Below are 72,089 nucleotides of genomic sequence, written 5' to 3'. Positions count from 1 at the left end.
GCTTGATTTGGGTTCTAAAATCTACCAGAAAAAATCACTACATCAATCAGTGGGAGATAAATATTGGCCTCAGGGCTTGTGTGCCACTCCTGACTCCTGTGTGTGCCATCTCTCACTCAGTGGGCCATAGAAAGCCTATTTATTTTTTTGCTTGATTTGGGTTCTAAAATCTACCTGAAAAAATCACTACATCAATCAGTGGGAGATAAATATTGGCCTCAGGGCTTGTGTGCCACTCCTGACTCCTGTGTGTGCCATCTCTCACTCAGTGGGCCATAGAAAGCCTATTTATTTTTTTGCTTGATTTGGGTTCTAAAATCTACCTGAAAAAATCACTACATCAATCAGTGGGAGAAAAATATTGGCCTCAGGGCTTGTGTGCCACTCCTGACTCCTGTGTGTGCCATCTCTCACTCAGTGGGCCATAGAAAGCCTATTTATTTTTTTGCTTGATTTGGGTTCTAAAATCTACCTGAAAAAAAATCACTACATCATTCAGTGGGAGATAAATATTGGCCTCAGGGCTTGTGTGCCACTCCTGACTCCTGTGTGTGCCATCTCTCACTCAGTGGGCCATAGAAAGCCTATTTATTTTTTTGCTTGATTTGGGTTCTAAAATCTGCCTGAAAAAATCACTACATCAATCAGTGGGAGAAAAATATAGGCCTCAGGGCTTGTGTGCCACTCCTGACTACTGTGTGTGCCATCTCTCACTCAGTGGGGCATAGAAAGCCTTTTTTTTTTTTTTTTTTTATTTGGTTTCTAAATTGTCCTTGAAAAAATCATTTTATTTTATTTGGTTTCTAAATTCTTCCAGAAAAAATCATTTTATTTTATTTTGTTTCTAAAGTCTACCTGAAAAAAAAAAAAAAAATAGGTGGGAGATTAATATTGCCCTTTCTGCTTGTGTGCCAGTCTTGACTCCTGGGTGTGCCATGTCTCTCTCTCTGTCTCTCAAATTGTGGGCCATAGATAGCCTATTTATTTTTTTGCTTGATTTGGGTTCCAAAATCTACCTGAAAAAATCACTACATCAATCAGTGGGAGAAAAATATTGGCCTCTGGGCTTGTGTGCCACTCCTGACTCCTGTGTGTGCCATCTCTCACTCAGTGGGCCATAGAAAGCCTATTTATTTTTTTGCTTGATTTGGGTTCTAAAATCTACCAGAAAAAATCACTACATCAATCAGTGGGAGATAAATATTGGCCTCAGGGCTTGTGTGCCACTCCTGACTCCTGTGTGTGCCATCTCTCACTCAGTGGGCCATAGAAAGCCTATTTATTTTTTTGCTTGATTTGGGTTCTAAAATCTACCTGAAAAAATCACTACATCAATCAGTGGGAGATAAATATTGGCCTCAGGGCTTGTGTGCCACTCCTGACTCCTGTGTGTGCCATCTCTCACTCAGTCTCAGTGGGCCATAGAAAGCCTATTTATTTTTTTGCTTGATTTGGGTTCTAAAATCTACCTGAAAAAATCACTACATCAATCAGTGGGAGAAAAATATTGGCCTCAGGGCTTGTGTGCCACTCCTGACTCCTGTGTGTGCCATCTCTCACTCAGTGGGCCATAGAAAGCCTATTTATTTTTTTGCTTGATTTGGGTTCTAAAATCTACCTGAAAAAAATCACTACATCAATCAGTGGGAGATAAATATTGGCCTCAGGGCTTGTGTGCCCTCCTGACTCCTGTGTGTGCCATCTCTCACTCAGTGGGCCATAGAAAGCCTATTTATTTTTTTGCTTGATTTGGGTTCTAAAATCTACCTGAAAAAATCACTAGATCAATCAGTGGGAGAAAAATATTGGCCTCAGGGCTTGTGTGCCACTCCTGACTCCTGTGTGTGCCATCTCTCACTCAGTGGGGCATAGAAAGCCTTTTTTTTTTTTTTTTTTTTTGGTTTCTAAATTGTCCTTGAAAAAATCATTTTATTTTATTTGGTTTCTAAATTCTTCCAGAAAAAATCATTTTATTTTATTTTGTTTCTAAAGTCTCCCTGAAAAAAAAAAAAAAAATAGGTGGGCGATTAATATTGCCCTTTCTGCTTGTGTGCCAGTCTTGACTCCTGGGTGTGGCATCTCTCTCTCTCTCTCTCTCTCTCTCTCAAATTGTAGGCCATAGAAAGCCTATTTTTTGTTGTTGCTTGATTTGGGTTCCAAAATCTACCTGAAAAAATCACTACATCAATCAGTGGGAGATAAATATTGGTCTCAGGGCTTGTGTGCCACTCCTGACTCCTGTGTGTGCCATCTCTCACTCAGTGGGCCATAGAAAGCCTATTTATTTTTTTGCTTGATTTGGGTTCTAAAATCTACCTGAAAAAATCACTACATCAATCAGTGGGAGAAAAATATTGGCCTCAGGGCTTGACTCCTGACTCCTGTGTGTGCCATCTCTCACTCAGTGGGCCATAGAAAGCCTATTTATTTTTTTGCTTGATTTGGGTTCTAAAATCTACCTGAAAAAATCACTACATCAATCAGTGGGAGATAAATATTGGCCTCACGGCTTGTGTGCCACTCCTGACTCCTGTGTGTGCCATCTCTCACTCAGTGGGCCATAGAAAGCCTATTTATTTTTTTGCTTGATTTGGGTTCTAAAATCTACCTGAAAAAATCACTACATCAATCAGTGGGAGAAAAATATTGGCCTCAGGGCTTGTGTGCCACTCCTGACTCCTGTGTGTGCCATCTCTCACTCAGTGGGCCATAGAAAGCCTATTTATTTTTTTGCTTGATTTGGGTTCTAAAATCTACCAGAAAAAATCACTACATCAATCAGTGGGAGATAAATATTGGCCTCAGGGCTTGTGTGCCACTCCTGACTCCTGTGTGTGCCATCTCTCACTCAGTGGGCCATAGAAAGCCTATTTATTTTTTTGCTTGCTTTGGGTTCTAAAATCTACCTGAAAAAATCACTACATCAATCAGTGGGAGAAAAATATTGGCCTCAGGGCTTGTGTGCCACTCCTGACTACTCTGTGTGCCATCTCTCACTCAGTGGGGCATAGAAAGCCTTTTTTTTTTTTTTTTTTTTTGGTTTCTAAATTGTCCTTGAAAAAATCATTTTATTTTATTTGGTTTCTAAATTCTTCCAGAAAAAATCATTTTATTTTATTTTGTTTCTAAAGTCTACCTGAAAAAAAAAAAAAAAATAGGTGGGAGATTAATATTGCCCTTTCTGCTTGTGTGCCAGTCTTGACTCCTGGGTGTGCCATCTCTCGCTCTCTCTCTCTCAAATTGTGGGCCATAAAAAGCCTATTTATTTTTTTGCTTGATTTGGGTTCCAAAATCTACCTGAAAAAATCACTACATCAATCAGTGGGAGAAAAATATTGGCCTCTGGGCTTGTGTGCCACTCCTGACTCCTGTGTGTGCCATCTCTCACTCAGTGGGCCATAGAAAGCCTATTTATTTTTTTGCTTGATTTGGGTTCTAAAATCTACCAGAAAAAATCACTACATCAATCAGTGGGAGATAAATATTGGCCTCAGGGCTTGTGTGCCACTCCTGACTCCTGTGTGTGCCATCTCTCACTCAGTGGGCCATAGAAAGCCTATTTATTTTTTTGCTTGATTTGGGTTCTAAAATCTACCTGAAAAAATCACTACATCAACCAGTGGGAGAAAAATATTGGCCTCAGGGCTTGTGTGCCACTCCTGACTCCTGTGTGTGCCATCTCTCACTCAGTGGGCCATAGAAAGCCTATTTATTTTTTTGCTTGATTTGGGTTCTAAAATCTACCTGAAAAAATCACTAGATCAATCAGTGGGAGAAAAATATTGGCCTCAGGGCTTGTGTGCCACTCCTGACTCCTGTGTGTGCCATCTCTCACTCAGTGGGGCATAGAAAGCCGAAACACGAGAATCCAAAATCTTCTCCACCACATACTCCAACTCCCCCTCGACCAACACTGGGGCAGGAGGATCAACGGAGGGTACCATAGGCGCCACGTAACTCCGCAACAACGACCTACGGAACACATTATGGATGGCAAAAGAAGCTGGAAGGTCCAAACGAAATGACACAGGATTAAGAACTTCAGAAATCTTATATGGCCCAATGAACCGAGGCTTAAACTTAGGAGAGGAAACCTTCATAGGAACGTGACGAGATGACAACCAAACCAAATTCCCAACACGAAGTCGGGGACCAACACAACGCCGGCGGTTAGTGAAACGTTGAGCCTTCTCCTGGGACAATGTCAAATTGTCCACCACATGAGTCCAAATCTGCTGCAACCTGTCCACCACCGCATCCACACCAGGACAGTCCGAAGGCTCAACCTGCCCTGAAGAGAAACGAGGATGGAAACCAGAATTACAGAAAAACGGAGAAACTAAAGTAGCCGAGCTGGCCCGATTATTAAGGGCGAACTCAGCCAAAGGCAAGAAGGACACCCAATCATCCTGATCAGCAGAGACAAAGCATCTCAGATATGTCTCCAAAGTCTGATTAGTTCGTTCGGTTTGGCCATTAGTCTGAGGATGGAAAGCCGAAGAAAAAGACAAATCAATGCCCATCTTAGCGCAAAAGGACCGCCAAAACCTCGAAACAAACTGGGAACCCCTGTCCGAGATGATGTTCTCTGGAATGCCATGCAAACGAACCACATGCTGGAAAAACAATGGCACCAAATCAGAGGAGGAAGGCAATTTAGGTAAGGGCACCAAATGGACCCTCTTAGAGAAGCGATCACAAACCACCCAAATGACCGACATCCTTTGAGAAATAGGGAGATCAGAAATAAAATCCATGGAAATATGCGTCCAGGGCCTCTTCGGGATCGGCAAGGGAAAAAGCAACCCACTGGCACGAGAACAGCAGGGCTTAGCCCGATCACAAGTCCCATAGGACTGCACAAAAGAACGCACATACCGTGACAAAGAAGGCCACCAAAAAGATCTAGCCACCAAATCTCTGGTACCAAAGATTCCAGGATGACCAGCCAACACTGAACAATAAATCTCAGAGATAACTCTACTAGTCCATCTATCAGGGACAAACAGTTTCTCCGTAGGACAACGGCCTGGTCTATCAGCCTGAAACTTTTGCAGTACATGCTGCAAATCAGGGGAAATGGCAGACAAAATTACCCCTTCTTTAAGAATACCCGTCGGCTCCGGAACACTCGGAGAGTCAGGCACAAAACTCCTTGACAAGGCGTCAGCCTTCACATTCTTAGATCCCGGAAGGTATGAAACCACAAAATCAAAACGGGAGAAAAAGAGCGACCATCGAGCCTGTCTAGGATTCAACCGTTTGGCAGACTCGAGATAAGTTAAATTCTTTTGATCAGTCAAGACCACCACGCGATGTTTAGCTCCTTCAAGCCAATGTCGCCACTCCTCGAATGCCCACTTCATGGCCAACAACTCCCGATTGCCCACATCATAATTGCGCTCAGCAGGCGAGAATTTTCTAGAAAAGAAGGCACAGGGTTTCATCACCGAGCCATCAGAACTTCTTTGCGACAACACAGCCCCTGCTCCAATTTCAGAAGCATCAACCTCAACCTGAAAAGGGAGCGAAACATCTGGCTGGCACAACACAGGGGCAGAAGCAAAACGTCGCTTCAACTCCTGAAAAGCCTCTACAGCCGCAGAGGACCAATTGACCACATCAGCACCTTTCTTGGTCAAATCAGTCAACGGTTTAGCAATACTGGAAAAATTAGCGATGAAGCAACGATAAAAATTAGCAAAGCCCAGAAACTTCTGCAAGCTCTTCACAGATGTCGGCTGAGTCCAATCGTAAATGGCCTGAACTTTAACAGGGTCCATCTCGATAGTAGAAGGGGAAAAAATGAAACCCAAAAATGAAACCTTCTGAACTCCAAAGAGACACTTTGACCCCTTCACAAACAAGGAATTCGCACGAAGGACCTGGAACACCATTCTGACCTGCTTCACATGAGACTCCCAATCATCCGAAAAGACCAAAATGTCATCCAAATATACAATCATGAATCTATCCAGGTACTCTCGGAAGATGTCATGCATAAAGGACTGAAACACAGATGGAGCATTAGAAAGCCCGAATGGCATAACCAGGTACTCAAAATGGCCCTCGGGCGTATTAAATGCCGTTTTCCATTCATCACCCTGTTTAATTCGCACAAGATTATACGCACCACGCAGATCTATCTTGGTGAACCAACTAGCCCCCTTAATCCGAGCAAATAAATCAGACAGCAGCGGCAAAGGGGACTGAAATTTGACCGTGATCTTATTAAGAAGGCGGTAATCAATACAAGGTCTCAAAGAACCATCCTTCTTGGCCACAAAAAAGAACCCTGCTCCCAACGGTGATGACGACGGACGAATATGACCCTTCTCCAAGGATTCCTTTATATAACTCCACATAGCGGTGTGCTCTGGCACAGATAAATTAAACAGACGGCCCTTAGGAAACTTACTACCAGGAATCAAATTAATAGCACAGTCACAATCCCTATGAGGAGGTAGGGCACCGGATTTGGGCTCTTCAAATACATCCCGGTAATCTGATAAAAACTCAGGGACTTCAGAAGGAGTGGAAGGCGAAATTGACAGCAATGGAAAATCACCATGTACCCCCTGACAACCCCAGCTGGACACCGACATAGATTTCCAATCCAACACTGGATTATGGACCTGTAGCCATGGCAACCCCAAAACGACCACATCATGCAGATTATGCAAGACCAAAAAGCGAATATCCTCCTGATGTGCAGGAGCCATGCACATGGTAAATTGAGTCCAGTACTGAGGCTTATTCTTGGCCAAAGGCGTAGCATCAATTCCTCTCAATGGAATAGGATACTGCAAGGGCTCCAAGAAAAAACCACAGCGCCTGGCAAACTCCTAGTCCATCAAATTCAGGGCAGCGCCTGAATCCACAAATGCCATTACAGAAAAGGACGACAGAGAGCAAATCAGAGTAACGGACAAAAGAAATTTAGACTGTACCGTACCAATGGTGGCAGACCTAGCGAACCGCTTAGTGCGCTTAGGACAATCGGAGATAGCATGAGTGGAGTCACCACAGTAAAAACACAGCCCATTCCGACGTCTGTGTTCCTGCCGTTCAGCTCTGGTCAAAGTCCTATCACACTGCATAGGCTCTGGCCTATGCTCAGAGAACACCACCAGATGGTGCACAGCTTTGCGCTCACGCATGCGCCGATCGATCTGAATGGCCAAAGACATAGACTCATTGAGACCAGCAGGTGTGGGAAATCCCACCATGACATCCTTAAGGGCTTCAGAAAGACCCTTTCTGAAAATTGCCGCCAGGGCACATTCATTCCACTGAGTAAGCACTGACCACTTTCTAAACCTCTGACAGTACACCTCCGCTTCATCCTGACCCTGACACAAAGCCAGCAAGTTTTTCTCTACCTGATCCACTGAATTTGGTTCATCATAAAGCAATCCAAGCGCCAGAAAAAACGCATCAACATCACGCAATGCCGGATCTCCTGGCGCAAGGGAAAATGCCCAGTCTTGAGGGTCACCAAGTAACAAAGAAATAATGATTTTTACTTGTTGAGCGGGGTCACCAGAGGAGCGGGGTTTCAAAGCTAGAAAGAGTTTACAATTACTTTTGAAATTCAAGAACCTAGATCTATCCCCAGAAAATAAGTCAGGAATAGGAATTCTAGGCTCTAACATAGGATTCTGAACCACAAAATCTTGAATGTTTTGTACTCTTGCAGTGAGATGATCCACACAAGAGGACAAACCTTGAATGTCCATAACTACACCTGTGTCCTGAACCACCCAAAGGTCTAGGGGATAAGAAAGACAAAACACAGTGCAAAGAAAAAAAAATGGTCTCAGAAGTTCTCTTATCCCTCTATTGAGATGCATTAATACTTTGCGCCACCTGTACTGTTATGACCTGGTGGTTAGGAGCACCCGGAATGACCTGATGGTTAAACTCACAGGACAAGCTCTGGGAAGTGGGAACTTTGCTGACCGCAATCCCTAATCCTATCACACACACTAGAAATAGCCGTGGGGCGTACCTGACTCTCCCTAGACGCCTCGGACACAGCCTAATAACTAGCTAGCCCTAGAGATAGAAAATTAAGCCTACCTTGCCTCAGAGAAATTTCCCCAAAGGTAAAGGAAACCCCCCACATATATTGACTGTGAGTAAAGATGAAAGTCACAAACGCAGAAATGAAACAGGTACAGCAAAGGGAGGCCAGACTAACTAAATAGACAGAGGATAGGAAAGGTAACTTTGCGATCAGCACAAAAACCTACAAAGACCACGCAGAGTGTGCAAAAAAAGACCTCCGCACCGATGGTGCGGAGGGGCCACTCTGCATCCCAGAGCTTCCAGCTAGCAAGACAAAATCATGAAAACCAGCTAGACAAGAAAACAGAGAACAAAATAAGACTATAAGGAACTTAGCTTCTGCAGGAGAAGGCAGGTCACCAGAGAGATCCAGGAGCGAACTGAACGAATGCAAAAACATTGACAGCTGGCCTAGAGTAACGATCTGAGAGGAGTTAAATAGAACAGCCAACCAAAGGATAAACCACGTCACCTGTGTAAGGAACCTCAGAAGCCGCAGCTTCACTCATAGCCACCAGAGGGAGCCCATAGACGGAACTCGCCGAAGTACCATTCACGACCACAGGAGGGAGCTTGACAACAGAATTCACAACAGGATGCCCTCTCTAGGAGTTTTTTGCTGGATTCTCCTGGAGTCCTTCAGCCGGTTGGCATTCTTAGGGAAGGGGTGATTCTGTCTGCCATCTCCCCTGATTTGCGGCGGGCGCTTCGGGAGTTTCAGGCTGATAAACCTGACCGCTGTCCTGTGGGGAAGTTGTTTGTTCCTGATAGATGGACGAGTAATGTAATTTCTGAGGTCCATTGTTCTGTGTTGGCCGGTCATCCTGGGATTTTTGGTACCAGAGATTTGGTTGCTAGATCCTTTTGGTGGCCTTCCTTGTCGCGGGATGTACGTTCTTTTGTGCAGTCCTGTGGGACTTGTGCCCGGGCTAAGCCTTGCTGTTCCCGCGCTAGTGGGTTGCTTTTGCCTTTGCCCGTCCCGGAGAGGCCTTGGATGCATATTTCCATGGATTTTATTTCGGAGCTTCCGGTGTCCCAGAGGATGTCTGTTATCTGGGTGGTTTGTGACCGGTTCTCTAAAATGGTCCATTTGGTACCTTTGCCTAAATTGCCTTCCTCCTCTGATTTGGTTCCATTGTTTTTTCAACATGTGGTTCGCTTGCATGGCATTCCGGAGAATATTGTGTCTGACTGAGGTTCCCAGTTTGTTTCCAGGTTTTGGCGGGCCTTTTGTGCTAGGATGGGTATTGATTTGTCTTTTTCTTCTGCGTTCCATCCTCAGACAAATGGTCAAACTGAGCGAACTAATCAAACCTTGGAGACCTATTTGAGATGCTTTGTGTCTGCTGATCAGGATGATTGGGTGACCTTCTTGCCGTTGGCCGAGTTTGCCCTTAACCTCTTTCTGCCATTAGACGTACTATTGCGTCCATGTGGGGTGGGCTTTACTTCCCAAGGACGCAATAGTACGTCATATGCGATCGGCAGCGCTCACGGGTGGAGCGCCGCCGATCGCGGCCGGGTGTCAGCTGTTTATCGCAGCTGACATCCGGCACTATGTGCCAGGAGCGGTCACGGACTGCCCCCGGCACATTAACCCCCGGCACACCGTGATCAAAGATGATCGCGATGTGCCGGCGGTGCAGGGAAGCACCGCGCAGGGAGGGGGCTCCCTGCGGGCTTCCCTGAGACCCCCGGAGCAACGCGATGTGATCGCGTTGCTGCGAGGGTCTCACCTCCCTCCCTGCTCAGTCCAGCTCCGGATCCAAGATGGCCGCGGATCCGGGTCCTGCAGGGAGGGAGGTGGCTTCACAGAGCCTGCTCAGAGCAGGCACTGTGAAGGCTGCAGCGCTGCATGTCAGATTAGTGATCTGACAGAGTGCTGTGCAAACTGTCAGATCACTGATCTGTGATGTCCCCCCCTGGGACAAAGTAAAAAAGTAAAAAAAAAAAATTTCAAATGTGTAAAAAAAAATAAAAAAAAAATATTCCAAAATAATGAAAAATAAAATAAAAATATTATTCCCATAAATACATTTCTTTATCTAAATAAAAAAAAAAAAACAATAAAAGTACACATATTTAGTATCGCCGCGTCCGTAACGGCCCGACCTATAAAACTGGCCCACTAGTTAACCCCTTCAGTAAACACCGTAAGAAAAAAAGAAAAAAAACGAGGCAAAAAACAACGCTTTATTATCATACCGCCGAACAAAAAGTGGAATAACGCGATCAAAAAGACAGATATAACTAACCATGGTACCGCTGAAAACGTCATCTTGTCCCGCAAAAAACGAGCCGCCATACAGCATCATGAGCAAAAAATAAAAAAGTTATAGTCCTGAGAATAAAGCGATGCAAAAATAATTATTTTTTCTATAAAATAGTTTTTATCGTATAAAAGCGCCAAAACATAAAAAAATGATATAAATGAGGTGTCGCTGTAATCGTACTGACCCGAAGAATAAAACTGCTTCATCAATTTTACCAAACGCGGAACGGTATAAACGCCTCCCCCAAAAGAAATTCATGAATAGCTGGTTTTTGGTCATTCTGCCTCACAAAAATCGGAATAAAAAGCGATCAAAAAATGGCACGTGCCCGAAAATGTTACCAATAAAAACATCAACTCGTCCCGCAAAAAACAAGACCTCACATGACTCTGTGGACCAAAATATAGAAAAATTATAGCTCTCAAAATGTGGTAACGCAAAAAATATTTTTTGCAATAAAAAGCGTCTTTCAGTGTGTGACGGCTGCCAATCATAAAAATCAGCTAAAAAACCCGCTATAAAAGTAAATCAAACCCCCCTTCATCACCCCCTTAGTTAGGGAAAAATTAAAAAAATGTATTTATTTCCATTTTCCCATTAGGGCTAGGGTTAGAGTTAGGGTTAGGGTTAGGGCTAGGGTTAGGGCTAGGGTTAGGGCTAGGGTTAGGGTTAGGGTTAGGGTTAGGGTTAGGGCTAGGGTTAGGGCTAGGGTTAGGGTTAGGGCTAGGGTTAGGGCTAGGGTTAGGGCTAGGGTTAGGGCTAGGGCTAGGGCTAGGGTTAGGGTTAGGGCTAGGGTTAGGGCTAGGGTTAGGGCTAGGGTTAGGATTAGGGTTAGGGCTAGGGTTAGGGCTAGGGCTACAGTTTGGGTTGGGGCTAAAGTTACAGTTATGGTTTAGATTACATTTACGGTTGGGAATAGGGTTGGGATTAGGGTTAGGGGTGTGTCAGGGTTAGAGGTGTGGTTAGGGTTACTGTTGGGATTAGGGTTAGGGATGTGTTTGGATTAGGGTTTCAGTTATAATTGGGGGGTTTCCACTGTTTAGGCACATCAGGGGCTCTCCAAACGCGACATGGCGTCCGATCTCAATTCCAGCCAATTCTGCGTTGAAAAAGTAAAACAGTGCTTCTTCCCTTCCGAGCTCTCCCGTGTGCCCAAACAGGGGTTTACCCCAACATATGGGGTATCAGCGTACTCAGGACAAATAGGACAACAACTTTTGGGTCCAATTTCTCCTGCTACCCTTGGGAAAATACAAAACTCGGGGCTAAAACATATTTTTTGCGGGAAAAAAAAAGATTTTTTATTTTCACGGCTCTGCGTTATAAACTGTAGTGAAACACTTGGGGGTTCAAAGTTCTCACAACACATCTAGATTAGTTCCCTGGGGGGTCTAGTTTCCAATATGGGGTCACTTGTGGGGGGTTTCTACTGTTTAGGTACATTAGGGGTTCTGCAAACGCAATGTGACGTCTGCAGACCATTCCATCTAAGTCTGCATTCCAAATGGCGCTCCTTCCCTTCCGAGCTCTGCCATGCGCTCAAACGTTGGTTTCCCCCAACATACGGGGTATCAGCGTACTCAGGACAAATTGGACAACAACTTTTGGGGTCGAATTTCTCCTCTTACCCTCGGGAAAATACAAAACTGGGGGCTAAAAAATAATTTTGGGGGGAAAGATTTTTTTTTTTAATTTTCACGGCTCTGCGTTACAAACTGTAGTGAAACACTTGGGGGTTCAAAGCTATCACAACACATCTAGATGAGTTCCTTAGGGGGTCTAGTTTCCAAAATGGTGTCACTTGTGGGAGGTTTCTACTGTTTAGGTACATTAGGGGCTCTGCAAATGCAATGTGACACCTGCAGACCATTCCATCTAAGTCCTCATTCCAAATGGAGCTCCTTCCCTTCCGAGCCCTCCCATGCGCCCAAACAGTGGTTCCCCCCCACATATGGGGTATCAGCGCACTCAGGACAAATTGGACAACAAATTGTGGGGTCGAATTTCTCCTGTTACCCTCGGGAAAATACAAAACTGGGGGCTAAAAAATAATTTTTGTGGGAAAAAATTTTTGTTTTATTTTTACGGCTCTCCATTATAAACTTCTGTGAAGCCCTTGGTGGGTCAAAGCGCTCAGCACACATCTAGATAAGTTCCTAAGGGGGTCTACTTTCCAAAATGGTGTCACTTGTGGGGGGTTTCTACTGTTTAGGTACATTAGGGGCTCTGCAAACGCAATGTGACACCTGCAGACCATTCCATCTAAGTCTGCATTCAAATGGCACTCCTTCCCTTCTGAGCCCTCCCATGTGCCCAAACAGTGGTTCCCCCCACATATGGTGTATCATCGCACTCAGGACAAATTGGGCAACAAATTTTGGGGTCCAATTTCTCCTGTTACCCTCAGGAAAATACAAAACTGGGGGCTAAAAAAATAATTTTTGTGGGAAAAAAATTTTGTTTTATTTTTACGGCTCTGCATTATAAACTTCTGTGAAGCACTTGGTGGGTCAAAGTGCTCACCACACCTCTAGATAAGTTCCTTAGGGGGTCTACTTTCCAAAATGGTGTCATTTGTGGGGGGTTTCAATGTTTAGGCACATCAGTGGCTCTTCAAACGCAACATGGCGTCCCATCTCAATTCCTGTCAATTTTGCTTTGAAAAGTCAAACGGCGCTCCTTCCCTTCCGAGCTCTCCCATCCACCCAAACAGTGGTTTACCCCCACATATGGGGTATCAGCGTACTCAGGACAAATTGTACAACAACTTTTGGGGTCCAATTTCTTCTCTTACCCTTGGGAAAATAAAAAATTGGGGGCAAAAAGATAATTTTTGTGAAAAAATATGATTTTTTATTTTTACGGTTCTACATTATAAACTTCTGTGAAGCACTTGGTGGGTCAAAGTGCTCACCACACCTCTAGATAAGTTCCTTAGGGGGTCTACTTTCCAAAATGGTGTCACTTGTGGGGGGTTTCAATGTTTAGCCACATCAGGGGCTCTCCAAACGAAACATGGCGTCCCATCTCAATTCCAGTCAATTTTGCATTGAAAAGTCAAATGGCACTCCTTCGCTTCCGAGCTCTGCCATGCGCCCAAACAGTGGTTTACCCCCACATGTGGGGTATTGGCATACTCAGGACAAATTGTACAACAATGTTTGGGGTCCATTTTCTCCTGTTACCCTTGGTAAAATAAAACAAATTGGAGCTGAATTAAATTTTTTGTGAAAAAAAGTTAAATGTTAATTTTTATTTAAACATTCAAAAAATTCCTGTGAAGCACCAGAAGGGTTAATAAACTTCTTGAATATGGTTTTGAGCAACTTGAGGGGTGTAGTTTTTAGAATGGTGTCACACTTGGGTATTTTCTATCATATAGACCCCTCAAAATGACTTCAAATGAGATGTGGTCCCTAAAATAAAATGGTGTTGTAGACATGAGAAATTGCTGGTCAACTTTTAACCCTTATAACTCCCTAACAAAAAAAAATTTTGGTTCCAAAATTGTGCTGATGTAAAGTAGTCATGTGGGAAATGTTACTTATTAAGTATTTTGTGTGACATATCTCTGTGATTTAATTGCATAAAAATTCAAAGTTGGAAAATTGCGAAATTTTCATAATTTTCGCCAAATTTCCGTTTTTTTCACAAATAAACGCAGGTACTATCAAATAATTTTTACCATTGTCATGAATTACAATATGTCACGAGAAAACAATGTCAGAATCACCAGGATCCATTGAAGCGTTCCAGAGTTATAACCTCATAAAGGGACAGTGGTCAGAATTGTAAAAATTGGCCCGGTCATTAACGTGCAAACCACCCTTGGGGGTAAAGGGGTTAATAATCGGGCCAGTTCGGCTACTTTGGTTTCACCTTTCTTTTGTAATTTTGGTTTCCATCCTCGTTTTTCTTCAGGGCAGGTTGAGCCTTCTGATTGTCCTGGTGTAGATTCTGTGATGGACAGGTTACAGCAGATTTGGACTCATGTGGTGGACAATTTGACGTTGTCCCAGGAAAAGGCTCAGCATTTTGCTAACCGCCGTCGGTGTGTTGGTCCTCGGCTTCGTGTGGGGGATTTGGTCTGGTTGTCCTCTCGTCATGTTCCTATGAAGGTTTCTTCCCCTAAGTTCAAGCCTCGATTTCTTGGTCCTTATAAGATTTCTGAGATTATCAATCCTGTGTCTTTTCGTTTGGCCCTTCCAGCCTCTTTTGCCATCCACAATGTTTTCCATAGATCTTTGTTGTGGAGATATGTGGTGCCTAGAGTTGAGCGACCTTGACCTTTTTTGAGTCGAGCCGGGTTTCGCGAAACCCGACTATCTCAAAAGTCGGGTCGAGTGAAATCGGCCGATTATGGCGAAAAGTCGGGATCGACCGAAACACGAAACCCAATGCAAGTCAATGGGGCAGCATAGTCGGCAGTGAGTGGGGGCCAGGAAAACACCTAGAGTGCCCATTTTAATGTCAAAACCATCCATTCTTCTTAATGAAGCTTGTCAAGCGTAATTTACCTTATAATAATTGGAAGGCATTTGAAATTGGGGGTCATTTGGCTAAAGTTGTGTGGGGTAGGGCTGGTTCAAGTAATTAGTGGGCCCAGGAAATCTGGACCACGTCACGGCAGTGGAGCAGGGAGAGGTAAGTATTTCAACTTTGCAAGTGCTGTGATCCTGAGCAAGCAGGGGGGGCCCACTTGTTGGCATTGGCACTGGCACAGGGCCCCTCAAAGTACAGCGGTGTGTTTGCACGGCGGGGGCGCCTCCCACCGGCAGCAACACTTTTGCGTACTATGAGAGGCCCTGTGCCAGTGACGTCGCCAACTAGTATTCCTCCCCCCACCTGATGAAGGAACCTGCACTTTCATCTGCACCTTCCTCTTTGTCCCCGTGTAAGGTGGTATGGTATGCGGGAAGAGCAACCTGACTTTCAGCAGGGTCACAATGTTGTTGTGTAGCATGCACGGGGAATGTTGCGTTATGGGTCAATGTACCAGCAGACTCATCTATCACTGGCTGGGCAATGGGCACGATGAAGTGGAAACACAGATATAGGCCCAAAGAATAAAGTGGGCTAAATGCAGTTCAAAATTGGTAACACAGGAATAACCAGGGGGCATTGCAGTGGAGGACAACTGGAATGAGAGGCTGACACAGAGAGTAGGGCCAAATCAGTAAGTAGTCGAAATGCAGTTCAAAATTGGCAACCGTAGTAAACAGGCGGCACAGCTTTGTTCAGTGGAGGAGAACAGCAAGGAGTGGCAGACACCGATAGTAGGCCCCAACCCAACTAGTAGGCCAAATGCAGTCTAACATTAACAACTACTTAACGAGAGCCTGAAAATGGAATTTCAGGACAGGAAACCAGGAGAACAGCAAGGAGTGGCAGACACCGATAGTAGGCCCCAAACCAACTAGTACGCCAAATGCAGTTGTTCCATTTAACCACAATTTAATGAGAGCCTGAAGATAGAAGCTCAGGAAAGGCAACCTGGGGAACACCTTGGAGTGTAACACACCATCTCTCTCCACCCCATACCCATTTTGTAGGCCTAATGCAGTGTACTTTTCTACAACTACTAAACGAGAGTCGGAAGACCGAAGCAATGGCAAGGAATCCTGGGGAACACCTTGGAGTGTAACACACCATCTCTCTCCACCCCATACCCAATTTGTAGGCCTAATGCAGTGTAATTTCCAAGAACTACTAAACGAGAGCCGGAAGATCGAAGCTCAGGAAAGGCAACCTGGGGAACACCTTGGAGTGTAACACACCCTCTCTCTACACCCCATACCCAATTTGAAGGCCTAATGCAGTGTAGTTTCCAAGAACTACTAAACGAGAGCCGGAAGATCGAAGCTCAGGAAAGGCAACCTGGGGAACACCTTGGAGTGTAACACACCCTCTCTCTACACCCCATACCCAATTTGAAGGCCTAATGCAGCGTAGTTTCCAACAACTACTAAACGAGAGCCGGAAGATCGAAGCTCAGGAAAGGCAACCTGGGGAACACCTTGGAGTGTAACAAACCCTCTCTCTACACCCCATACCCAATTTGTAGGCCTAATGCAGCGTAGTTTCCGACAACTACTAAACGAGAGCATGAAGATCGAAGCTCAGGAAAGGCAACCTGGGGAACACCTTGGAGTGTAACACACCCTCTCTCTACACCCCATACCCAATTTGAAGGCCTAATGCAGTGTAGTTTCCAAGACCTACTAAACGAGAGCCGGAAGATCGAAGCTCAGGAAAGGCAACCTGGGGAACACCTTGGAGTGGAACACACCATCTCTCTACACCCCATACCCAATTTGAAGGCCTAATGCAGCGTAGTTTCCAACAACTACTAAACGAGAGCCGGAAGATCGAAGCTCAGGAAAGGCAACCTGGGGAACACCTTGGAGTGTAACACAACGTCTCTCTACACCACGGAAGGGCTGATTCTTAGGAAGGAAGGCTGTTGGAAATAAGCATTGCGCGTCCGAGGGTGATTATATTCTTATTAGGTATATACTCACCCTCGGACGCGCCCTGCTTCTTTATTTGGAATAAATGTTTATTTGCAATGTGGTGTTGACTTTCTCTATTATTTTGGTAATTAATGATTTTATTATTTTCATTGTTTTGCATCTTCTCGGCAATAATATAAAGAAGACGCGACAGGACAACACTCGGTGGATGCCATATCTGTGTTTTCAATTTAAAAAACCTTTCAGTTAAATACTTGCAGGATAAAGTAATTGTAGCTGGTGGCCATTTTTAGTACTGTACCAGATTTTAGTTGTGTGTTTGTTTTTAATGTTAAAATGTCTGCATTTGATATCTCACCAGTATTTTCTTTTTTATAAGCAAAATACTTTTTTTTTTATTTTATGATGTTGGTTCAAGGGGTACACGGGCAGCAGTAGACAGGTCAGTGGAGGCCTAGTGGAAGGAGGGACCGCAGGCAGGCTTCGAAGCCCTAACATAATAAATTGGGCTGCCTGTAGGCAGTTTAAAATTGGTTCCAGGGGAACACGGGCAGCAGTAGACAGGTCAGTGGAGGCCTAGTGGAAGGAGGGACCGCAGACAGGCTTCGAAGCCCTAACATAATAAATTGGGCTGCCTGTAGGCAGTTTAAAATTGGTTCCAGGGGAACACGGGCAGCAGTAGACAGGTCAGTGGAGGCCTAGTGGAAGGAGGGACCGCAGACAGGCTTCGAAGGCCTAACATAATAAAATGGGCTGGCTGTAGGCAATTTAAAATTGGTTCCAGGGGAACACGGGCAGCAGTAGACAGGTCAGTGGAGGCCTAGAGGAAGGAGGGACCGCAGATGCGCCAATGTTTCCCCCATACCAAATTTGTAGGCCTAATGCAGTGTAGTTTCCAACAACTACTAAACGAGAGCCGGAATATCGAAGCTCAGGAAAGGCAACCTGGGGAACACCTTGGAGTGTAACACACCCTCTCTCTACACCCCATACCCAATTTGAAGGCCTAATGCAGTGTAGTTTCCAAGAACTACTAAACGAGAGCCGGAAGATCGAAGCTCAGGAAAGGCAACCTGGGGAACACCTTGGAGTGTAACACACCCTCTCTCTACACCCCATACCCAATTTGAAGGCCTAATGCAGCGTAGTTTCCAACAACTACTAAACGAGAGCCGGAAGATCAAGGCTCAGGAAAGGCAACCTGGGGAACACCTTGGAGTGTAACAAACCCTCTCTCTACACCCCATACCCAATTTGTAGGCCTAATGCAGCGTAGTTTCCGACAACTACTAAACGAGAGCATGAAGATCGAAGCTCAGGAAAGGCAACCTGGGGAACACCTTGGAGTGTAACACACCCTCTCTCTACACCCCATACCCAATTTGAAGGCCTAATGCAGTGTAGTTTCCAAGAACTACTAAACGAGAGCCGGAAGATCGAAGCTCAGGAAAGGCAACCTGGGGAACACCTTGGAGTGTAACACACCCTCTCTCTACACCCCATACCCAATTTGAAGGCCTAATGCAGCGTAGTTTCCAACAACTACTAAACGAGAGCCGGAAGATCGAAGCTCAGGAAAGGCAACCTGGGGAACACCTTGGAGTGTAACACACCCTCTCTCTACACCCCATACCCAATTTGAAGGCCTAATGCAGTGTAGTTTCCAAGAACTACTAAACGAGAGCCGGAAGATCGAAGCTCAGGAAAGACAACCTGGGGAACACCTTGAAGTGTAACACAACGTCTCTCTACACCACGGAAGGGCTGATTCTTAGGAAGGAAGGCTGTTGGAAATAAGCATTGCGCGTCCGAGGGTGATTATATTCTTATTAGGTATATACTCACCCTCGGACGCGCCCTGCTTCTTTATTTGGAATGAATGTTTATTTGCAATGTGGTGTTGACTTTCTCTATTATTTTGGTAATTAATGATTTTATTATTTTCATTGTTTTGCATCTTCTCGGCAATAATATAAAGAAGACGCGACAGGACAACACTCGGTGGATGCCATATCTGTGTTTTCAATTTAAAAAACCTTTCAGTTAAATACTTGCAGGATAAAGTAATTGTAGCTGGTGGCCATTTTTAGTACTGTACCAGATTTTAGTTGTGTGTTTGTTTTTAATGTTAAAATGTCTGCATTTGATATCTCACCAGTATTTTCTTTTTTATAAGCAAAATACTTTTTTTTTTATTTTATGATGTTGGTTCAAGGGGTACACGGGCAGCAGTAGACAGGTCAGTGGAGGCCTAGTGGAAGGAGGGACCTCAGACAGGCTTCGAAGCCCTAACATAATAAATTGGGCTGCCTGTAGGCAGTTTAAAATTGGTTCCAGGGGAACACGGGCAGCAGTAGACAGGTCAGTGGAGGCCTAGTGGAAGGAGGGACCGCAGACAGGCTTCGAAGGCCTAACATAATAAAATGGGCTGGCTGTAGGCAATTTAAAATTGGTTCCAGGGGAACACGGGCAGCAGTAGACAGGTCAGTGGAGGCCTAGTGGAAGGAGGGACCGCAGACAGGCTTCGAAGGCCTAACATAATAAATTGGGCTGCCTGTAGGCAATTTAAAATTGGTTCCTGGGGAACACGGGCAGCAGTAGACAGGTAAGTGGAGGCCTAGTGGAAGGAGGGACCGCAGACAGGCTTCGAAGGCCTAACGTAATAAAATGGGCTGGCTGTAGGCAATTTACAATTGGTTCCATGGGAACACGGGCAGCAGTAGACAGGTCAGTGGAGGCCTAGTGGAAGGAGTGACGGCAGACAGGCATCAAAGGCCTAACATCATAACATTGGGCTGTTGGCAATTTAAAATTGGTTCCAGGGGTACACGGGCAACAGTGGTCTGGTCAGTGGAAGTCTAGAGGAAGGAGTGACGGCAGACAGGCATCAAAGGCCTAACATAATAACATTTGGCTGTTGGCAATTTAAAATTGGTTCCAGGGGTACACGGGCAACAGTGGTCTGGTCAGTGGAAGTCTAGTGGAAGGAGTGACGGCAGACAGGCTAAGAAGGCCTAACATAACAAAATTGGGCTGGCTGTAGGCAAGTTTAAATTGGTTCCAGGGGAACACGGCCAGCAGTGGCCTGGTCAGTGTAGTAGTTGTAGAAAGAACGGACCGCAGACAGGCTTCGAAGGCCTAACATAACAAAAATGTCAAAACAATGGTATTGTCAGTGCCAGGCATTGAAGGATGTCAGCGCATAGACTAAACATTGGTGAAGCTGTGAGAGATAATTTTGCTAGTGGTAGAGCACTGTTTGAGCTGGGGGGGGGAACTGTCTTGTGGCCGGCGGTACAGGCCCAGGGCCCCTCATATTACAATGGTGTGTCTGACGTTGGGTGCGCACCACCACCGCCAGAGACACTTTATTGTACTATGAGGGACCCAGTGGCAGTGCCGTCGACCAAAAGCGGGCACACCCACCTCTTCAGACAAACAGCACTCTCACGGGTGCTGGCGCAAAGTGGCGATACCACGGCCCCGTGTGGGGAGTTTGGCCATTTTGTTAGGAGTAAACATGTCGTATGCTGGACAATCAGGTGCAGAAAATTACGAGATTGGAAAAGTCATTCAGAAGAGTCCACAGGCAAGAACTTTTCATAGGAAAGTTAGGTGTCAGCCGGGCAAGGTGGGGCAAAAGATTTCGAAATCCAGTTGTGGTTCATTTTAATGAAGGTTAGATCATCTACATTTTGGGTAGCCAGACGAGTCCTTTTTTCAGTTAGTATTGAACCTGCAGCACTGAATACTCTTTCTGATAGGACACTAGCTGCCGGGCAAGCAAGCTCCTGCAATGCATATTCTGCCAATTCTGGCCAGGTGTCTAATTTGGATGCCCAGTAATCAAATGGGAATGACGGTTGAGGGAGAACGTCGATAAGGGATGAAAAATAGTTTGTAACCATACTGGACAAATGTTGTCTCCTGTCACTTTGAATTGATGCTGCAGTACCTGTCCTGTCTGCGGTCATAGCAAAATCACTCCACAACCTGGTCAGAAAACCCCTCTGGCCAACGCCACTTCTGATTTCTGCCCCTCTAACACCTCTGGTCTGCTGGTCCCTGGAGCTCGTGTGAGAACGATCACGGGCGCTGTGTGCAGGGAATGCCAGAAGCAAACGGTCAACAAGAGTTGATTGTTTTGTTGCTAATATTAGTTCCAAGTTCTCATGTGGCATAATATTTTGCAATTTGCCTTTATAGCGAGGATCAAGGAGGCAGGCCAACCAGTAATCGTCATCGTTCATCATTTTTGTAATGCGTGTGTCCCTTTTGAGGATACGCAAGGCATAATCCGCCATGTGGGCCAAAGTTCCAGTTGTCAAATCTGCGGTTGTGCTTGGTTGAGGGGCAGTTGCAGGCAAATCTACGTCACTTGTGTCCCTCAAAAAACCAGAACCCGCCCTTGCCACGCCACCAATTTCCAATGACCCCGGGAAAGCTTCCTCATTAAAAATATACTCATCCCCATCATCCTCCTCATCCTCCACCTCCTCTTCGCCCGCTACCTCGTCCTGTACACTGCCCTGACCAGACAATGGCTGACTGTCATCAAGGCTTTCCTCTTCCTCTGGTGCAGACGCCTGATCCTTTATGTGCGTCAAACTTTGCATCAGCAGACACATTAGGGGGATGCTCATGCTTATTATGGCGTTGTCTGCACTAACCAGCCGTGTGCATTCCTCAAAACACTGAAGGACTTGACACATGTCTTGAATCTTCGACCACTGCACACCTGACAACTCCATGTCTGCCATCCTACTGCCTGCCCGTGTATGTGTATCCTCCCACAAAAACATAACAGCCCGCCTCTGTTCGCACAGTCTCTGAAGCATGTGCAGTGTTGAGTTCCACCTTGTTGCAACGTCTATGATTAGGCGATGCTGGGGAAGGTTCAAAGAACGCTGATAGGTCTGCATACGGCTGGAGTGTACAGGCGAACGGCGGATATGTGCGCAAAGTCCACGCACTTTGAGGAGCAGGTCGGATAACCCCGGATAACTTTTCAGGAAGCACTGCACCACCAGGTTTAAGGTGTGAGCCAGGCAAGGAATGTGTTTCAGTTGGGAAAGGGAGATGGCAGCCATGAAATTCCTTCCGTTATCACTCACTACCTTGCCTGCCTCAAGATCTACAGTGCCCAGCCACGACTGCGTTTCTTGCTGCAAGAACTCAGACAGAACTTCCGCGGTGTGTCTGTTGTCGCCCAAACACTTCATAGCCAATACAGCCTGCTGACGTTTGCCAGTAGCTGCCCCATAATGGGAGACCTGGTGTGCAACAGTGGCAGCTGCGGATGGAGTGGTTGTGCGACTGCGGTCTGTGGACGAGCTCTCGCTTCTGCAGGAGGACGAGGAGGAGGAGGAGGAGGAGGGGGTGCGAACGGCTACAGCCAACTGTTTCCTAGACCGTGGGCTAGGCAGAACTGTCCCAAACTTGCTGTCCCCTGTGGACCCTGAATCCACCACATTTACCCAGTGTGCCGTGATGGACACGTAACGTCCCTGGCCATGCCTACTGGTCCATGCATCTGTTGTCAGGTGCACCTTTGTGCTCACAGATTGCCTGAGTGCATGGACGATGCGCTCTTTAACATGCTGGTGGAGGGCTGGGATGGCTTTTCTGGAAAAAAAGTGTCGACTGGGTAGCTCGTAGCGTGGTACAGCGTAGTCCATCAGGTCTTTGAAAGCTTCGCTTTCAACTAACCGGTAGGGCATCATCTCTAACGAGATTAGTCTAGCTATGTGGGCGTTCAAACCCTGTGTACGCGGATGCGAGGCTAAGTACTTCCTTTTTCTAACCATAGTCTCATGTAGGGTGAGCTGGACTGGAGAGCTGGAGATCGTGGAACTAGCGGGGGTGCCGGTGGACATGGCAGACTGAGAGACGGTGGGAGATGGCATTGTTGCCGCCGGTGCCCTAGATGCAGTGTTTCCTACTACGAAACTGGAGATTCCCTGACCCTGACTGCTTTGGCCTGGCAAAGAAACCTGCACAGATACTGCAGGTGGTGCAGAAAATGGTGGCCCTACACTGCCGGAAGGGATGTTGCGTTGATGAGTAGCTTCATTGGCCGAGGGTGCTACAACCTTAAGGGACGTTTGGTTGTTAGTCCAAGCTTGCAAATGCATGGTGGTTAAATGTCTATGCATGCAACTTGTATTGAGACTTTTCAGATTCTGCCCTCTGCTTAAGGTAGTTGAACATTTTTGACAGATTACTTTGTGCTGATCAATTGGATGTTGTTTAAAAAAATGCCAGACTGCACTCTTTCTAGCATCGGATACCTTTTCAGGCATTGCAGACTGAGCTTTAACCGGATGGCCACGCTGTCCTCCAACAGGTTTTGACTTTGCCATGCGTTTTGGCCAAGATACGGGCCCGGCAGATGGAACCTGTTGCGATGTTGATGCCTGCTGCGGCCCCTCCTCCTCCGCTTCAGAACTGCTGCCGCCTGCACCCTGTTCCCCCAATGGCTGCCAATCGGGGTCAAGAACTGGGTCATCTATTACCTCTTCTTGTAGCTCGTGTGCAACTTCGTCTGTGTCACCGTGTCGGTCGGTGGTATAGCGTTCGTGATGGGGCAACATAGTCTCATCAGGGTCTGATTCTTGATCAGCACCCTGCGAGGGCAATGTTGTGGTCTGAGTCAAAGGACCAGCATAGTAGTCTGGCTGTGGCTGTGCATCAGTGCACTCCATGTCAGATTCAACTTGTAATGGGCATGGACTGTTAACTGCTTCACTTTCTAAGCCAGGGACGGTATGTGTAAAGAGCTCCATGGAGTAACCCGTTGTGTCGCCTGCTGCATTCTTCTCTGTTGTTGTTTTTGCTGAAGAGGACAAGGAAGCGACTTGTCCCTGACCGTGAACATCCACTAACGACGCGCTGCTTTGACATTTACCAGTTTCACGAGAGGAGGCAAAAGAGCTAGAGGCTGAGTCAGCAAGATAAGCCAAAACTTGCTCTTGCTGCTTCGGCTTTAAAAGCGGTTTTCCTACTCCCAGAAAAGGGAGCGTTCGAGGCCTTGTGTAGCCAGACGACGAACCTGGCTCCACAGCTCCAGACTTAGGTGCAATATTTTTTTTCCCACGACCAGCTGATGCTCCACCACTACCACTACCCTCATTACCAGCTGACAATGAACGCCCCCGGCCACGACCTCTTCCACCAGACTTCCTCATTGTTTTAAAAACGTTACCAAACGAACGGTATTTGTTGCTGTCACACAACTTACACGGTGAGCTATAACTTCAGTATGATTTAGCTACCCCTTTACAGGTGGGTGAGACCACAACGAAAATCAGCCACAATGTTACACACTCTGTTGTTGTTGGCAACAAATGAGATGGCACACACGCAGGACTGTCACTGAAGCGCAAATGTAAATATTTATCTCCCACTGATTTGTGTTTGTTTTTTTTAAAAGGGAGACTTCAGAAAAAAAAAAAATTAAAAAAAAATTATTTTTTACAGAAGAATTTATAAAACAAATAAAATGAAATGATTGTTTCAGGGAGAATTTAGGAAAAAAAAAAAAAAAAGGCTTTGTAGGGCCCACTGAGTGAGAGAGGACGCATACAGGAGTCAGGAGTGGCACACAAGCCCAGAGGCCAATATTAATCTCCCACCGATTGATTTAGTTATTTTTTTTGGTAGATTTTGGAACCCAAATCAAGCAAAAAAATTAATAGGCTTTCTATGGCCCACAATTGGGGAGAGAGAGAGAGATGGCACACCCAGGAGTCAAGACTGGCACACAAGCAGAAGGGGCAATATGAATCTCCCACAGATTTTTTTTTTTTTTTTCAGGGAGACTTGAGAGAAAAAAAAATACAAAAAAAATGATTTTTTTCAGGAATAATTTAGAAACCAAAGAAAATAAAATGATTGTTTCAGGGAGAACTTAGAAAACAAATAAAACAAAAAATAGGCTTTCTAGGGCCCACTGAGTGACAGATGACGCACACAGGAGTCAGGAGTGGCACACAAGCCCAGAGGCCAATATTAATCTCCCACTGATTGATTTAGTTATTTTTTTTGGTAGATTTTGGAACCCAAATCAAGCAAAAAAATTAATAGGCTTTCTATGGCCCACAATTGGGGAGAGAGAGAGAGATGGCACACCCAGGAGTCAAGACTGGCACACAAGCAGAAGGGGCAATATGAATCTCCCACAGATTTTTTTTTTTTTTCAGGGAGACTTGAGAGAAAAAAAAATACAAAAAAATTGATTTTTTTCAGGAATAATTTAGAAACCAAAGAAAATAAAATGATTGTTTCAGGGAGAATTTAGAAAACAAATAAAACAAAAAATAGGCTTTCTAGGGCCCACTGAGTGACAGATGACGCACACAGGAGTCAGGAGTGGCACACAAGCCCAGAGGCCAATATTAATCTCCCACTGATTGATTTAGTGATTTTTTTTTGGTAGATTTTGGAACCCAAATCAAGCAAAAAAATTAATAGGCTTTCTATGGCCCACAATTGGGGAGAGAGAGAGAGATGGCACACCCAGGAGTCAAGACTGGCACACAAGCAGAAGGGGCAATATGAATCTCCCACAGATTTTTTTTTTTTTTTTTTTTTTTTCAGGGAGATTTGAGAGAAAAAAAAATACAAAAAAAATGATTTTTTTCAGGAATAATTTAGAAACCAAAGAAAATAAAATGATTGTTTCAGGGAGAATTTAGAAAACAAATAAAACAAAAAATAGGCTTTCTAGGGCCCACTGAGTGACAGATGACGCACACAGGAGTCAGGAGTGGCACACAAGCCCAGAGGCCAATATTAATCTCCCACTGATTGATTTAGTGATTTTTTTTTGGTAGATTTTGGAACCCAAATCAAGCAAAAAAATTAATAGGCTTTCTATGGCCCACAATTGGGGAGAGAGAGAGAGAGATGGCACACCCAGGAGTCAAGACTGGCACACAAGCAGAAGGGGCAATATGAATCTCCCACAGATTTTTTTTTTTTTTTTTTTTTTTTCAGGGAGATTTGAGAGAAAAAAAAATACAAAAAAAATGATTTTTTTCAGGAATAATTTAGAAACCAAAGAAAATAAAATGATTGTTTCAGGGAGAATTTAGAAAACAAATAAAACAAAAAATAGGCTTTCTAGGGCCCACTGAGTGACAGATGACGCTCACAGGAGTCAGGAGTGGCACACAAGCCCAGAGGCCAATATTAATCTTCCACTGATTGATTTAGTGATTTTTTTTGGTAGATTTTGGAACCCAAATCAAGCAAAAAAATTAATAGGCTTTCTATGGCCCACTATTTGTGAGAGAGATGGCATGCTCAGGACTGGCACACAAGCCCAGAGGCCAATATTAATCTCCCATTTTTTTTTTTTTCCAGGGAAAATTTATAAACCCAATAAAAAAAATAATAATAAATAGGCTTTCTATGGCCCACTATCTGAGAGAGAGAGATGGCACGCTTAGGACTGGCACACAAGCCCAAAGGCCAATATTAATCTCCCACTGATTGATTGATTGATTTTTTCAGGTAGAATTATGAACCCAAATCAACCAAAAAAATAAATAGGCTTTCTATGGCCCACTATTTGTGAGAGAGATGGCACGCTCAGGACTGGCACACAAGCCCAGAGGCCAATATTAATCTCCCACTTTTTTTTTTTTCCAGGGAAAGTTTATAAACCCAATAAAATAATAAAAAAATAGGCTTTCTATGGCCCACTATCTGAGAGAGAGAGAGATGGCACGCTTAGGACTGGCACACAAGCCCAAAGGCCAATATTAATCTCCCACTGATTGATTTAATGATTTTTTCAGGTAGAATTTAGAACCCAAATCAAGCAAAAAAATTAATAGGATTTCTATGGCCCACTGAGTGAGAGATGGCACACACAGGAGTAAGGAGTGGCACACAAGCCCTGAGGCCAATATTTTTCTCCCACTGATTGATTGATTGATTTTTTCAGGTAGAATTATGAACCCAAATCAACCAAAAAAATAAATAGGCTTTCTATGGCCCACTATTTGTGAGAGAGATGGCACGCTCAGGACTGGCACACAAGCCCAGAGGCCAATATTAATCTCCCATTTTTTTTTTTTCCAGGGAAAATTTATAAACCCAATAAAAAAAATAGTAATAAATAGGCTTTCTATGGCCCACTATCTGAGAGAGAGAGATGGCACGCTTAGGACTGGCACACAAGCCCAAAGGCCAATATTAATCTCCCACTGATTGATTGATTGATTTTTTCAGGTAGAATTATGAACCCAAATCAACCAAAATAATAAATAGGCTTTCTATGGCCCACTATTTGTGAGAGAGATGGCACGCTCAGGACTGGCACACAAGCCCAGAGGCCAATATTAATCTCCCACTTTTTTTTTTTTTCCAGGGAAAATTTATAAACCCAATAAAATAATAAAAAAATAGGCTTTCTATGGCCCACTATCTGAGAGAGAGAGAGATGGCACGCTTAGGACTGGCACACAAGCCCAAAGGCCAATATTAATCTCCCACTGATTGATTTATTGATTTTTTCAGGTAGAATTTAGAACCCAAATCAAGCAAAAAAATTAATAGGCTTTCTATGGCCCACTGAGTGAGAGATGGCACACACAGGAGTAAGGAGTGGCACACAAGCCCTGAGGCCAATATTTTTCTCCCACTGATTGATGTTGTGATTTTTTCTGGTAGATTTTGGAACCCAAATCAAGCAAAAAAATAAATAGGCTTTCTATGGCCCACTGAGTGAGAGATGACACAGACAGAGATGGCACTCTAGCAGAAATGTCAATCTTAATCTCCCACAAAAAAAAAAAAGGAACTGTCCTTCAATTACTATCTCTGTTGTGAATTCTGTGGCTGAGTTCACTTCTGTGGTCACAAGTGGTATTGCAGTCTCTGGGCTTCCTCCCTCAGGTGTTTTGGTGAGCTCGTTGGCTGCCTTGCTATTTAGCTCCACCTGAGTCTGTCTTCCTTGCTCCTTGTCAATGTTCCAGTGTTGGATCTGAGCTACTGCATCTTTCCTTGGGCCTGCTGCTCTGCTAGATAAGTGCTTCTAGTTTGTTTTCTGTTTTTTCTGTCCAGTTTGCTATTAACTTTTGCTGGAAGCTCTGAGAAGCAAAGGGGTGCACCGCCGTGCTGTTAGTTCGGCACGGTGGGTCTTTTGCCCCTTTGCGTGGTTTTCGTTTTAGGGTTTTTTGTAGACTGCATAGTTCTCTTTGCTATCCTCGCTCTGTCTAGAATATCGGGCCTCACTTTGCTGAATCTATTTCATTCCTACGTTTGTCTTTTCATCTTGCTAACAGTCATTATATGTGGGGGGCTGCCTATTCCTTTGGGGTATTTCTCTGAGGTAAGTCAGGCTTGTATTTCTATCTTCAGGCTAGTCAGCTCCTCAGGCAGTGCCGAGTTGCATAGGTAGTGATAGGCGCAATCCACTGCTGCTTATAGTTGTGTGAGGATAGATCAGGTACTGCAGTCTACAGAGATTCCACGTCTCAGAGCTCGTCCTATTGTTTTTGGTTATTGCCAGATCTCTGTATGTGCGCTGATTACTGCACGCTGTGTTGCCTGATTGCCAGCCATAACAGTACAAGGAGCCACACCAATGATTCCCAATAGAGGGAAAAAAGAAATCCTGACATCATTTTTTTTTTCTTAGCTCTGTCTTCAGTCTTTTTTTTCCCCTAGACATTAGAGTGCTTCAGGACACAGCTGTGGACATGGATATTCAGGCTCTGTGCTCCTCAATGGATAATCTCGTTGTAAATGTACAAAAGATTCAAGATACTATTGATCAGAAATCGATGCTAGAACCAAGAATTCCGATTCCTGATTTGTTTTTTGGTGACAGAACTAAGTTCCTGAGCTTCAGAAATAATTGTAAGCTATTTTTGGCCTTGAAACCTCATTCTTCTGGTAATCCTATTCAACAGGTTTTGATTATTATTTCTTTTTTGCGCGGCGACCCACAGGACTGGGCGTTTTCTCTTGCACCAGGAGATTCTGCATTGAGTAATGTTGATGCATTTTGCCAGGCGCTGGGATTGCTTTACGATGAGCCTAATTCAGTGGATCAGGCTGAGAAAAATCTGCTGGCTTTATGCCAGGGTCAGGATGATGTAGAAGTATATTGTCAGAAATTTAGGAAGTGGTCAGTACTCACTCTGTGGAATGAATCTGCACTAGCGGCTTTGTTCAGAAAGGGTCTCTCTGAAGCTCTTAAGGATGTAATGGTGGGATTTCCTATGCCTGCTGGTTTGAATGAGTCTATGTCCTTGGCCATTCAGATCGGTCGTCGCTTGCGCGAGCGTAAATCTGTGCACCATCTGGCGGTATTGTCTGAGAGTAAACCTGAGCCTATGCAGTGCGACAGGACTATGACTAAAGTAGAACGGCAAGAACACAGACGTCTGAACAGACTGTGTTTCTATTGTGGTGATTCTACTCATGTTATTTCTAATTGTCCTAAACGCACTAGGCGGTTCGATAGCTCTGCCGTTATTGGTACTGTACAGTCCAAATTCCTTTTGTCCATTACCTTAATGTGCTCTTTGTCATCGTATTCTGTCATGGCATTTGTGGATTCAGGCGCTGCCCTGAATCTGATGGATTTGGATTATGCTAAACGTTGTGGATTTTTCTTGGAGCCTTTGCGGTGTCCTATTCCGTTGAGAGGAATTGATGCTACACCTTTGGCCAAGAATAAGCCTCAGTACTGGGCCCAGCTGACCATGTGCATGGCTCCTGCACATCAGGAAGTTATTCGCTTTCTGGTACTGCATAATTTGCATGATGTGGTCGTGTTGGGGTTGCCATGGCTACAAACCCATAATCCAGTATTGGATTGGAACTCTATGTCGGTAACCAGCTGGGGTTGTCAGGGAGTACATGGTGATGTTCCATTTTTGTCTATTTCGTCATCCATTCCTTCTGACATCCCAGAGTTCTTGTCGGACTTTCAGGATGTATTTGAAGAGTCCAAGTCTGATGCCCTACCTCCGCATAGGAATTGTGATTGTGCTATCGATTTGATTCCTGGTAGTAAATTCCCTAAGGGTCGTTTATTTAATTTGTCCGTACCTGAACACACCGCTATGCGCAGTTATGTGAAGGAGTCCCTGGAGAAGGGACATATTCGCCCATCGTCGTCACCATTGGGAGCAGGGTTCTTTTTTGTAGCCAAGAAGGATGGTTCGCTAAGACCGTGTATTGATTACCGCCTTCTTAATAAGATCACTGTTAAGTTTCAGTATCCCTTGCCATTGATTTCTGACTTGTTTGCTCGGATTAAGGGGGCTAGTTGGTTTACTAAGATTGATCTTCGTGGTGCGTATAATCTGGTGAGAATCAGGCAGGGAGATGAATGGAAAACGGCATTTAATACGCCCGAGGGTCATTTTGAGTATCTGGTGATGCCGTTCGGACTTGCCAATGCTCCATCTGTTTTTCAGTCTTTTATGCATGACATTTTCCGTGAGTATCTGGATAAATTCTTGATTGTTTACTTGGATGACATTTTGATCTTCTCAGATGATTGGGAGTCTCATGTGAAGCAAGTCAGAATGGTTTTCCAGGTACTGCGTGCTAATTCCTTGTTCGTGAAGGGATCAAAGTGTCTCTTCGGTGTGCAGAAAGTTTCATTTTTGGGGTTCATCTTTTCCCCTTCTACTATCGAGATGGATCCGGTTAAGGTTCAGGCCATCCAGGATTGGACTCAGCCGACATCTCTAAAGAGTCTGCAGAAATTCCTGGGCTTTGCTAATTTTTATCGTCGCTTCATCTGTAATTTTTCTAGCATTGCCAGACCATTGACCGATTTGACCAAGAAGGGTGCTGATTTGGTTAATTGGTCTTCTGCTGCCGTGGAAGCTTTTCAGGAGTTGAAGCGTCGTTTTTGCTGTGCCCCTGTGTTGTGTCAACCTGATGTTTCTCTTCCGTTCCAGGTCGAGGTTGATGCTTCTGAGATTGGTGCAGGGGCGGTTTTGTCACAGAGAGGTTCTGGTTGCTCAGTGTTCAAACCATGTGCTTTCTTTTCCAGGAAATTTTCTGCTGCTGAGTGTAATTATGATGTGGGCAACCGAGAGTTGCTGGCCATGAAGTGGGCATTCGAGGAGTGGCGTCATTGGCTTGAGGGTGCTAAGCATCGCGTGGTGGTTTTGACTGATCATAAGAACCTTACTTATCTTGAGTCTGCCAAGCGCTTGAATCCTAGACAGGCCCGTTGGTCGTTATTTTTTGCTCGTTTTGATTTTGTGATTTCATACCTTCCGGGCTCTAAAAATGTGAAGGCGGATGCTCTGTCTAGGAGTTTTGTGCCCGACTCTCCGGGGTTATCTGAGCCGGCGAGTATCCTCAAGGAAGGAGTCATTGTGTCTGCCATCTCCCCTGATTTGCGGAGAGTGTTGCAGAAATTTCAGGCTAATAAACCTGATCGTTGTCCGGCCGAGAAACTGTTCGTCCCTGATAGGTGGACTAGTAAAGTTATCTCTGAACTTCATTGTTCGGTGCTGGCCGGTCATCCAGGAATCTTTGGTACCAGGGAGTTGGTTGCTAGATCCTTCTGGTGGCCATCTCTGTCACGGGATGTGCGTGCTTTTGTGCAGTCCTGTGGAATTTGTGCTAGGGCTAAGCCCTGCTGTTCACGTGCCAGTGGGTTGCTTTTGCCCTTGCCGGTCCCGAAGAGGCCTTGGACACATATTTCGATGGATTTCATTTCTGACCTTCCCGTTTCTCAAAAAATGTCGGTCATTTGGGTGGTCTGTGATCGCTTTTCTAAAATGGTCCATCTGGTGCCCTTGGTTAAATTGCCTTCCTCCTCTGATTTGGTGCCTTTGTTCTTCCAGCATGTGGTTCGTTTACATGGCATTCCTGAGAATATTGTTTCTGACAGAGGTTCCCAGTTTGTCTCGAGGTTCTGGCGAGCCTTTTGTGGTAGGATGGGCATTGACCTATCTTTCTCCTCGGCCTTCCATCCTCAGACTAATGGCCAGACCGAACGAACCAATCAGACCTTGGAAACATATCTGAGATGTTTTGTTTCCGCTGACCAGGATGATTGGGTGTCATTTTTGCCGTTGGCTGAGTTCGCCCTTAATAATCGGGCCAGCTCGGCTACCTTGGTCTCTCCATTTTTCTGCAATTCTGGGTTCCATCCTCGTTTCTCTTCAGGACAGGTTGAGTCTTCGGACTGTCCTGGTGTGGATTCTGTGGTGGACAGGTTGCAGCAGATCTGGACTCAGGTAGTGGACAATTTGACCTTGTCCCAGGAGAAGGCTCAGCTTTTCGCTAATCGCAGACGCCGTGTGGGACCCCGACTTCGTGTTGGGGATCTGGTTTGGTTATCTTCTCGTCATATTCCTATGAAGGTTTCCTCTCCTAAATTTAAACCTCGTTTTATTGGTCCGTATAGGATTTCTGAGATTCTCAATCCGGTGTCTTTTCGTCTGACCCTCCCAGACTCCTTTTCCATACATAATGTATTCCATAGGTCGTTGTTGAGGAGATACGTGGCACCTATGGTTCCATCTGTGGAGCCTCCTGCCCCTGTTTTGGTGGAGGGGGAATTGGAGTATATTGTGGAGAAGATTTTGGATTCTCGTGTCTCTAGACGGAAACTCCAGTATCTGGTCAAATGGAAGGGTTATGCTCAGGAAGATAATTCCTGGGTTTTTGCCTCTGATGTCCATGCCCCAGATCTTGTTCGTGCCTTTCATGTGGCTCATCCTGGTCGGCCTGGGGGTTCTGGTGAGGGTTCGGTGACCCCTCCTCAAGGGGGGGGTACTGTTGTGAATTCTGTGGCTGAGTTCACTTCTGTGGTTACAAGTGGTATTGCAGTCTCTGGGCTTCCTCCCTCAGGTGTTTTGGTGAGCTCGTTGGCTGCCTTGCTATTTAGCTCCACCTGAGTCTGTCTTCCTTGCTCCTTGTCAATGTTCCAGTGTTGGATCTGAGCTACTGCATCTTTCCTTGGGCCTGCTGCTCTGCTAGATAAGTGCTTCTAGTTTGTTTTCTGTTTTTTCTGTCCAGTTTGCTATTAACTTTTGCTGGAAGCTCTGAGAAGCAAAGGGGTGCACCGCCGTGCTGTTAGTTCGGCACGGTGGGTCTTTTGCCCCTTTGCGTGGTTTTCGTTTTAGGGTTTTTTGTAGACTGCATAGTTCTCTTTGCTATCCTCGCTCTGTCTAGAATATCGGGCCTCACTTTGCTGAATCTATTTCATTCCTACGTTTGTCTTTTCATCTTGCTAACAGTCATTATATGTGGGGGGCTGCCTATTCCTTTGGGGTATTTCTCTGAGGTAAGTCAGGCTTGTATTTCTATCTTCAGGCTAGTCAGCTCCTCAGGCAGTGCCGAGTTGCATAGGTAGTGATAGGCGCAATCCACTGCTGCTTATAGTTGTGTGAGGATAGATCAGGTACTGCAGTCTACAGAGATTCCACGTCTCAGAGCTCGTCCTATTGTTTTTGGTTATTGCCAGATCTCTGTATGTGCGCTGATTACTGCACGCTGTGTTGCCTGATTGCCAGCCATAACATATCTCCCTGCATTAATCTCAGCCAGGTATGGCAGGCAGCAATAAGGAGTGGACTGATGCACAAATTAAATAAAAAGTGTGGACAAACAAACAAGATAGCTGTGCAGAAAGGAAGGAACAAGAGGATTTGTGCTTTGAAAAAAGCAGTTGGTTTGCACAGCGGCGTACACACAGCAATGCAGCTATCCGGTAGCCTTCTAGGGCAGCCCAATGAGCTACAGCGCTGAGGAAAAAAAAAAAGAAAGGAGCTTCCACTGTCCCTGCACACCGAAGGTGGTGTTGGGCAGTGGAAATCGCTACAGCACAAGCGGTTTTGTGGTTAATGGACCCTGCCTAACGCTATCCCTGCTTCTGACGAAGCGGCAGCAACCTCTCCCTAAGCTCAGATCAGCAGCAGTAACATGGCGGTCGGCGGGAACTCCCCTTTATAGCCCCTGTGACGCCGCAGACAGCAAGCCAATCACTGCAATGCCCTTCTCTAAGATGGTGGGGACCAGGACCTATGTCATCACGCTGCCCACACTCTGCGTTTACCTTCATTGGCTGAGAAATGGCGCTTTTCGCGTCATTGAAACGCGACTTTGGCGCGAAAGTCGCGTACCGCATGGCCGACCACGCACAGGGGTCGGATCGGGTTTCATGAAACTCGACTTCGCCAAAAGTCGGCGACTTTTGAAAATGTTCGACCCGTTTCGCTCAACCCTAGTGGTGCCCGTTGTTCCATCTGTTGATCCTCCTGCTCCGGTGTTGGTTGAGGGGGAGTTCGAATATGTGGTTGAGAAAATTTTGGATTCTCGGTTTTTGAGGCGGAAGCTTCAGTATCTTGTCAAGTGGAAGGGTTATGGCCAGGAAGATAATTCTTGGGTTGTTGCCTCCGATGTTCATGCAGCCGATTTGGTTCGTGCTTTTCATTTGGCTCATCCTGATCGGCTTGGGGGCTCTGGTGAGGGTTCGGTGACCCCTCCTCAGGGGGGGGGTACTGTTGTGAATTCCGTTCTTGGGCTCCCTCCTGTGGTTTTGAGTGGTATGGCTGCTTCTTGGATTTAGCTTCAGCAGCTGTTTTCACTGATCGTCTGTTAGGAGTCGAGTTTCCTCTGCTGCACAGGGGGAATCTCGATCCGTGTCTGCTGTGGTCTCCCATTCTGCTTCGGCCGCAGTGGGCTCTGCTCAGCGGAGGCGTCGCTCCCAGTGTCTTGCTGGGACTGATTCTGTGCAGGGGGTTACTGCTGCCTATTCTGGCTCTCCTGTTGTACCCTGCACTGATCTGCGGCGAGCGGGCTTCTCTGGGACTAAGTCCTTATTTGCACACACTGAGCATGCCCAGGGCAAGATCTCCCGTTGGAGATCGAGGGTCACATGCTCAGGCACTGCAGCACATCCCATTGGTCCTCTTGGCAGGTCCTGAAAGGGCAAAACGTCTGTAGCTACTTCCTGTGCTGCAACTATATAAACTGCGCATGACCGCACGGCCATGCGCTAGTATTGTCTTGATATATATGTGTGTGTGTAGATGGATGTATGTCGATGGATAAAAGCTCCTAAGTATCCCTCCCTAGTGTTGTTGACTGCTCGCGGATGATGGTAGCTATCTAGCGCCCGACTAGCCATCTGCACGTAACACACATCACAGCGTCCAGTTTTTGTGTCTGCCAGTATGGCGCCGTGCACTTCCTCTGCGCTTTCCTTACCCAAGCCTGGGTGGTTAGTGGCGTCCGTCAGTGCGGCACCGCATGCACTCTCGTGCCTCTATACACTATTTAATAGTTTCCTTACACACCCAGTTGCGGTGTTGTGCCAGCAAGTGGTCTAATCGGACTTCAATCCTGAGTTGGGGTTGTGTTCGCTGACTTCTTGCTCGCGCTCTATGTGCGGTACCGCGGTCCTGTGACGCCACAGGATCGCTTCCTTCACGCAGGGTGAAGTTAACCCGTGTGTGTGTACTTATAGTACCGCCATATAGTCCGTCTTACTAGCAGCAGGGTTTATATCTGCACGGTGGACCTCGGACTGCGAACGCACCTAGTTTCATATCATCTATACTTGGTGCGCTCCGCCAGTCCCTAGCATCGTCTTTCTGGCTCGGCTATATTAGTCTGGCCTTTTCCCTCACTCAATGCCAGTTGTCATTGTTCCTGCCTGGATTCTTTGCTCTTAGGATTTTCCTGACACTCTGACCAATTCAGCAAAAGCCAAGTCCTTGCTTGTTATTTTGCAGTTCTCTTGTTTTTGTCGTGTGGTTTTCCACTTTCTATGTTTTGTTTATTTGTCCAGCTTATCAGTATGGATCTATTCAGCTAGGCTGGAAGCTCTGGGCAGCAGAGTTTGCCCTCCACACCTTTAGTCAGGTGTGGAGATTTTTGCATTTCTCTGCGGTGGACTTTTTCTAGTTTTTATTACTGACCGCACAGCTCTCTGTCCTGTACTTATTTCCTATCTAGCTAGAAGTGGCCTCCTGTGCTAAATCTTGTTTCATACTACGTATGTCATTTCCTTCTCCTCTCACAGTCATTATTTGTGGGGGGCTAATCTATCCTTTGGGAAATTTCTCTGAGGCAAGATAGGTTTCCTGCTTCTATCTTTAGGGTTAGTTAGTTCTCCGGCTGTGACGAGATGCATAGGCAGTGTTAGGAGCATTCCACGGCTGCTTCTAGTGTTGTGTTGAGCTTAGAGACTGCAGTCAGTATAGTTGCCACCTGCTCAGAGCTAGATGCATGTCGCTCCTTAATCACCAGACCATAACACGTGGGTACCTGCTGCCAATGTCCATGTGGTTAGGTTGGTTCGGGCATTTCATACAGCTCATCCTGAGAAACCTGGTCCTGAAGTTCCGGAGGTCCCTCGTAGAAGGGGGGGTACTGTCATGGGGCTACCGCGACAGAGAGGTTCCAGAGAACCGCAGCGCTCTGGGCCTCATTCACACACAGTGAACAGAAGCTCTTTTCCAGTATTCTGACCTGGCTGCTTTGTGCCAGCAGTGCTGGAGTTATCCTTATTGCTGAGTTGCTGAGAGCTGGGTCTCTCAGCTCAAGTGGATTTTGTAATCTGATCCTCTATATAGACCCAGTCCTGACTTCAGCTATTGTCAGTGATCAGTTCTACTGCCTGGCTTGGAGGTTGAAGGAGCGTAGTGTTGGAGTTTGGAGGTTTATTTACAGAGATTGGTGTCTGCTGTTTTGGTTGCATGTTAAACCTGTTTTCCTTCCTAGTTTTTTCCTTCTCTTCCCTTCTCTGTGTTTCCTCTGTGGTTGTGTGAGCATTTGGTGAGTTTGAGACTTTGTTACCTTGTCTGTATACCCTGTTATTTGTTGTATTGTTACACTGGTGCAGTCCACCTCCCTTGGGGGGAGAGGGGCCCACTGATAGGGTCTGCACAGGAGACAGGGATACGCTGGTGGCTCAGGCCTCCTAACCATCATAGGTACCCCTGAGATAAGGGAAAGCCAGGGCCGCATTATAGTGGCAGGGACAGGTGCGGCTCCCCGTACGCCGTCCTGCCCCTTTATCGCTGTTAACGGCGTGACAATGGCATTTAGGATGAAAAATTATTATTATAATATAATAATACACCGACACAACCAATACAGGCCATATGTACATGTATATATTGTATAATATTTTTCAAATACTTGTCCTAAATCTAGCCATGCTTCTTAATGCTGCCAAAAATTCTTGGTTCCTTAAAGTGTAAACAAATGGGTTTAACATTGGAACAATTGCCACATATAGCAATGAAAGAATTTGATCTTGTTCCTTTGAATCAATAGATTTTGGTTTAATATACAAGAAAAGGATTGGTCCATAAAATAATATTACTGTGGTTAGGTGAGAGGTACATCTGGAAAAAGCTTTAAAACGTCCCGCAGTTGAACGTATCTTTAATATGGTGGATATAATAAAAATATAAGAGGTGATCGTAAGGAAAAACGGTACATAGGCAAATAATATATCCTCAATTATCATAATGATTTCTCTGCTTCTAGTGTCACTAGTGGTAATTGCATATAAAGCATGCAGGTCACAGAAGAAATGGTCAAGTGTATGAGAAGAACAAAAAGATAAGGTGGAGACAAGACATGAATACATTATTGAGTTCATAGATGACATCATCCAGGAGCATGTGGCCATTGACACGTACATTGTCCTATTCATGATCACAGAATACCTCAGGGGAATACAGATGGCAACATAGCGATCATAAGACATGGAAGTAAGAATTAAAATATCACAGACAGCAGTGGTTAAAAAAAAGTACACCTGAGTAATGCAGCCAGGAAAAGACATTCGGTTATCTTGTGTTGCAAGTATCGACAAAAGTTTTGGAAGTGTGCTAGAAATATATATGACATCTGCCATGGATAGATTACTTAGGAAGAAATACATCGGTGTATGTAGCTGGTGCACTACACAGATAACAATTATGATTATTAAGTTTCCTGTTACAGATATAAGATATATTAGTAAAACGACAATAAAAATCAATGATCGTCCCGTTTCTAATGTAGAAAAAGCAGAAATTTGGAAATGAGTTGCTGTAATGTTTGGACACCCATCCATCCTTGGTGGCCAAAAACAATCTAGATGGAATAAGACGCCTAAATCATATTGATATCTGCAAAAAAAATGATTTATGTTAAAGCTTGTACAAAATTGCTCAAATTTAATAGTATTAATATTTGATTACATTTAAATTAATATATTTATATTGCTTAATTTTTATAAATTAGATTTATATCATATTCTTTACATTTCTTAGTTTTAGAACTCAAATATATTAACCAATGGCTTCCCAATATTCCTCAACTTAGGCTTTACAAACCAATGTTTGCCAAAATGAATAGCAAAATTAAAGTATTGTTGTAAATTTTGTTTGTCTTTCATTCACCTTTTGAATTTAGTATAACATTAAAATTAGCACAAAGGAATCATTTATATTACTAAATCAAGATTAGCCTAGCCAGAAAGAGTCCTGTGTAGCCTATAATCACTCTTGTTTAAACTACCATCACAGCAGAGTCTCATCAACAACTGGGGCTGCCTCAATTTATAAAGATTTAGAAATTGTTTTTCTGCATCAATCCCAACAATAGCTTAATGGAGCTGATGCAGTTTTAGGGATCAGTCCTTCACTCCAAGAATTAAACGAAAAAAAGTGCAAAAAAATAACCTCTCCGCTACGACATTGAGCAGAAATGAGAGAGAGCTCAACAAACTCAGTGTGTTCGTTCCACTTCACAGCAGACGTGGAATGTGTTTCCAGACTCAGAATTTCACCCTACAAATGATGGCTTCATAGAATCATAGAAGGTTAGAGTTGGAAGGGGCCTCAAGGGTCATCGTCTACAGTCATGGCCAAAAGTTTTGAGAATGAGACAAATATTAATTTTTCCAAAGTCTACTGCTTCATTTTTTCTAATGGCAATTTGCATATACTCCTGAATGTCAGAGTGATCAGCTTAACAGCAATTACTGTACTTGCAAAGTCAATATTTGCCCAGAAAATGAACTTTAACCCCCAAAACACATTTCAACATCATTGCAAACCTGCCTTAAAAGGAACAGCCAACATTGTTTTAGTGATTGATCCATTAACACAGGTGTGGGTGTTGATGAGGACAGGGCTGGCGATCAATCAGTCATGATTAAGTAAGAATGACATCACTGGACACTTTAAAAGGAGGCTGGTGCTTGGTATCATTGTTTCTCTTCAGTTAACCATGGTTATCTCTAAAGAAACACGTCCAGCCATCATTGCACTGCACAAAAATGGCCTAACAGGGAAGAGTATCGCAGCTACAAAGATTGCACCTCAGTCAACAATCTATCGCATCATCAAGAACTTCAAGGAGAGAGCTTCCATTGTTGTCAAAAAGGCTCCAGGGCGCCCAAAAAAGACCAGCAAGCGCCAGGACCGTATCTTAAAACTGTTTCAGCTGCGGGATCGGACTACCAGCAGTGCCGAGCTTGCTCAGGAATGGCAGCAGGCTGGTGTGAGTGCTTCTGCACGCACTGTGAAGCGGAGACTCTTTGAGCAAGGCCTGGTTTCAAGGAGGGCAGCAAAGAAGCCACTTCTCTCCAGAAAAAACATCAGGAACCGACTGATATTCTGCAAAAGGTACAGGAAGTGGACTGCTGAGGACTTGGGCAAAGTCATTTTCTCTGATGAATCCCCTTTTCGATTGTTTGGGACATCTGGAAAACAGCTTATTCGGAGAAGAAGAGGTGAGCGCTACCACCAGTCTTGTCTCATGCCAACTGTAAAGCACCCTGAAACCATTCATGTGTGGGGTTGCTTCTCAGCCAAGGGAATCGGCTCACTCACAGTCTTGCCTAAAAACACAGCCATGAATAAAGAATGGTACCAGAATGTCCTCCAAGAGCAACTTCTCCCAACCGTCCAAGAGCAGTTTGGCGCCCAACAATGCCTTTTTTCCAGCATGATGGAGCATCTTGCATTAAGGAAAGGTGGTAACTAAATGGCTCATGGAACAAAACATAGAGATTTTGGGTCCATGGCCTGGAAACTCCCCAGATCTTAATCCCATTGAGAACTTGTGGTCAATCATCAAGAGACGGGTGGACAAACAAAAACCAACAAATTCTGGCAAAATGCAAGCATTGATTATGCAAGAATGGACTGCTATCAGTCAGGATTTGGTCCAGAAGTTGACTGAGAGCATGCCAGGGAGAATTGCAGAGGTCTTGAAGAAGAAGGGTCAACACTGCAAATATTGACTTGCTGCATTAACTCATTCTAACTGTCAATATAACCTATTGGTACTCATAATATGATTGCAATTATATTTCTGTATGTGATATAAACATCAGACAAACACTAATAAAAACCAGAGGGCAGCAGATCATGTGAAAATATAATTTTGGTGTCATTCTCAAAACTTCTGGCCATGACTGTACAATCTTCTTCCGAGACTCATCTAAATCGGAACATTTACAGGTCTATATATTGCTTCATTATGGATTTCTACTGCACTAGGACTAATTTCTAGGAAACTAAGTGTTAGGGACTGGCGGAATGCACCAAGTATAGATGATATGAAACTAGGTGCGTTTGCAGTCCGAGGTCCACCGTGCAGGTATAAACCCTGCTGCTAGTAAGACGGACTATATGGCGGTACTATAAGTATACACGCACGGGTTAACTTCACCCTGAGTGAAGGAAGCGATCCTGTTGCATCACAGGACCGCGGTACCGCACATAGAGCGCGAGCAAGAAGTCAGCGAACACAACCCCAACTCAGGATTGAAGTCCGATTAGACCACTTGCTGGCACAACACCGCAACTGGATGTGTAAGAAAACTATCAAATAGTATATAGAGGCACGAGACTGCATGCGGTGCCGCACTGACGGACGCCACTAACCACCCAGGCTTAGGTAAGGAAAGCGCAGAAGAAGCGCACGGCGCTGTACTGGCAGACACAGCAATTGGACGCTGTGATGTGTGTTACTTGCAGATGGCTAGTCGGGCGCTAGATAGCTACCATCATCCGCGAGCAGTCAACAACACTAGGGAGGGATACTTAGGAGCTTTCATCCATCGACATACATCCATCTACACACACACATTATATCAAGACAATACCAGCGCATGGCCGTGCGGTCATGCGCAGTTTATATAGTTGCAGCACAGGAAGTAGCTACAGAAGTTTTGCCCTTTCAGGACCTGCCAAGAGGACCAATGGGATGTGCTGCAGTGCCTGAGCATGTGACCCTCGATCTCCAACGGGAGATATTGCCCTGGGCATGCTCAGTGTGTGCAAATAAGGACTTAGTCCCAGAGAAGCCCGCTCGCCGCAGATCAGTGCAGGGTACAACAGGAGAGCCAGAAATGGCAGCAGTAACCCCCTGCACAGAATCAGTCCCAGCAAGACGCTGGGAGCGACGCCTCCGCTGAGCAGAGCCCACTGTGGCCGAAGCAGAATGGGAGACCGCAGCAGACACGGATCAAGATTCCCCCTGTGAAGCAGAGGAAACTCGACTCCTAACACCAAGGACTCTGTCCACATTATCCTTTACCTGTATTAGGCAGTGAGCTCTCTCCAGTTTCTACCAAACGTTGTAGTGAAGTGGGGGGTTTTTTGCAAATTTTCCTTATTTTATGATGCACATTTTTTTAAATGAAAAAAATATTTTACTAAAATAAAAATTATGAAAAGAACAGGCTGTGTGAATACTTCCTAATTCAGATAGCGTGATATATCTGAAAAAATTTAGCTTTAGATAATTTACCAATATTTAACTAATAATAATGATAGCATTGATTAATAATCAATTGCTAATCTTCTTAATGTAAGTGTCTGCTACCATTTATATTTACATTTACATTATTCAGCAAATGTATTATTCACACCAAACTACCCAAACTATGCCTTCATTGACCTTACTATTTTTACTGTGGCACAGTCATGCTAAAACGCAAAGGGACCAATTCCTGAAAAATAACCACATAGCATTATTTCCTCCATCAAACATTACAATTAGTACAGTGCAGTCAGGCAGGTAACGTTCTCCAGGCATTCATCAACCCCAGTCTCGTCCATGAGATAGCAGATAGAGAATGGTAATCCGTCACTCCACAGAACTCATTTCATCTGCTTGAAAGTCCAATGGCGAAGGCTTTACAATAGTGATGAGTGAGTATACTCATTGCTCCGGTTTTCCTGACCACACTCGGGTGGTCTCCGAGTATTTGTGACTGCTCGGAGATTTAGTTTTTGTTGACGCAGTGTTAGGACTGGCGGAACGCACCAAGTATAAGGTGTAATGGTATTAGGTGCGTTCACCGTCTGAGGTCCACCGTGCAGGTGAAAACCCTGCTGCTAGTAGAGACGGACGAGATGGCGGTACAATATGAATACACACTTGGGTTAACTTCACCCAGTGTGAAGGAAGCGAACCCTCTTGAGTCACAGGGCCGCGGTACCGCACCAAGAGAATATATTTAGAGGCACGAGAGTGCGTGCGGTGCCGCACTGGCGGACGCCAGTAACCACCCAGGCTTGGGTTAGGAAAGCGCAGAGAAAGCGCACGGCGCCGCACTGGCGGTCACAGCAATGAGACGCTGTAATGTGTGTATCGTGCTGATGACTAAGTCGGGCGCTAGGTAGCAATCACCCACCTTCAGCGAGCAGTCATACAATAGGGAGGGGATTTTAAAGAACGACTTTCACTCACAACACACACACATTTACAAAAGACAATACTAGCGCATGGCCGTGCGGCCATGCGAGGCTTAAATAGCTGCAGCATGTTTAGGACCTTCAAAAGAAGGACCAATGGAGTGCTGCAGCACCTGAGCATGTGACCCTGGATCTCCACTGAGATATCTCGCCCTGGGCATGCTCAGAGTGCAAAGCAGGATTTAGTCCTAGCAGCTACAAGGACCTTAGCTGCAGTATCTGATCATGTGACCCTCGATCTCCACTGAGAGATCTTACTCTGGGCATGCTCAGAATGTGAAAAGCAGGACTTAGCCCCAGAAACGTCCGCTCGCCGCTGCCCAGCACTGACTTCAATGGGAGAAGCAGGAAACGCAGCAGTAACTCTAAGCACAGAGTCAGACTGAGCGAGACGCTGGGATCGACGTCTCTGCTGAGCAAGCTCCACTGCGGCAGGAGAAGAATGGGAGACCGCAGCGGAGATGGCCCGAGATTCCCCCTGTGCAGAGGCAGGAACTCGACCCCTAACATTACCCCCCCTCCTAGGACCCACCCTCCTTGGGCCTCGCTACGTTCGAAGGCAGCAATGAGCTGCGGAGCCCGAATGTGCTCAGCAGGCTCCCAGGACCTGTCCTCAGGGCCATAACCCTTCCAATCCACCAAATAGAATTTTTTACCACGTACCACCTTGTACCCCAAAATAGCGTTCACCTCGTAATCATCCGTAGACGAACCCGATGTCCCGGCAGATGACTCAGAAAACCGGGACATGTATACGGGCTTAAGGAGGGACACATGAAAGGTGTCGGTGATACCAAGGCGTGGAGGAAGGGCCAGACGGTAGACCACAGGATTAACCTGTTCGAGGACCTTGAAGGGACCCAAGTAGCGAGGTGCAAACTTAGTGGACTCTACATGCAGCCTGATGTTACGGGTGGAGAGCCACACTAAATCGCCAGGAGCAAAGGTCGGGGCAGGGCGCCGATGTGCATCGGCGGAGGACCTCATTCTCTCCTTTAAGGCCCGAATGGCATCCTGAGTGCGGTCCCAAATGTCCCGTGCCTCCACTGCCCAGTCTGCCACCCTGGAGTCAGCAGAGGACACGGGCATAGGCACAGGAACCCGCGGATGCTGGCCGTAATTAAGGAGGAAAGGTGTCTGACCAGTGGAGTCGGCTACAGCATTATTAAGGGCGAACTCTACCCATGGTAATAAAGATGCCCAGTCATCCTGCCTGGCAGAAACAAAATGTCGTAGATATGTGACCAGAGTCTGATTGGCCCTCTCTACCAAACCATTCGTCTCGGGATGATATGCGGAAGAGAGATTTTACTCAATGCTGAGAAGACGACAAAGCTCTCTCCAGAACCGAGACGCAAACTGGGGACCCCGGTCACTGACAATTTTGTCTGGCATGCCGTGTAGGCGGAAGATGTGTCTTATGAACAACGCTGCCAAGGCCCGTGCAGAAGGTAACCGTGGGAGCGGCACCAAATGCACCATTTTCGAGAAATGATCGGTAATAACCCAAATGACGGTACAGCCGCGAGACTTGGGCAAACCCACTACAAAGTCCATCCCGACCATCTCCCAGGGCCTGTCTGCCACCGGCAAGGGATAGAGTAACCCAGACGGCCATTGTCGAGGAGACTTATTTTTGGCGCATGAGACACACGCCAGAACGTAATCTCTGACATCTCGGAGCATATGCGGCCACCAGTACGTCCTCTCCAGCAGCTCAGATGTCCTTTTTGTCCCAAAGTGTCCACCCACCCGGGAGGAATGAGCCCAAGAGAGAACCTCCGGTCACAAATTTATGGGTACAAAAGTCTTGCCCGGAGGCACAGACTCAAGCGACACCGGAGCCACGGTTCTCAAGCTCTCAGAAGGAACAATAAGCCGAGGCTCTCTTTCCTCCTCCTCAGATGACACAACAGAGCGAGAAAGGGCATCAGCTCGAATGTACTTCTCCCCAGCGAGATAATGGAGGGTGAAGTGTAATCGGGAGAAGAATAAGGACCATCTGGCCTGGCGAGAATTTAGCCGCTGGGCTGTTTGCAAATATAGCAAATTTTTGTGGTCTGTGAAAACTTGAAAGGGAAAACGAGCCCCCTCCAAGAGATGTCTCCACTCTGAGAAAGCCAATTTCATCGCTAGCAACTCCCTGTCCCCGATGGAATAATTCCTCTCCTCTGGTGTGAAGGTCTTGGAGAAGAAGAAGCACGGATGCTTCCGACCTTGAGCATCCTTTTGGAAGGGGACTGCTCCAGCACCAACGGAAGAGGCATCCACCTCCATTATAAACGGCTTATCGACATCGGGACGTTGTAGGATGGGAGCGCTAGCAATATGAGACTTAGTAGAAGAAAAGGCCCTGGAGACCTCTTCAGACCACACTTTGGGATTTGCTCCCTTCTTGGTGAGGGCTACCAAGGGAGCTACCAGAGTTGAGAAGTGGGGAATGAACTGGCGGTAATAATTAATGAACCCCATAAAGCACTGCACCGCCTTAAGAGAATGGGTCTCTTGCCAGTCCATCACAGCCTGTAGTTTGGCAGGATCCAGATTGTGAGCCCCAACGGGGACAGCGATGATAATGTGTGCAACTTGTAAAGCGCTGCGGAATATGTTAGCGCTATATAAAAATAAAGATTATTATTTTATTATTATTATCCATAGCCAATCCCTGGGCGGAGATGATATAGCCCAGGAACGGTAAAGACTCCTGCTCAAACATACACTTCTCCAACTTTGCATAAAGAGAGTTTGCCCGTAGGAGGTCGAAGACTCTGCCAACATCTCTCCGGTGGGAGTCAATATCTGGAGAAAAGATGAGAATATCATCCAGATAGACTACAACCGTGGTGGAAAGCATATCCCGGAAGATGTCGTTGACAAAGTCTTGGAAAACGGCTGGGGCATTACAGAGCCCGAAGGGCGTCACCAGATACTCATAGTGCCCATCTCTGGTGTTAAACGCCGTTTTCCATTCGTCCCCCTCACGGATGCGAATCAGGTTGTAAGCACCCCGCAGATCTAGTTTGGTAAACACCCTTGCTCCCCGAAGCCTATCGAAAAGCTCAGATATCAAGGGCAAAGGATACTTGTTCTTAACGGTGATAGCGTTAAGACCCCTGTAGTCTATGCATGGACGTAGTTCCCCATTCTTCTTCTGCACGAAAAAGAACCCTGCCCCAGCAGGTGACACTGACTTCCTGATGAACCCTCTTGCCAGATTCTCTTGAATGTACTGAGACATTGCCTCCATCTCTGGGAGAGATAATGGATAGACTCGACCCCGGGGAGGCTCAGCACCAGGCAAGAGATCAATAGGACAGTCATAGGGGCGATGGGGCGGAAGGGTCTCCGCCGCCTTTTTGTAGAACACGTCTGCATACGACCAATATTACTTGGGGAGAGAGGATAGATCTGCGGGTACCTCTGTAGTAGCAACCTGAACGCACTCTCGGTGACACCTACCCCCACATGATTCACCCCATCCCAGAATTCTGCCTGAGGACCACTCGATGTGAGGAGAGTGGTACCGTAACCAAGGTATCCCCAACAGGACCTCATCAATCCCCTCAGGAATGATGAGCAGAGATATAATCTCCTGATGGGATGGTGACATGGACAGAGTAAAAGGGATGGTCTGATGTGTTATCTGTGCGGGCAGTGTCGACCCATTCACCACTCGTACCGTTACTGGTTGAGGTAGCATAACCAGGGGTATTGCGTGATGTTGGGCGAAGGCAGAAGACATAAAATTGCCCTCCGCCCCAGAATCCACGCAGAGGTCTACCGAGTGGGAGGATGAGCCTAATGTTATTGTCCCCTTAAAGGACAATTTGGAGGCAAACGTCGCCGTGTCTAGTGCACCTCCACCTACTACCACTAGACGCTGACGTTTCCTCGACTGCTGGAGACATCTGGTGGCAAGATGTCCTGACTGTTGGCAAACATGACAAACCTGGAGTGCACGAGCGGTCCGGGACTTAGATCCCGCTCGTGACACTACCATAGGCTCATGGGACTCAGGAGCCTGGACTGGAGATTCCAAAGGTTTGGCGAAGGTGGGAGCCAGCCGAAACCTCTGCCTACACTGGGCTCGCTCTAACCTCCGCTCGTGAAAACGGAGGTCAATACGAGTGGATACTGTTATTAATTCCTCCAGTGTGGCGGGAATCTCCCTAGTGGCCAGGGCGTCCTTAACGTGGTCAGCCAGCCCCCTCCAAAATATAGGAATAAGGGCCTTATCCGACCACTCCAGCTCAGATGCTAGGGTGCGGAAGTGGACGGCAAACTGGCTGACCAAGGATGAGCCCTGAGTCAATGCCAACAGTTGGAGCGCCGTATCATGGGTGACACGAGGTCCTAAAAAGACCTGTTTCAGAGTGCTCAGGAATAACGGAGCACTCTGCACCACATGATCGCCACGCTCCCACAGCGGCATAGCCCACTGCAACGCCCTGTCCGACAATAAAGATACGATAAAGCCCACCTTAGCCCGCTCTGTAGGGAAACGAGAGGCCAGAAGCTCGAGATGTATTGAGCACTGACTCACGAAACCCCTACAGGACTTACTGTCACCAGAAAATTTCTCTGGTAGCGGGAGGCGAGATAGCGTCGGTACAGGGGCGGCAGTGGACAAGGTAGCTGCAGCCACACTTGCAGCCTGAACAGCGACAGCAGTAACATCCACAGCTGAGGTTGAACGCTAAAGAGCCGCCAACCTTCCCTCCAGCTGCTGGATGTACCGCTGTGAACGCTGATCGTCCGTCATTACTAGCCAGACCTTGGCACTAGTTTTATGTTAGGACTGGCGGAACGCACCAAGTATAAGGTGTAATGGTATTAGGTGCGTTCACCGTCCGAGGTCCACCGTGCAGGTGAAAACCCTGCTGCTAGTAGAGACGGACGAGATGGCGGTACAATATGAATACACACTTGGGTTAACTTCACCCAGTGGGAAGGAAGCGAACCCTGTTGAGTCACAGGGCCGCGGTACCGCACCAAGAGAATATATTTAGAGGCATAAGAGTGGGTGCGGTGCCGCACTGGCGGATGCCACTAACCACCCAGGCTTGGGTTAGGAAAGCGCAGAGAAAGCGCACGGCGCCGCACTGGCGGTCACAGCAATGAGACACTGTAATATGTGTATCGTGCTGATGGCTAAGTCGGGCGCTAGGTAGCAATCACCCACCTTCCGCTAGCAGTCATACAATAGGGAGGGGATTTTAAAGAACGACTTTCACTCACAACACACACACATTTACAAAAGACAATACTAGCGCATGGCCGTGCGGCCATGCGAGGCTTAAATAGCTGCAGCATGTTTAGGACCTTCAAAAGAAGGACCAATGGAGTGCTGCAGCACCTGAGCATGTGACCCTGGATCTCCACTGAGATATCTCGCCCTGGGCATGCTCAGAGTGCAAAGCAGGATTTAGTCCTAGCAGCTACAAGGACCTTAGCTGCAGTATCTGATCATGTGACCCTCGATCTCCACTGAGAGATCTTACTCTGGGCATGCTCAGAATGTGAAAAGCAGGACTTAGCCCCAGAAACGTCCGCTCGCCGCTGCCCAGCACTGACTTCAATGGGAGAAGCAGGAAACGCAGCAGTAACTCTAAGCACAGAGTCAGACTGAGCGAGACGCTGGGATCGACGTCTCTGCTGAGCAAGCTCCACTGCGGCAGGAGAAGAATGGGAGACCGCAGCGGAGATGGCCCGAGATTCCCCCTGTGCAGAGGCAGGAACTCGACCCCTAACATTACCCCCCCTCCTAGGACCCGCCCTCCTTGGGCCTCGCTACGTTCGAAGGCAGCAATGAGCTGCGGAGCCCGAATGTGCTCAGCAGGCTCCCAGGACCTGTCCTCAGGGCCATAACCCTTCCAATCCACCAAATAGAGTTTTTTACCACGTACCACCTTGTACCCCAAAATAGCGTTCACCTCGTAATCATCCGTAGACGAACCCGATGTCCCGGCAGATGACTCAGAAAACCGGGACATGTATACGGGCTTAAGGAGGGACACATGAAAGGTGTCGGTGATACCAAGGCGTGGAGGAAGGGCCAGACGGTAGACCACAGGATTAACCTGTTCGAGGACCTTGAAGGGACCCAAGTAGCGAGGTGCAAACTTAGTGGACTCTACATGCAGCCTGATGTTACGGGTGGAGAGCCACACTAAATCGCCAGGAGCAAAGGTCGGGGCAGGGCGCCGATGTGCATCGGCGGAGGACCTCATTCTCTCCTTTAAGGCCCGAATGGCATCCTGAGTGCGGTCCCAAATGTCCCGTGCCTCCACTGCCCAGTCTGCCACCCTGGAGTCAGCAGAGGACACGGGCATAGGCACAGGAACCCGCGGATGCTGGCCGTAATTAAGGAGGAAAGGTGTCTGACCAGTGGAGTCGGCTACAGCATTATTAAGGGCGAACTCTACCCATGGTAATAAAGATGCCCAGTCATCCTGCCTGGCAGAAACAAAATGTCGTAGATATGTGACCAGAGTCTGATTGGCCCTCTCTACCAAACCATTCGTCTCGGGATGATATGCGGAAGAGAGATTTTACTCAATGCTGAGAAGACGACAAAGCTCTCTCCAGAACCGAGACGCAAACTGGGGACCCCGGTCACTGACAATTTTGTCTGGCATGCCGTGTAGGCGGAAGATGTGTCTTATGAACAACGCTGCCAAGGCCCGTGCAGAAGGTAACCGTGGGAGCGGCACCAAATGCACCATTTTCGAGAAATGATCGGTAATAACCCAAATGACGGTACAGCCGCGAGACTTGGGCAAACCCACTACAAAGTCCATCCCGACCATCTCCCAGGGCCTGTCTGCCACCGGCAAGGGATAGAGTAACCCAGACGGCCGTTGTCGAGGAGACTTATTTTTGGCGCATGAGACACACGCCAGAACGTAATCTCTGACATCTCGGAGCATATGCGGCCACCAGTACGTCCTCTCCAGCAGCTCAGATGTCCTTTTTGTCCCAAAGTGTCCACCCACCCGGGAGGAATGAGCCCAAGAGAGAACCTCCGGTCACAAATTTATGGCTACAAAAGTCTTGCCCGGAGGCACAGACTCAAGCGACACCGGAGCCACGGTTCTCAAGCTCTCAGAAGGAACAATAAGCCGAGGCTCTCTTTCCTCCTCCTCAGATGACACAACAGAGCGAGAAAGGGCATCAGCTCGAATGTACTTCTCCCCAGCGAGATAATGGAGGGTGAAGTGTAATCGGGAGAAGAATAAGGACCATCTGGCCTGGCGAGAATTTAGCCGCTGGGCTGTTTGCAAATATAGCAAATTTTTGTGGTCTGTGAAAACTTGAAAGGGAAAACGAGCCCCCTCCAAGAGATGTCTCCACTCTGAGAAAGCCAATTTCATCGCTAGCAACTCCCTGTCCCCGATGGAATAATTCCTCTCCTCTGGTGTGAAGGTCTTGGAGAAGAAGAAGCACGGATGCTTCCGACCTTGAGCATCCTTTTGGAAGGGGACTGCTCCAGCACCAACGGAAGAGGCATCCACCTCCATTATAAACGGCTTATCGACATCGGGACGTTGTAGGATGGGAGCGCTAGCAAAATGAGACTTAGTAGAAGAAAAGGCCCTGGAGACCTCTTCAGACCACACTTTGGGATTTGCTCCCTTCTTGGTGAGGGCTACCAAGGGAGCTACCAGAGTTGAGAAGTGGGGAATGAACTGGCGGTAATAATTAATGAACCCCATAAAGCACTGCACCGCCTTAAGAGAATGGGTCTCTTGCCAGTCCATCACAGCCTGTAGTTTGGCAGGATCCAGATTGTGAGCCCCAACGGAGACAGCGATGATAATGTGTGCAACTTGTAAAGCGCTGCGGAATATGTTAGCGCTATATAAAAATAAAGATTATTATTTTATTATTATTATCCATAGCCAATCCCTGGGCGGAGATGATATAGCCCAGGAACGGTAAAGACTCCTGCTCAAACATACACTTCTCCAACTTTGCATAAAGAGAGTTTGCCCGTAGGAGGTCGAAGACTCTGCCAACATCTCTCCGGTGGGAGTCAATATCTGGAGAAAAGATGAGAATATCATCCAGATAGACTACAACCGTGGTGGAAAGCATATCCCGGAAGATGTCGTTGACAAAGTCTTGGAAAACGGCTGGGGCATTACAGAGCCCGAAGGGCATCACCAGATACTCATAGTGCCCATCTCTGGTGTTAAACGCCGTTTTCCATTCGTCCCCCTCACGGATGCGAATCAGGTTGTAAGCACCCCGCAGATCTAGTTTGGTAAACACCCTTGCTCCCCGAAGCCTATCGAAAAGCTCAGATATCAAGGGCAAAGGATACTTGTTCTTAACGGTGATAGCGTTAAGACCCCTGTAGTCTATGCATGGACGTAGTTCCCCATTCTTCTTCTGCACGAAAAAGAACCCTGCCCCAGCAGGTGACACTGACTTCCTGATGAACCCTCTTGCCAGATTCTCTTGAATGTACTGAGACATTGCCTCCATCTCTGGGAGAGATAATGGATAGACTCGACCCCGGGGAGGCTCAGCACCAGGCAAGAGATCAATAGGACAGTCATAGGGGCGATGGGGCGGAAGGGTCTCCGCCGCCTTTTTGGAGAACACGTCTGCATACGACCAATATTACTTGGGGAGAGAGGATAGATCTGCGGGTACCTCTGTAGTAGCAACCTGAACGCACTCTCGGTGACACCTACCCCCACATGATTCACCCCATCCCAGAATTCTGCCTGAAGACCACTCGATGTGAGGAGAGTGGTACCGTAACCAAGGTATCCCCAACAGGACCTCATCAATCCCCTCAGGAATGATGAGCAGAAATATAATCTCCTGATGGGATGGTGACATGGACAGAGTAAAAGGGATGGTCTGATGTGTTATCTGTGCGGGCAGTGTCGACCCATTTACCACTCGTACCGTTACTGGTTGAGGTAGCATAACCAGGGGTATTGCGTGACGTTGGGCGAAGGCAGAAGACATAAAATTGCCCTCCGCCCCAGAATCCACGCAGAGGTCTACCGAGTGGGAGGATGAGCCTAATGTTATTGTCCCCTTAAAGGACAATTTGGAGGCAAACGTCGCCGTGTCTAGTGCACCTCCACCTACTACCACTAGACGCTGACGTTTCCTCGACTGCTGGAGACATCTGGTGGCAAGATGTCCTGACTGTTGGCAAACATGACAAACCTGGAGTGCACGAGCGGTCCGGGACTTAGATCCCGCTCGTGACACTACCATAGGCTCATGGGACTCAGGAGCCTGGACTGGAGATTCCAAAGGTTTGGCGAAGGTGGGAGCCAGCCGAAACCTCTGCCTACACTGGGCTCGCTCTAACCTCCGCTCGTGAAAACGGAGGTCAATACGAGTGGATACTGTTATTAATTCCTCCAGTGTGGCGGGAATCTCCCTAGTGGCCAGGGCGTCCTTAACGTGGTCAGCCAGCCCCCTCCAAAATATAGGAATAAGGGCCTTATCCGACCACTCCAGCTCAGATGCTAGGGTGCGGAAGTGGACGGCAAACTGGCTGACCAAGGATGAGCCCTGAGTCAATGCCAACAGTTGGAGCGCCGTATCATGGGTGACACGAGGTCCTAAAAAGACCTGTTTCAGAGTGCTCAGGAATAACGGAGCACTCTGCACCACATGATCGCCACGCTCCCACAGCGGCGTAGCCCACTGCAACGCCCTGTCCGACAATAAAGATACGATAAAGCCCACCTTAGCCCGCTCTGTAGGGAAACGAGAGGCCAGAAGCTCGAGATGTATTGAGCACTGACTCACGAAACCCCTACAGGACTTACTGTCACCAGAAAATTTCTCTGGTAGCGGGAGGCGAGATAGCGTCGGTACAGGGGCGGCAGTGGACAAGGTAGCTGCAGCCACACTTGCAGCCTGAACAGCGACAGCAGTAACATCCACAGCTGAGGTTGAACGCTCAAGAGCCGCCAACCTTCCCTCCAGCTGTTGGATGTACCGCTGTGAACGCTGATCGTCCGTCATTACTAGCCAGACCTTGGCACTAGTTTTATGTTAGGACTGGCGGAACGCACCAAGTATAAGGTGTAATGGTATTAGGTGCGTTCACCGTCCGAGGTCCACCGTGCAGGTGAAAACCCTGCTGCTAGTAGAGACGGACGAGATGGCGGTACAATATGAATACACACTTGGGTTAACTTCACCCAGTGGGAAGGAAGCGAACCCTGTTGAGTCACAGGGCCGCGGTACCGCACCAAGAGAATATATTTAGAGGCATAAGAGTGGGTGCGGTGCCGCACTGGCGGATGCCACTAACCACCCAGGCTTGGGTTAGGAAAGCGCAGAGAAAGCGCACGGCGCCGCACTGGCGGTCACAGCAATGAGACACTGTAATATGTGTATCGTGCTGATGGCTAAGTCGGGCGCTAGGTAGCAATCACCCACCTTCCGCTAGCAGTCATACAATAGGGAGGGGATTTTAAAGAACGACTTTCACTCACAACACACACACATTTACAAAAGACAATACTAGCGCATTGCCGTGCGGCCATGCGAGGCTTAAATAGCTGCAGCATGTTTAGGACCTTCAAAAGAAGGACCAATGGAGTGCTGCAGCACCTGAGCATGTGACCCTGGATCTCCACTGAGATATCTCGCCCTGTGCATGCTCAGAGTGCAAAGCAGGATTTAGTCCTAGCAGCTACAAGGACCTTAGCTGCAGTATCTGATCATGTGACCCTCGATCTCCACTGAGAGATCTTACTCTGGGCATGCTCAGAATGTGAAAAGCAGGACTTAGCCCCAGAAACGTCCGCTCGCCGCTGCCCAGCACTGACTTCAATGGGAGAAGCAGGAAATGCAGCAGTAACTCTAAGCACAGAGTCAGACTGAGCGAGACGCTGTGACCGACGTCTCTGCTGAGCAAGCTCCACTGCGGCAGGAGAAGAATGGGAGACCGCAGCGGAGATGGCCCGAGATTCCCCCTGTGCAGAGGCAGGAACTCGACCCCTAACATTACCCCCCCTCCTAGGACCCGCCCTCCTTGGGCCTCGCTACGTTCGAAGGCAGCAATGAGCTGCGGAGCCCGAATGTGCTCAGCAGGCTCCCAGGACCTGTCCTCAGGGCCATAACCCTTCCAATCCACCAAATAGAGTTTTTTACCACGTACCACCTTGTACCCCAAAATAGCGTTCACCTCGTAATCATCCGTAGACGAACCCGATGTCCCGGCAGATGACTCAGAAAACCGGGACATGTATACGGGCTTAAGGAGGGACACATGAAAGGTGTCGGTGATACCAAGGCGTGGAGGAAGGGCCAGACGGTAGACCACAGGATTAACCTGTTCGAGGACCTTGAAGGGACCCAAGTAGCGAGGTGCAAACTTAGTGGACTCTACATGCAGCCTGATGTTACGGGTGGAGAGCCACACTAAATCGCCAGGAGCAAAGGTCGGGGCAGGGCGCCGATGTGCATCGGCGGAGGACCTCATTCTCTCCTTTAAGGCCCGAATGGCATCCTGAGTGCGGTCCCAAATGTCCCGTGCCTCCACTGCCCAGTCTGCCACCCTGGAGTCAGCAGAGGACACGGGCATAGGCACAGGAACCCGCGGATGCTGGCCGTAATTAAGGAGGAAAGGTGTCTGACCAGTGGAGTCGGCTACAGCATTATTAAGGGCGAACTCTACCCATGGTAATAAAGATGCCCAGTCATCCTGCCTGGCAGAAACAAAATGTCGTAGATATGTGACCAGAGTCTGATTGGCCCTCTCTACCAAACCATTCGTCTCGGGATGATATGCGGAAGAGAGATTTTACTCAATGCTGAGAAGACGACAAAGCTCTCTCCAGAACCGAGACGCAAACTGGGGACCCCGGTCACTGACAATTTTGTCTGGCATGCCGTGTAGGCGGAAGATGTGTCTTATGAACAACGCTGCCAAGGCCCGTGCAGAAGGTAACCGTGGGAGCGGCACCAAATGCACCATTTTCGAGAAATGATCGGTAATAACCCAAATGACGGTACAGCCGCGAGACTTGGGCAAACCCACTACAAAGTCCATCCCGACCATCTCCCAGGGCCTGTCTGCCACCGGCAAGGGATAGAGTAACCCAGACGGCCGTTGTCGAGGAGACTTATTTTTGGCGCATGAGACACACGCCAGAACGTAATCTCTGACATCTCGGAGCATATGCGGCCACCAGTACGTCCTCTCCAGCAGCTCAGATGTCCTTTTTGTCCCAAAGTGTCCACCCACCCGGGAGGAATGAGCCCAAGAGAGAACCTCCGGTCACAAATTTATGGGTACAAAAGTCTTGCCCGGAGGCACAGACTCAAGCGACACCGGAGCCACGGTTCTCAAGCTCTCAGAAGGAACAATAAGCCGAGGCTCTCTTTCCTCCTCCTCAGATGACACAACAGAGCGAGAAAGGGCATCAGCTCGAATGTACTTCTCCCCAGCGAGATAATGGAGGGTGAAGTGTAATCGGGAGAAGAATAAGGACCATCTGGCCTGGCGAGAATTTAGCCGCTGGGCTGTTTGCAAATATAGCAAATTTTTGTGGTCTGTGAAAACTTGAAAGGGAAAACGAGCCCCCTCCAAGAGATGTCTCCACTCTGAGAAAGCCAATTTCATCGCTAGCAACTCCCTGTCCCCGATGGAATAATTCCTCTCCTCTGGTGTGAAGGTCTTGGAGAAGAAGAAGCACGGATGCTTCCGACCTTGAGCATCCTTTTGGAAGGGGACTGCTCCAGCACCAACGGAAGAGGCATCCACCTCCATTATAAACGGCTTATCGACATCGGGACGTTGTAGGATGGGAGCGCTAGCAAAATGAGACTTAGTAGAAGAAAAGGCCCTGGAGACCTCTTCAGACCACACTTTGGGATTTGCTCCCTTCTTGGTGAGGGCTACCAAGGGAGCTACCAGAGTTGAGAAGTGGGGAATGAACTGGCGGTAATAATTAATGAACCCCATAAAGCACTGCACCGCCTTAAGAGAATGGGTCTCTTGCCAGTCCATCACAGCCTGTAGTTTGGCAGGATCCAGATTGTGAGCCCCAACGGAGACAGCGATGATAATGTGTGCAACTTGTAAAGCGCTGCGGAATATGTTAGCGCTATATAAAAATAAAGATTATTATTTTATTATTATTATCCATAGCCAATCCCTGGGCGGAGATGATATAGCTCAGGAACGGTAAAGACTCCTGCTCAAACATACACTTCTCCAACTTTGCATAAAGAGAGTTTGCCCGTAGGAGGTCGAAGACTCTGCCAACATCTCTCCGGTGGGAGTCAATATCTGGAGAAAAGATGAGAATATCATCCAGATAGACTACAACCGTGGTGGAAAGCATATCCCGGAAGATGTCGTTGACAAAGTCTTGGAAAACGGCTGGGGCATTACAGAGCCCGAAGGGCATCACCAGATACTCATAGTGCCCATCTCTGGTGTTAAACGCCGTTTTCCATTCGTCCCCCTCACGGATGCGAATCAGGTTGTAAGCACCCCGCAGATCTAGTTTGGTAAACACCCTTGCTCCCCGAAGCCTATCGAAAAGCTCAGATATCAAGGGCAAAGGATACTTGTTCTTAACGGTGATAGCGTTAAGACCCCTGTAGTCTATGCATGGACGTAGTTCCCCATTCTTCTTCTGCACGAAAAAGAACCCTGCCCCAGCAGGTGACACTGACTTCCTGATGAACCCTCTTGCCAGATTCTCTTGAATGTACTGAGACATTGCCTCCATCTCTGGGAGAGATAATGGATAGACTCGACCCCGGGGAGGCTCAGCACCAGGCAAGAGATCAATAGGACAGTCATAGGGGCGATGGGGCGGAAGGGTCTCCGCCGCCTTTTTGGAGAACACGTCTGCATACGACCAATATTACTTGGGGAGAGAGGATAGATCTGCGGGTACCTCTGTAGTAGCAACCTGAACGCACTCTCGGTGACACCTACCCCCACATGATTCACCCCATCCCAGAATTCTGCCTGAGGACCACTCGATGTGAGGAGAGTGGTACCGTAACCAAGGTATCCCCAACAGGACCTCATCAATCCCCTCAGGAATGATGAGCAGAGATATAATCTCCTGATGGGATGGTGACATGGACAGAGTAAAAGGGATGGTCTGATGTGTTATCTGTGCGGGCAGTGTCGACCCATTCACCACTCGTACCGTTACTGGTTGAGGTAGCATAACCAGGGGTATTGCGTGACGTTGGGCGAAGGCAGAAGACATAAAATTGCCCTCCGCCCCAGAATCCACGCAGAGGTCTACCGAGTGGGAGGATGAGCCTAATGTTATTGTCCCCTTAAAGGACAATTTGGAGGCAAACGTCGCCGTGTCTAGTGCACCTCCACCTACTACCACTAGACACTGACGTTTCCTCGACTGCTGGAGACATCTGGTGGCAAGATGTCCTGACTGTTGGCAAACATGACAAACCTGGAGTGCACGAGCGGTCCGGGACTTAGATCCCGCTCGTGACACTACCATAGGCTCATGGGACTCAGGAGCCTGGACTGGAGATTCCAAAGGTTTGGCGAAGGTGGGAGCCAGCCGAAACCTCTGCCTACACTGGGCTCGCTCTAACCTCCGCTCGTGAAAACGGAGGTCAATACGAGTGGATACTGTTATTAATTCCTCCAGTGTGGCGGGAATCTCCCTAGTGGCCAGGGCGTCCTTAACGTGGTCAGCCAGCCCCCTCCAAAATATAGGAATAAGGGCCTTATCCGACCACTCCAGCTCAGATGCTAGGGTGCGGAAGTGGACGGCAAACTGGCTGACCAAGGATGAGCCCTGAGTCAATGCCAACAGTTGGAGCGCCGTATCATGGGTGACACGAGGTCCTAAAAAGACCTGTTTCAGAGTGCTCAGGAATAACGGAGCACTCTGCACCACATGATCGCCACGCTCCCACAGCGGCGTAGCCCACTGCAACGCCCTGTCCGACAATAAAGATACGATAAAGCCCACCTTAGCCCGCTCTGTAGGGAAACGAGAGGCCAGAAGCTCGAGATGTATTGAGCACTGACTCACGAAACCCCTACAGGACTTACTGTCACCAGAAAATTTCTCTGGTAGCGGGAGGCGAGATAGCGTCGGTACAGGGGCGGCAGTGGACAAGGTAGCTGCAGCCACACTTGCAGCCTGAACAGCGACAGCAGTAACATCCACAGCTGAGGTTGAACGCTCAAGAGCCGCCAACCTTCCCTCCAGCTGTTGGATGTACCGCTGTGAACGCTGATCGTCCGTCATTACTAGCCAGACCTTGGCACTAGTTTTATGTTAGGACTGGCGGAACGCACCAAGTATAAGGTGTAATGGTATTAGGTGCGTTCACCGTCCGAGGTCCACCGTGCAGGTGAAAACCCTGCTGCTAGTAGAGACGGACGAGATGGCGGTACAATATGAATACACACTTGGGTTAACTTCACCCAGTGGGAAGGAAGCGAACCCTGTTGAGTCACAGGGCCGCGGTACCGCACCAAGAGAATATATTTAGAGGCATAAGAGTGGGTGCGGTGCCGCACTGGCGGATGCCACTAACCACCCAGGCTTGGGTTAGGAAAGCGCAGAGAAAGCGCACGGCGCCGCACTGGCGGTCACAGCAATGAGACACTGTAATATGTGTATCGTGCTGATGGCTAAGTCGGGCGCTAGGTAGCAATCACCCACCTTCCGCTAGCAGTCATACAATAGGGAGGGGATTTTAAAGAACGACTTTCACTCACAACACACACACATTTACAAAAGACAATACTAGCGCATGGCCGTGCGGCCATGCGAGGCTTAAATAGCTGCAGCATGTTTAGGACCTTCAAAAGAAGGACCAATGGAGTGCTGCAGCACCTGAGCATGTGACCCTGGATCTCCACTGAGATATCTCGCCCTGGGCATGCTCAGAGTGCAAAGCAGGATTTAGTCCTAGCAGCTACAAGGACCTTAGCTGCAGTATCTGATCATGTGACCCTCGATCTCCACTGAGAGATCTTACTCTGGGCATGCTCAGAATGTGAAAAGCAGGACTTAGCCCCAGAAACGTCCGCTCGCCGCTGCCCAGCACTGACTTCAATGGGAGAAGCAGGAAACGCAGCAGTAACTCTAAGCACAGAGTCAGACTGAGCGAGATGCTGGGATCGACATCTCTGCTGAGCAAGCTCCACTGCGGCAGGAGAAGAATGGGAGACCGCAGCGGAGATGGCCCGAGATTCCCCCTGTGCAGAGGCAGGCACTCGACCCCTAACACGCAGTTGCATGATTTACGACTGCTAGCCAGGCTAAGTACATGTTGGGGTTGCCTGGTTGTTAGGGAATCCCCACATGTAATCAAGCTGTCTAGTAGCTGTAAATCATGCAGCTGTGGTGACTAAAACTAAATCTCCGAGCACTATCAAACACTCAGAGACCACCCGAGCGTGCTCGGGAAAACCAGAGCAATGAATATACTCACTCATCACTACTTTACACTACTCTATCTGATACTTGGCATTGTAATTGGTGAGGTATGGTTTGCATGCAGCCACTTGGCCTTAATAATACATACTACAAAGTTCTCAACATTATTTTTGTGCTGACATTAATAGTAGAGGAGGTCTGGACTCTGCAGTTATGGAGTCAGCAGAGCGTTGGTGACTTTTCTGTCCTCTGCTCCTCAGCACTCGGTGACCCCACTCCGCAACATTACAGGGTCTCCACTTCGTGGCTGAGTTGCTGCTGTTCCTTCCACTTACGGGGTCTCCACTTCAATGCTGAGCTGCGGTTCCTTCCACTTACGAGGTCTCCACTTCATGGCTAAGGTGCTGCGGTTACTTCCACTTATGGGTCTCCACTTCGTGGCTAAATCACGGCGGTTCCTTCCACTTATGGGTCTCCAATTTGTGGCTAAGTCGCGGCGGTTCCTTCCACTTATGGGTCTCCACTTCGTGGCTGAGTTGCTGCGGTTCCTTCCACTACTCATTAATATAATTCACAGGTCATGGGGAAGATTTAGGAGGAACAAATGCCATGACCTAACTTGTTACCCTGGTGGCTCCTATTACAGGACCGCGCTGGTATCAGTGAGCTCTTTACCACCATCAGTTCTGTCACATGTTAGTAAAGACAAATGGCAGGATTTTAAAAATGAGAAAGAGTGAAGAACCTAAATTCAATGAGTGAGACTGAGGTCTGTCTCAATACTTTTGTCACTATAGCGTAAATTGGAGCAGCTCAAACCTTTATCCAGTCTGGCCCAGTAAACTCTTGCAGGAAATATATTCTTCTGTACTAATCAGCAATTGACTGTTTCAAAATGATTTTCAGCAGTAGATACATGTATTAAAATAAATAATGTACAACTATAAATGATCAAAGTCTATTAGAACATAAGAAGTATGTTGATACAGTGGTGAAAACAGCAAATTAAATCTCACTGATAGATATAACCGGCCCAACTAACTCTATATATCAATGGATTTACTGTCTGCTTTCTTATTTAAGAAGATTGTTGTTCACTTTAGGGAAATGTCAGTGACCTCTGGGATTTTTTTTCACTGCAGCAAATGTCTTTATACTTAATTATGACAAATCAAGGTGGCTTGTGTTAAAGAGGAAATAAATTTGATGAATTTATTGCCTCATATGTACATCCATAAATATGTGAATAAATTCATATGATAGATGTATACTTAGGTGCAAATATATACAGTGCCTTGAGAAAGTATTAATACTTTGGAACTTTTCCACATTTCACTCACAAGCTTAAATCTATTTTATTGTGATTTTATGTGATAAAAACCAAATCAATTATCAAGTATTTGTTAAGTGTAAAGGAAACGATACATGGTTTTCTAATTATTTTCTAATTATTTAAAGAATATAAATGTGTTGTTTTTTTACACTTGATTAAGATGTCAGTGTGGCATTGAAACATGCAGTGGATAATAAAGAACATTCTAAGAACATTGCGGCAAAACATTTCTGTTTTGGTAATTTTTAGAATGAAAATTTAGTATTACACCACTCATTGCTAATTTTATTATGAAACAAGATCAAAGGCTGCGTCACAGAAAGTGTGCTTCCTGCATTGTAAATAATATACACTGCTCAAAAAAATAAAGGGAACACTTAAACAACAGAATATAACTACAAGTAAATCAAACTTCTGTGAAATCAAACTGTCCACTTAGGAAGCAAAAACACAAACAAATTGGTGCAACAAAGTCCAAAAGAAATAACAAAGTCTTTATTAAATATGTTTAAATGCAACAAAACAAGGAATCAAAAGATAACAGTGGGTTAAAATCTGCAAACATGATGCATAGTACGCATGGACGTTCCCTGAGGAAGGACATCTCCGAAACGCGCGTCGGGGTGGGTCTGGAGCGGACACTCTCCCCACGTCATCAGCTGGCAAGGTATTTTCCCTGCGTAATCATTGGAGATATGTGTCATCTTGTTACTTATAATTGCGGGCTCTGGTTCTAGATTTGCTACGATTTGAGATTATCATTATGGAGTGTGCAGTGGCTATTATTGCCTTATATCCCACAGTGTGCTTTGCCTAGATGCTGATGTGGGGTGCGTGGTTTGTCTCCATGCGTACTATGCATCATGCTTGCAGATTTTAACCCACTGTTATCTTTTGTTTGTGTTTTTGCTTTAGCAGTATTTGGTGTGTCCTGCATTATTCCATAGACAGGCGTTAGTTACCTCTTACTTACATTTGGTTGTGACATCATAAGTAGAGGGTATACACGGTCTTGCCTGTTTTGTTTTCCTTGCCTTCACTTAGGAAGCAACACTGTTTGACAATCAATTTCACATGCTGTTGTGCAAATGGAACAGACAACAGATGGAAATTATTGGCAATTATCAAGCCACACTCAATAAAGGAGTGGTTCTGCAGGTGGGGACCACAGACCACATCTCAGTATCAATGCTTTCTGGCTGATGTTTTGGTCACTTTTGATTGTTGGCTGTGCTTTCACACTTGTGGTAGCATGAGACGGACTCTACAACCCACACAAGTGGCTCAGGCAGTGCAGCTTATCCAGGATGGCACATCAATGTGAGCTGTGGCAGCAAGGTTTGCTGTGTCTGTCAGCAAGGTGTCCAGAGGCTGGAGGCGCTACTAGGAGACAGGTCAGTACATCAGGAGACGTGGAGGGGGCCGTAGGAGGCCTTTATTTTTTGTAGCAGTGTATATACCTGTATATACAGTGGGGCAAAAAAGTATTTAGTCAGTCAGCAATAGTGCAAGTTCCACCACTTAAAAAGATGAGAGGCGTCTGTAATTTACATCATAGGTAGACCTCAACTATGGGAGACAAACTGAGAAAAAAAAATCCAGAAAATCACATTGTCTGTTTTTTTAACATTTTATTTGCATATTATGGTGGAAAATAAGTATTTGGTCAGAAACAAAATTTAATCTCAATACTTTGTAATATATCCTTTGTTGGCAATGACAGAGGTCAAACGTTTTCTGTAAGTCTTCACAAGGTTGCCTCACACTGTTGTTGGTATGTTGGCCCATTCCTCCATGCAGATCTCCTCTAGAGCAGTGATGTTTTTGGCTTTTCGCTTGGCAACACGGACTTTCAACTCCCTCCAAAGGTTTTCTATAGGGTTGAGATCTGGAGACTGGCTAGGCCACTCCAGGACCTTGAAATGCTTCTTACGAAGCCACTCCTTCGTTGCCCTGGCGGTGTGCTTTGGATCATTGTCATGTTGAAAGACCCAGCCACGTTTCATCTTCAATGCCCTTGCTGATGGAAGGAGGTTTGCACTCAAAATCTCACGATACATGGCCCCATTCATTCTTTCATGTACCCGGATCAGTCGTCCTGGCCCCTTTGCAGAGAAACAGCCCCAAAGCATGATGTTTCCACCACCATGCTTTACAGTAGGTATGGTGTTTGATGGATGCAACTCAGTATTCTTTTTCCTCCAAACACAACAAGTTGTGTTTCTACCAAACAGTTCCAGTTTGGTTTCATCAGACCATAGGACATTCTCCCAAAACTCCTCTGGATCATCCAAATGCTCTCTAGCAAACTTCAGACGGGCCCGGACATGTACTGGCTTAAGCAGTGGGACACGTCTGGCACTGCAGGATCTGAGTCCATGGTGGCGTAGTGTGTTACTTATGGTAGGCCTTGTTACATTGGTCCCAGCTCTCTGGAGTTCATTCACTATGTCCCCCCGCGTGGTTCTGGGATTTTTGCTCACCATTCTTGTGATCATTCTGTCCCCACGGGGTGGGATTTTGCCTGGAGCCCCAGATCGAGGGAGATTATCAGTGGTCTTGTATGTCTTCCATTTTCTAATTATTGCTCCCATTGTTGATTTCTTCACTCCAAGCTGGTTGGCTATTGCAGATTCAGTCTTCCCAGCCTGGTGCAGGGCTACAATTTTGTTTCTGGTGTCCTTTGACAGCTCTTTGGTCTTCACCATAGTGGAGTTTGGAGTCAGACTGTTTGAAGGTGTGCACAGGTGTCTTTTTATACTGATTACAAGTTTAAACAGGTGCCATTACTACAGGTAATGAGTGGAGGAAAGAGGAGACTCTTAAAGAAGAAGTTACAGGTTTGTGAGAGCCAGAAATCTTGATTGTTTGTTTCTGACCAAATACTTATTTTCCACCATAATATGCAAAAAAAATGATAAAAAAAACAGACAATGTGATTTTCTGGATTTTTTTTTCTCAGTTTGTCTCCCATAGTTGAGGTCTACCTATGATGTAAATTACAGATGCCTCTCATCTTTTTAAGTGGTGGAACTTGCACTATTGCTGACTGACTAAATACTTTTTTGCCCCACTGTATATATATATATAGTCATGACCTAAAGTGTTTGAAATAAATATCTGCAATCAATAAGTATCTGATTGAATCTCTCAGCATTGAGGTCGACATTATCCCTGACCAAATCCCCACTTGACTTGCCAAAATGCAGCTCCAGACATACAGAATCTTTCTCCATGCTTCAGCATTCCTGCAGGCACTCATTATTGCACCGCTTTCCAACTCTGTGCAAACAAACTGCCATCTGGTACAGCCAAGTATTTTACATTTTGACTTATCAGTCCAGAAACCCAGCTGACATGTTTCCATGCACAGTTAGGTCACTGGGCTTTGTTTCCCTAAAGGTTTGGCTTTTTGTCCACAATTCTTCCATGGAGAACACTTTTTATCAGAGTTCTTCAAACAGTAGATAGGTGTACTTGGGTCCCAAAGGTTGCTGTTAGGTCTACGCTGATGGCATTGCTGGATATCTTCTGATTTTGAAGTGAAGTAAGTGTAATGTGTTTCACATCTGCTGTATTTCTCGGCAGATCATTATAGTCTATATGGCAGTATAATGTGGATATGGATCACCCCCTAAGGTCAGTGGGGTACTCGGTACCGGGTCCTTCGGTTCTCAAAGGGGATGTCACGGTGGCTGACCCGGTCCGTGGGCCTAGGGAGGTCCGTTGAAAAAGGGGAAAGGTCTTTAAAGGGGAAATTTTCGTGACGCCACCTGTGGTATTCGGTCAGGGTGACTGACGCTGCTTAGGGGTCCGCTGGGGTGATGTTATGGCAGCTAGGTGGTATACCTTCCCACAGATGAAGTGTGTCCCCAGGGCTTCCCAGAGTGTAGATGGTGGATGGTGTGAGGCGCAGTGAAGACCGAGGACACAAGGTTGCAGTCTCTTTACCTTTACTGAAGGCTTCAGCATCCACAGTTCAGAGCACCAGATCACAGGGCAGGCAGAGGCTGGCCGGTCTGAAGGCAAATCCAGAGTCCCCTTATCCAGGTGGAAATCAGTAGCCTTCCTCTAGCGCCTGGATGTTTTACTACCTTAGGCTACGTTCACACTAGCGTTATGCTAGTGTGCGTCGGGTTAGCGTCGGGCGACGCAGCGGCGACGCACGCGTCATGCGCCGCTATGTTTAACATGGGGGACGCATGCATTTTTGTTTGTTGCGTTGTGCGACGCATGCGTCTTTTTTGCCGCAAGCGTCGGACCAAGAAAACACAACAAGTTGCATTTTTCTTGCGTCCGATTTTCGGCAAAAAGCGACACATGCGTCGCAAAACGCAGCGTTTTTGCGTGCGTTTTGCCGCGTTTTTGCGTGCGTTGTGCGGTGCGTCGCCGATGCAGCGGCGCACAACGCTAATGTGAACGTAGCCTTACTGCTGAGCTTCTCATAAGGTCCTCACAACTGATGCAGATGTTCTAGATGTTATGTCTTTCTCTCTGTCCCCCAGATGGATATGAACAAACCCATATGACTGATGGCCTGAGGCTTTTTACAGGGATTCTAGCATGCCCCAGCCCCCAGAAGTTGCCACCGTGCCTCCTGAGTATAGGTGCGGATCAACAATGTGCAATAAACTGTCCTGCCTGTCTCTGGAGCAAGGCATGGAGACGATTGCTCCCTCGGTGTTCCGGCTACCGGATCCTGCGCCTCAGAAGGAGGCAGCCTTTGTATGGCAGAACTCCTTCTGGTTTTCCTCATTTCCTTTTGCTATGACTTCGTTTCTCACCCTCTACAATAAAATTCTCTTTCGTGTCCTTCCTTAGGTCCTTCAAAAACAAGATCGACCAAACAAGGCAAACCATAACTTGTCCACCACCCCAACCATTCCATATACCAGACCTCTGCCCTTCCCTAATAACCTCCCTCTCCAACATCACTGAAGGAGAGCTTACTCGCCTCCTTTCCAATTCACACCTCACCACCTGTGCACTTGACCCCATCCCTTCCCACCTGCTCCCCAACCTCACTAACATGCTCATTCCAGCTCTAACCCATCTCTTCAAAATATCGCTCTCTTCCGGTACCTTCCCCTCTGCCTTCAAACATGCCACAATCACACCCATCCTCAAAAAAGCTAACCTTGACCCAACTGCTATACCCAGCTATCGCCTCATATCACTGCTCCCGTTTGCTTCAAAACTCCTTGAGCAGCATGTCCATGCTCAACTTTCCTCCCACCTCTTATCTAACTTTCTCCTTGACAACCTCCAATCTGGCTTCCGCCCCCACCACTCCACCGAAACTGCCCTGACAAAAATTACTAATGACTTAGTCACAGCCAGAGCTAACAGACAGTTCTCCATCCTCCTCCTTCTTGACCTGTCCTCTGCTTTTGACACAGTCGATCACTGCCTACTGCTACAGATTCTCTCTTCCCTTGGCATCAAAGAGCTTGCCCTGTCCTGGATTGCCTCATACCTATCCAACCACACATTTAGCGTTTCCCACTCCCACACTACGTCCTCATCCCACCCTCTCTCTGTTGGAGTCCCTCAAGGCTCTGTCCTAGGGCCCCTACTTTTTTCCATCTATACCCTTGGCCTAGGAGAACTCATAAAGTCCCATGGCTTCCAGTACCACCTGTATGCAGGCGACACTCAGATCTACCTCTCTGGCCCAGATGTCACCTCCCTGCTCTCCAGAATCCCGAAGTATCTGTCAGCCATATCCTTCTTCTTCACCTCTCGCATCCTTAAACTCAATGTAGACAAAACCGAATTCATTATCTTTCCCCCACCTCACTTATCCCTCCTACTTGATCTATCTATTATGGTAAACGGCATCACGCTCTCAACCGCACCTGAAATCTTCTGCCTTGGGGTAACTCTCGACTCTGCCCTGTCCTTCAAACCTCACGTCCAAGCTCTTGCCACCTCCTGTCGCCTCCAACTCAAAAGTATTGCCAGAATCCATTCATTTCTCAGCCCACAATCTACCAAAACTCTTGTGCATGCTCTCATCATCTCTTGCCTCGATTACTGCAACACCCTCCTCTGTGGCCTCCCAGCTAACTCTCTTGCACCACTCCAGTCTGTCCTCAACTCTGCTGCCCGGCTAATCCACCTCTCTCCTCGCTACTTCCCTGCTTCTCCCCTCTGCAAATCTTTCCACTGGCTCCCAATTCCCCAACGAATCCAGTTTAAACTACTAACACTGATCTACAAAGCCATCCACAACCTGTCCCCTCCCTATATCTCTGAATTAATCTCCCAATTTCTTCCCTCATGTAATCTTCGATCCTCCCAAGACCTCCTACTCTCCTCCACACTTATTCGTTCCTCACACAACCGCCTCCAAGATTTCTCCTGAATATCCCCCATCCTCTGGAATTCCATGCCTCAACATTATCCACCACCCTCGGATCCTTCAGACGGAACCTGAAAACCCATCTGTTCAGGAAAGCCTACAGCCTACAATAAACGAGCCGCTGCCTCACCGCCGCCGCCAGAGCCGCCACCTCACCGCCGCCAGAGCCGCCGCCTCACCGCCGCCAGAGCCGCCGCCTTACTGCCGCCAGAGCCACCGCCGCCAGAGACGCCGCCTCACCCCTACCTTCTGTCTCTTCCCCACTATCTCATAGAATGTAAGTCCGCAAGGACAGGATCCTCTTACCTCTGTACCAGTCTGTCACTGTAAACCTGTTTACTGTAAACGATATCTATAACCCTGTATGTAACCCCTTTCTCATGTACAGTACCATGGAATTAATGGTGCTATATAAATAAATAATAATAATAATAAATAATAATGCTGCTGCATCAGTAGGCAGTCGCAGCTCCCTGACCTTCTGTCTAGGCCTCTGACAGGATCCCACCCCTGTCAGGGACCATTCTGTCGGCAACTGCTAGATGTTCCTCCTTTCCCCCGTCTGCCTGACAGGTACTGCCTGGGTGAAGCCTAGTCAGCTTCTGCCTAACTTCCTATCCAGACCACCAGTTTTACCTAATTGTGAGGAGTGCCCTAATAAATAGGAGCATAGCTGCCCCTGGTGGACTGGAGTGTGAAGTGTGTTGCATGGTTTGTGATACCTGGTAAAGTGATCTCCTTTATTGCCTTCAAACGTAACATCACTCCCCCTGGTGGAAGAATTACATTACTGCAACGACATGGACCCTGGGGCGCTGCACTCCCCCCCATTAAATCCAGTACTCCGGGACTGGGAAAAGAAAACAACAATACATAAGCAAAAAGACATGCAAGTTTTTTTTTTAAATGCTATAAAACAAGTTAATCCAATTCAACATTCCCTTTAAGGGTTCAAATAACATTTTAAGTCTTTCAATGAGGTAGTGCAAAGTACCAATATGCAAGTCAATTATCAACTTTCAAATGACAAGAACTTTTAAGGCATAACCCTAAACGGGTTTTAAGGCAGAAAAATGGAAATGTTTTTAGGAACTATTTACAGTCTTTTCAGTATTTTTTATTGGAACAACTCCGGAGGTAGTACTGGTATAGGTAGCCCTTTTGGTTACTGGTGGCTACCAGGTGCTACATATGGGGCTCCCTCACTCCAGATGGGGGTCTGAGTGCCCACTGAGTTCTGTTCAGGGGTAACCTTAGCACAGGTTACCATTGGAGTTGGCTCTGTGGCAACGACAGTTTCTGTGGTAGTGACAGTGCACACAGTGGACGGCATAGTTGGGGTTTTAGCATGGCGTTTCATAGTGTCCCTTTTCTTATGAACGTTCACAGAAAACCATCCTTTCTCACCAAAGTGCTTGGTGTAAGTAACTTTATCCCCTGGATACAAGTCTCTATCTGGATGTCCTTCCCAGAGGTGAGATTCCACATCCCTTCGGTTAACAAAGATCTCCACATAGAGTCCCTGTTCCTTGATGAAACCCCAACCTCCTTGTAGTTTGAATGTTACGACTGTACTCTGCTTACGCGGGGCCTGGTTAGTGGTGCGGTCCTTGCGGGCCTGGGCTTTAACTTGTAAGTCACGTTGGTCAAAGGCTCTGCGTTAGGCCTAGTGCCTTTCCTCTGTTTCCTCCCACTTGCGGGCTAGCTGGGCCTGGTAGTCCTCCCAACTTAAGACTTCCACTGTTTCTCCCTTCTGCTTCTCCGTCCCGGGGAACCCCATAAAGTCTGGTCCGAGATTCACTCAGTGGTACACAGTCCACTCCGCGTATAGCTCACCTGGCAGGGTGGCGGGCGTTATTGGGGCCTGCAAGAATTGCTCCAATCCCGTGGCCTGGTCCCAAGGCTCAAGACACTGGAGCCGGTGGGTACCGTGGGTAGGTGGTGCCGCTACAGGGCCCATCAGTAGTCCCTCTGTCACCGGGGCAGGGTCAGCGTTCTTACCTGCCGCAGCGGTATCTTTGATGTCGGTTGGTTCTGCTAGCGGCGGCATCTGCAGCGGTGCTGGCAGCGGCTCTGGGAGCGGTGCAGGGAGCGGTGCAGGGAGTGGTGTAGGAGGCGGTGCCGGTGGGTCCTCTCCAGGCGTCGTCCGGCACGGGGCCTTGGTGTTTGCCCGCAGCTGCAGGAGCTGGTCAATTAGCTCTTCCACCCTGCAGGAAGTCAGCGCCAACAGTGGATGCCGGGTCGCAGTGCCTCTCCAGGTGGCTGGGGGAGTCCTTTGCTCTGACCCCACGCTCTGGTTCCGGGCGGCTGGCCATGGCGTCTCCCACGTGGCTGGCTTCTTCCTGGTCCTTTTCCAGCTCTCTCCTCCGGGGGCAGTTTCTTGTTCTTTGTCTCCGCCCGCCATTGAAGATCAAGAGGTGGATCTCAGCTGCTGACGGACACATCTTCAAGGAACAGAGAAATTTAGACTGGGCGGCCAATTATTTTTCGTGCTTCTCAGTTCGTTCATGTCCACAATGACACGCCCTTCTTCTCCTGCGCTCCTCGTGGCGCTGTAATGGCAGCAGTTTTGGTGGGAATTTTGGCAGTTTTTTGCAATACATAGTCCTTTAGCAAATCACAGTTCAAGCACACTTCTGGCACGGTCCTTAGGCACACATGAACTGATTTTTCAGGCTTAAGTAGATCCTGTTCATGACGCCAAAAGATGGATCACCCCCCTAAGGGCAATGGGGTACTTGGTACCGGGTCCTTCGGTTCTCAAGGGGGATGTCACAGTGGCTGACCCGGTCCGTGGCCCTAGGGACGTCCGTTGAAAAAGGGGAAAGGTCTTTAAAGGAGAAATGTTCATGACGCCACCTGACCAACACTGCTTAGGGGTCTGCTTGGGTGATGTTATGGCAGCTAGATGGTATACCTTCCCACAGGTGAAGTGTGTCCCCAGGGCTTCCCAGAGGGTAGATGGTGGATGGTGTGAGGCGCAGTGAAGACCAAGGACACAAGGTTGCAGTCTCTTTACCTTTACTGAAGGCTTCAGCATCCACAGTCCAGAGCACCAGATCACAGGGCAGGCAGAGTCCGGCCAGTCTGAAGGAAAATCCAGAGTCCCCTTATCCAGGTGGAAATCAGTAGCCTTCCTCTAGTGCCTGAATGTTGTAGTACCTTACTGCTGAGCTTCTCACAGGGCCTTACAACTTATGTAGATGTTCTGGATGTTCTTACAACTTATGTAGATGTTCTGGATGTTATGTCTTTCTCTCTGTCCTCCAGATAGATAGGAAAAAACCCATATGACTGATGGCCTGAGGCTTTTTACAGGGACTCTAGCATGCCCCAGCCCCCAGAAGTTGCCACCGTGCCTCCTGGGTATAGGTGCGGATCAGCAATGTGCAATAAACTGTCCTGCCGGTCTCTGGAGCAAGGCATGGAGACGATTGCTCCCTCGGTGTTCCGGCTACCGGATCCTGCACCTCAGAAGGAGGCAGCCTTTGTAGGTCAGAACTCCTTCTGGTTTTCAGAACTCAAAAGATAAAACACCCGCACTGCCATAATTAGTTAGACCCTTATGACCCAGGGGTGTATATAGTATACCGTATATGCCCTTTGTCAGAAAAAAATATATCAATCGCCATGAGCGTTCCACCTGGGTGCTGCTCCAGAAAGAAAACAGTTCATATAGAAGTGTCCAAAAGGAAAAAATGTAAGAGCGCACTCACCGGTGGTGAACTTCAGCGATTTATTAACACATAGTTACGTGATGCAGGGAGGGTGGTGAACACACAAGTCAGCTTCTGCCTAACTTCCTATCCAGTTTTACCTAATTATGAGGAGTGCCCTAATAAATAGGAGCATAGCTCCCGCTGGTGGACTGGAGTGTGAAGTGTGTTGCATGGTGTGTGATACCTGGTAAAGAGATCACCTTTATTGCCTTCAAACGTAACATCACTCCCCCTGGTGGAAGAATGACATTACTGCAACTTCCAGGACCCTGGGGCGCTGCAGATACACACCCCGGTATGAAGGAAGTGAACCCTGTTGCATCACAAGGCCGCGGTACCGCACATTGAGTGCAAGCAAGGAATCACAGAACTCTATCCCAACTCAGGGAAACTGTTCCTCTAGACCTCTTGTGCATGACACCGCTACTGGGGTGTCAGAGTAAAACAGAAATAATAATTTAATGCACAAGAGTGCTTGCACTGCTGCTCTGGCGGACGCCACTAACCACCCAGACTTGGGTCAGGAAAGCATTCTGTTAGCGCATAGCGCCGCACTGGCGGTCACTGCAATAAGATGCTGGATTGTGTGCTAGGTGTGCAGGTAGCACTGTCGGGCACTAGATAGCAAGCATCCACCATTCACGAGCAGTCAACAACACTAGGAAGGGGGATGATTAAAGAGCAAGTCACACATCTACACACACACGTTTTCAAGTATACACTAGCGCATTGCCGAGCGGCCATGCAAACCTTTTATAGTAGCAGTGCTACGGGACCTTCCAGATTGTCCAATAGGAGCTGCAACAGGACCCGAGCATGTGACCCCAGACCTCCAATGGGAGGTCATCCCTTGGGCATGCTCAGGATGGGAAAAGCAGGACTTAGTCCCAGAAAGACCTGCTCGCTGCTGATCAGTGCTGGCTACAAAGGCAGAGCCTGGAAAAGCAGCAGTAACCAGTCACACAGTATCAGCTTGGCACCGGCGTCTCCGCTAAGCAGGCTCCACTGCGGCCTGAGAAAATTTGGAGACCCCAGCGGAGATGGTTCGAGATTCCCCCTGTGCAGAGGCGAGAACTTGACACCTAACATCTACCTTCTCCATACACAGCGTACACCAATGTGTGTAAAAATTAGGAAAAGTTTAGTAAGCACTTACCATGCTTCCTCATCTGGACCATATGTAGGGAAAGAACAGTTGCTGATGGATCCTAGGAAATCCAGACAACTTTGATTTTCAGAGAAAACATTGATTTCCCCCTGTAACTGCGACTAATATTCCAGCTCTAATTACAAGGGAAATCAGCCAAAAAATATATAAATGAATGTTTTCAAATGCCCCCCCAAAAGGTTGCCAGTTGGAATCACTGTTTCTAGGCCCACCCCATTGAAAGAAATTGTCCAATATATAAAAATAATTTCCAGTAAAAAAAATGTTTTAAATCTTTTTAGCAATTCCTTGAGGCTGAGAAAAAAAGGTGAAAAATAGATACGCATTTAATTTTTATTTACCTTTTCTCCTTATATCAGTAACTCTAACATTAAAGGAATGCAAAAATTATGTCAAATTATGTCAAAGTTATCTCTATCTATCATGAAAAAAAAGAATCACAAATTATTTTAATATCGAACAACACAATTTTTCATATCTGTTAAAAAATTGCATACGATAAATCCCCAAAATGTGCCTTGTCGGGAAAGGTGCAAAAATGGCCTGGGCATGAACTGGCAGTAAAAGTTTGAACAGCACATTTTCA

At 47.0% G+C, this 72,089-nt stretch overlaps 1 protein-coding gene across 1 annotated transcript; it reads right to left on the bottom strand.

Annotated features, from left to right (window-relative positions):
- Window positions 1–36,953: 36,953 nt before the first annotated feature.
- Window positions 36,954–69,020, bottom strand: LOC138674657 (olfactory receptor 1E16-like). The gene is made up of 3 exons (XM_069762471.1): window positions 68,453–69,020; window positions 68,024–68,164; window positions 36,954–37,828 (listed from the first exon to the last, which is right to left on the bottom strand). Exons 1-3 carry the CDS (start codon window positions 69,018–69,020, stop codon window positions 36,954–36,956), a joined length of 1,584 nt encoding a protein of 527 aa, XP_069618572.1.
- Between the last annotated feature and the right edge of the window lie 3,069 nt (window positions 69,021–72,089).

This window comes from Ranitomeya imitator, chromosome 4 (assembly GCF_032444005.1).
Source record: "Ranitomeya imitator isolate aRanImi1 chromosome 4, aRanImi1.pri, whole genome shotgun sequence".
NCBI classification, from domain to species: Eukaryota; Metazoa; Chordata; class Amphibia; order Anura; family Dendrobatidae; genus Ranitomeya; species Ranitomeya imitator.
This window is presented reverse-complemented; position numbering and strand designations above follow the sequence as displayed.

Bases quoted from the DNA above. Each gene is read 5' to 3' on its own strand.
- LOC138674657 (XM_069762471.1), bottom strand. From the start codon at position 69,020: ATGGCGGGCGGAGACAAAGAACAAGAAACTGCCCCCGGAGGAGAGAGC. The intron at 68,165-68,452 runs GTGAGCTATACG...TCAAACTACAAG, and splicing joins AACGCCCGCCACCCTGCCAG to GAGGTTGGGGTTTCATCAAG. The intron at 37,829-68,023 runs GTGAGAAAGGAT...TTTCTACATTAG, and splicing joins TACTTACACCAAGCACTTTG to AAACGGGACGATCATTGATT.